General features: G+C 40.9%; 2 protein-coding genes across 3 annotated transcripts; one reads left to right on the forward strand and one right to left on the reverse strand.

Moving 5' to 3' along the window:
- Positions 1-16,309: 16,309 nt before the first annotated feature.
- On the forward strand, positions 16,310-17,954 carry LOC104606533 (uclacyanin 1-like). The gene is made up of 2 exons (XM_010271791.3): positions 16,310-16,692; positions 17,384-17,954. The coding sequence occupies exons 1-2, from the start codon at positions 16,506-16,508 to the stop codon at positions 17,755-17,757; spliced, it is 561 nt and encodes a 186-aa protein (XP_010270093.1). The 5' UTR covers positions 16,310-16,505; the 3' UTR covers positions 17,758-17,954.
- A 7,357-nt stretch (positions 17,955-25,311) lies between these two features.
- LOC104606534 (transcription initiation factor IIF subunit alpha-like) lies at positions 25,312-56,025 on the reverse strand. Of its 2 annotated transcripts, none has more exons than XM_010271794.3 (10): positions 55,878-56,025; positions 55,557-55,773; positions 55,093-55,251; positions 47,457-47,602; positions 46,673-47,052; positions 46,322-46,437; positions 28,708-28,842; positions 27,379-27,597; positions 26,973-27,179; positions 25,312-25,719 (listed from the first exon to the last, which is right to left on the reverse strand). In XM_010271794.3, the coding sequence occupies exons 2-10, from the start codon at positions 55,725-55,727 to the stop codon at positions 25,630-25,632; spliced, it is 1,623 nt and encodes a 540-aa protein (XP_010270096.1). In that variant the 5' UTR covers positions 55,728-55,773; positions 55,878-56,025; the 3' UTR covers positions 25,312-25,629. The 2 variants fall into 2 exon arrangements, with proteins under 2 accessions (XP_010270096.1, XP_010270094.1); XM_010271792.3 differs by having other exon boundaries at positions 55,557-55,778.
- Between the last annotated feature and the right edge of the window lie 4,923 nt (positions 56,026-60,948).

Below are 60,948 nucleotides of genomic sequence, written 5' to 3' on the forward strand. Positions count from 1 at the left end.
TTGGATCTAGAAAATCTGAAATTGCTAGAGATTTCAATTGTCCTGAGATAGCCGACAACCATTGAGACACGAAATTAACCGTCTTGAGGTAGAGATCGTCGGATTCGTCGTCGGCGTCATCATCAGGTATCCCTCGAAATGGTTTTTCAACGCCAATGGACTACCTAGAGACAGAATAGGAAAAAAATAAAAAGTCAAATGGAATGATGGAATCAATTGACATGTACAAAGGGGAAAAATCATGTAATGTTGTAGCAGCCTAGCAGGAGAAAAGATAGGCATATGTCTAATTTCATTTTATGAGAAATAGAGATGAAAAAGAAAGAAATGTTAACTAAATGTTTCTTTCAAGGAGAAGATCAGCTAGTTGCATCATATACTATCCTAGAGTACCAACAGTAAATGAAATTCAGGAGAACTTTGTCAAAAAGCAGGCAACCCATCACAAAGGAAATGTGTATAATAGTCCGAGTTTTACAAATTAAAATGAATCAATTATATGATCCAAGATCACAAATACCAAGTAGGAAAAAGTGAAAAAAAATCATTAAAAAATCCTTCTTGTTCTTTTTTCTTTTGCTTACTCTGTTAAAAGCTCAATATAAAAACTCATTCTTCATTGAAAATAGAAAAAAGATAGAGTTAAATCAAATTTCACAAGGAAAAGTATAAAGAACAAAGTAGAATGATTTTTTAAGCCATCATCACCTACAACATTAATGAAAAACAAGAATAACAGATTAATGAATCTGAAAACTGAGCTCCTATATTTTCACGAAAGAAATAAAATTTTCTATAAGAACTTTACTATGAAAAAATTCTAGATGATCTAAATTGATGAAAACTTATCATCATTAGGCACATTGCAGCACTGCAAACAAATGGCTGGTCTTGATATCAACTGGGAGAGGACCAGCATAATAATAAAATAAAATTTCCTACTTACATGTATTTTAAACCACATACAGGTAAATATCCTTAAATGAAAGTAAATAAACAGAACATACTCCTGATTTGTTAATGTTAAAAATCAAATAACCTTTTGACAATGAGGATTATTAACTCTAAATGAGAAGGAAGTAATTAATTCTTCAAAGTTAATAATGAGAAAGCAATACTCTATTTGCAACAGAACAAACATAAGATAACAGATCGCCAACAGTAAGGAGAGAATGCTTGAAGAGTATAAACAACATCAACAACATTTTAGCCTTTTCTTTATGGTAGAACAATGACCTGAACCAACTGTGGACCAGCTAACTTCAAAAATGTATCATTTGTCTGTGCTGCACATGCACGAGTCAATTAAGTATGACAATGTAGATCCATGAAGCTCAAGTAAATGACATATGAAATTCCAAGAAAAATATCAACATAACTGAAAGCAATATCTATTATAAATACAAGAACCCAACAAAAGAAATGCTAGAGCCATCTTTCCAAAAAAGCCAAGACCCATACATTTGACCCACAATGTCATGAAATAGCATACTATAATTGCTATTCCCAGGAACTTCAGTCTAAAGACTATGAGAAGATGTATTTTTGACAAAGTAACAACATTGGCATCATAAAGGGGCTGATAGTTTGATGATAGAACTGCTATACAACCATAGATGTTAGATCCTATACCTTATGTTATTTTTAAGGATTTTACCATGTATTTGCATTGGAGTGTTGGGATATATTTATCTGGATACTAGTGCGAACTGCCCCCATTGAGTTGGGATATATTTATCTAGATACTATTGTGAACTGGCCCCATTTTCATGTATTAATAGGGAATTTGCCATATTCTTTTTATTTGATTCACTAGATCAAATTGTATTGCTACCAATTTTCATCAATCCAGTAGCTGGTTCTCATTCGTTTTAAAACTTTTAGCAAGATGAAGTGAAAGTGTGACTCAAGGTTTCCGTTTACCCAATTATCGCATCGTAGGTCAATATGAAAATCTTAAATAGGAGACCTTGGCCATTATAGGCACATCGAATAGAAACCAAAGCAACAATGAGGAGAAATGCCACCAAAACTGGATCTAATTTACGAAGCAAGCCCAAAAGAAAAATGCTTATGTAGAGATAGAAAGTCACCTCAACAATGTTACCGACTAGGTAGGGGAGCTGTTTGTTGAGTTTGATCTTCTCCCAGTTCTCTTTGATCTTCTCCTTGACAGATTCTAACTTCAGATTCGTTCTCTGCAACTCTTCCTTTGGTAATCAAATAACATAAAGATAAAATCAGCAAGGAAAAAAAACCCTTAAATCCCTAGAAACCAAAACCAGGAGGTAATTAGAAAACTTCCCCACTTTGAGGACTCGAATTTCGTTGTCGAAAAGACGAGATGCCCTAACGATGTTGTCCAACGACATGGAAGCTAGTTGGTCATCTTCGAAACCGCTGTCTTCGACCATTGCGGTAGTCATTGAGAAAATAGACGATAGAAGGGAGGCCTTGGGGTTGCAGAGAGAAAGAGAGGAGTCCAAACTTCCAAAGAGTCGAAGTGCTGATAATAGGAGTGGGGGTTCAATATAGAGGCGGCACTTCCGGTGGCGACGCTCAGCAGCAGCCTCCTCCGCTGAGATGTAGGCGAATGAGTGAACTGAGAAGAGGTTATGGTTGGGATGCTGGAGGAGGATGTGGTGATGATCGACGGTGGTGGAAGTGCTGATAACAGGAAGAAGATGGTTAGTGGTGGAGAGAGAGAGGAGATTATCGACTTTTGCTTTGACAAAGCTCGAGTAATTTTCTTAGCATTTTCTTTTCTCACCGGGGTCGCACTGTTTTGGTGTGACCATGCTCACCTAATTTTGGGATCCCGTGTCCCTCTTGTTTCTCATCCCAAAACATTGTTTACCAGTAAACAAACACAAGAAAGGAAGAATAATTCGGGAAAATTCCCTTTTCTCATTCCTTTCTTAGCAATCAAACAGACCCTTAAGGGATGTGAAGAAAATTAGGTTGGACCCAAGCCAAAGTTGACTTAGGATTGGTTTAAGTTGGGTAGGGTTGAAGGAATATAGTTAAGGTTAGGATTAAGGGTTTAGAACTTAGGGTTCGGCTAGGCTTGGCCTCAACCCGACCCAACTTGCAGGCCTACTAATGAGTCCCATGTTAGAAAGACATAAGAGATCTAAAGAACTTAAAGAATATATAAGAATTGGTAGAAAACTTAAAGGGTGTTCCACAACATGGTTAGTTATGCTTTTGAAAACAAAAGCAACTGCCAAATCAACAAAAGCAATATATTTTGCTTGGTTTTGTTTTCAAAACATAACCAACCATGTTGTCAAACACCATCTTACTTAATGCTTAAGCTACTAGATAAGGTGGTGTCAAACTCATCTGTCAAGTCCGTGTGTGAAATGAATTTTCTAATTTAAGCAATTCTCTTGATGGACAAAATGCTATTAAAGGTGAGTTCGGATCTGCTCCTTACAGAGCGCACCTCACACCTACCTCATAGCATGTCTCAGCCGTAGATTGGAAACATCTCCCAAGAATAAAAATTTACAATTACAGAGATATTCCAGATACATGGCTAAAACATACTGTGAAGTCGGTGTGAAATGCACTCTGTGAGGAGCAGATGCGATCTAGTTAGAGGTTTTCCTATGGTTGAATGGTCAGCCCATGGGAATGGAATTTGCTCCTCACACAGAGGCACCTCATAGGCACATCTGTCGTGCATTGGGAACATTTCCCATGAATATTAATGTTATGGGCCCGGGCGTAGGATCTCGTCATGGGGCGGTTTGTGGGGAAAACTCCTTGCCTTCCCTTGCCCTTCCCTTTGCGAGTTGACCCTATGGTGGCAGACCGAGGGGTGATTTGTTCAAGAGATCACCGAACTCTCCTTGCTGTCTTTTTTGACTGAAAATTCAACACCTTTATTGAATAAATCAGCTCCTTAAATAGGAGATTATAGGAGGGTTTCCTTCTTGTATTCGGCTAAGGTAGTCCCTCTCTTATCGCAACTTAAACTTCTATCGAAACTCAAACTCCTACTTCTAAGGGGAACACAAAAATAGGGGATAAGGGAAAGGTACAGCTGACGTTGGCGAGCAGGGCTGCTGTGGTCGGATAAGTGTGGGCCCACCCGGATGAGCTGTTGTGTGGGCCCTGCTCTACTGCTGGCGCGTGCAACTCACCTTGTTGCTGCCGTGAGGTGCGTGCTACTGTCGAGTGCTGCTGCGTGTGGTGTGTGCTGCTGCCGGGCGGTGCGTGCCGCTAGGCGTGCGGCTGGCTGACTGTACCGCGGCGCGCTGCGAAGCGGTGCGTGCAGCTTGTACCGCGACGCGTTGCCGGGTGGTGCATGCCGCTAGGCGCGCTGCTGCCTATGGTTGCGGCGCTGCGCATTGCCGGGTGTCATGTCCATAACATTACACCCCTCCTGGACAATGAGCTTGTCCTCAAGCTCAAGGTCGAGGTAGGCGTTGTGCAGGTCGGTCCAGGGAATCCAAGTGGCCTCCGCTAATGGTAGTCCGTCCCAGTCTACTAGAACCTCGAAGGTGCCCTGATTGATGCGTGACCGGACAAGTGCTCTAGGTTGGAGGATAGGTTTGCCGTCTTTGAGAGGGGGTAGAGGAGGCACTTGCGTTGGGGGAGTCCCTGTAAAAAGGCTTTAGTAGGGACACATGGAAGACATCATGGATTTTACTGTGCTCTGGCAGTTCAAGTTGATAGGCAACCTTCCCGGTCTGTTGAAGAATCTTGAAGGGCCCGTAAAACCTTGGGGTCAGCTTTTGGGGGCCTCGTCGCCTGAGGGAGAGCTGCCGGTAGGGCTGGAGCTTTAGCCAAACGAACTGTCCGGGCTGGAAGGTGACCTCGCGGCGGTGCTGATCGTAGGCTATCTTCATGCGTGCCTGTGCCTACTGCAACCGTAAGGAGACTTCAGCCAGTAGGGCATCGCGGTCTTGGAGGCTGCGGTCTACTTCTTCCAACCGTGTTGAACCCGGTTCGTAGGAGAGAAGACGAGGAGGGTCTTGCCCATACACCACGCGGAAGGGAGTCATGCCTAGGGACGAGTGGTAGGATGTGTTGTAGCAGTATTCGGCCCAAGGAAGGCAGTCCACCTAGCGTCATGGTTGGTCCCCAATGAAGCAACGGCGGTACATTTCTATGGTGCGATTGACAACCTCTGTTTGTTCATCCGTCTGTGGATGATAGGCGGAGGAAAAGGCTAGGGTCGTGCCCTATAATCTGAATAGCTCCTTCCAAAAGGTGCTGGTGAAGACTGCATCCCTGTCACTGACGATGGTTTCGGGCAGCCCATGTAGGCAGAAGATGTGTGTGAAAAAGGCGTGGGCCATAGAAACTGCACCATAGGGGTGGGACAATGGAATGAAATGGGCATATTTAGAGAAGTGGTCCACCACTACGAATAAGATGGATTTCCCTCTGACTTTAGGCAAGCCTTCAACGAAGTCCATAGAGATATCGGCCCTGATCTGCGTTGGGAGTGAAAGGGGATGCAAGAGTCCTGCTGGGTGTAAGTTCTCCCACTTTTGTTGCTGACGTACGGAGCAGTTCTGGATGAAATCCTTGACCGAGCCTCACATACCATGCCAATGAAAGTCTGCACGGACGTGGTGTAACGTCTTCTGCACCCCTTCATGGGTGGCGTTGTGGATGCTGGCGAGGATAGCTGGAATCAAGGGACAATCTGTTGGGAGATATACCCTTCCTTTGTACAGCACAAGTCCCTCGTGGATGGTCCAGTTTGGTTTGGTTGTGCTAGACTGCAACTCTTGCACCAGGTTTCTCCACGTTGGTGATTGGGGCAACACGTTCCTTAGGTCCTCCAGTAGGGTCACGCGGGGCTGGGAGACCGCGGAGAGGTGTGTCGTGTCCTCTTCACGCCTGGACAGCGCATCAGCGGTCCGGTTAGAGGCTCCCGCCTTGTGGTCTACGCGGAAGTCAAATCCTAGAAGTTTGCTTGCCCAGTGCTGTTGGGGTGGAGTAGTAAGCCACTGCTCTAGAAGGTATTTGAGGCTGTAGTGATCTGTCTTGACAATGAAGGGCCTACCCCACAAATACGGCGTCCAGTGTTGGACGGCCTTGGCCAGTCCGATCAATTCGCGCTCGTAGGCCGGTAGCCTGAGGTGCTGATTTGCTAGTTTGCGGCTGAAGAAGGCTATGGGGTGCCCTTTCTGTTGCAGTACCGCGCCGATGCCTATGCCAGATGCATCACACTCCACCATAAATTCTTTTTCAAAGTTTGGTAGTTGCAGCACGGGGGTAGTGGAGAGTGCGTCCCTCAGGTTTGTGAAGGCGGTGTTAGCTGCTTCATCCCATTGAAATGCATTATTCTTCAACATCTTGGTCAATGGGGCCGCCAGGAGTCCATAGTCCCTTACAAACTTGCGGTAGTATCCCGTGAGCCCCAAGAACCCGTGGAGAGCCCTAATGGTCTGCGGCTTGGGCCACTCCCAAATGGCTTGAATCTTGGAATTATCTCCCGAGACTCCTTCCCTGCTGACTATATGGCCTAGGTAACGGACCTGCGGCTCTCCGAAAGAGCACTTGGTTCGTTTTAGGAAGAGCTTGTGCTGTCGTAGCAGTTCCAGAACTGTCCTTAGGTGACAAACGTGCTCCACCCATGAAGTACTGTAGATTAAGATGCCGTCGAAAAATACTAGGACGAACCTACGGAAGTGGGGCCGAAATACCTCGTTCATCAGGGCCTGGAATGTAGATGGGGCATTGGTGAGACCGAAAGGCATGACCAGAAATTCAAAGTGGCCGTGATGCGTTCGGAAGACTGTCTTCTCCACATCTTTAGGGGCCATTCGGACCTAGAAGTAACCTGACCTGAGATCCTGCTTAGAAAAGTACTGAGACCCGTGGAGCTCATCTAGCAATTCGTCTACCACCGGGATTGGGAACTTGTCCTTGATGGTTCTACTGTTGAGCTCCTTGTAGTCCACACAAAATCTCCAGGTGTCGTCTTGCTTTGGCACCAACAAGACTAGTGAAGGGAATGCAGAGTGGCTGGGGCGTATGATTCCCTGTTCCAGCATCTCTGCACACTGCCTCTCTATCTCATCCTTTTGTAGGTGCGGGTAGCGGTACGACCTCACGACAACGGGTCCTGCCCCTGGTATTAAGGGAATTTGATGGTCACATGACCGGCCAGGTGGAAGGCCCTTAGGCTCTGAGAACACGTCTGAAAAGTCGGCAAGAAGCCTCTCCATCTCTGCGGTGTGCAAGGCATCGCCATGGAGAGTATGCACCTATGGTTTTCTTGCTCTCATCTTGGTCCCTTTCCAGGTGACCCGTTTCCCATGTAAGTCAAACGTCATGGTCAAGGCACTGAAATCCCATAGGATGGGGCCGAGGGTGATGAGCCACTTAATCCCCAGCACTATGTCGAACTCGTCTAGGGTCAGTACAAATAGATCTGCGAGGAATGGTTCAGAATCCACCTGGATTTGGACGCTTCGGCAGATCCCTGGACTGTGAATTCTCTCCCCGTTTGCTACAGCCACCTGGAGCCGCGGTCTATCTTCCCTTGGTAGCTTCAGTCAGAGTGCAGCCTGCTTGTTGATGAAGTTGTGGGTGCTCCCTAAGCCAACCAGAATCCGTACCTGTTTTCTAGCCACCTCGGCCTACAGTTGTATGGTTTGGGAGTTTTGGACTCCAGTGATGGCATGAAGGGAGATCTCAGGTTCTAGTGCCTCCTGTTCCTCTTCTTCTTCCTCCAGCTCGTCTACCAGGAGGCAGAATAACCGCTTGCAACGGTGGCCGACTGAGTACAACTCGTCACAGTTGAAGCATTGGCCCTTGGCTCGGTGCTCTGCCATCTCGGCCATGGATAAAAGTCTGATGGGCGGTGTTGTCGTTCTGCTACCCATGCTAGTTGCAGCTCGGGTAGGGTTGCTGGTGAAAGGGCGTTGTTCCCTATTGGCGGCCATCGAAGGCCCTCCTGTGGTAGATCTTGGGTTTGCCCAAGTCGTTGCGGGACGCCCCATGCTGGACGGCCCTCGGCTGATCTGCAGCTTGCACTCGAAAGCTCGGGCCAGATTCATTGCTGTGACCAAGTTGGGTGGGCTCTGCATCTCCACATCAACCCTCAGAGGTTCAGATAGGCCGGCTGTGAACATATCCACCTGCTGGTCTGGCCGAACCGAAGAGGCTCTGGCGAGAAGGGTCTGGAACTGCCGCTGATACTCCGCAACGGTCCCAGTCTGCTTGAGGTTAATGAGCTCCGCCAAGGGGTTGCTCGTTAATGGGGGCCCGAACCGGAGGAGGCAATATGACTTGAACTGGCCCCAACTAAGGCCTGGTTCTTCCTGCTCCACTCGGTAGAACCAGAGTTGTGCTTCATCGGTCAAGTGGAATGCTGCCAGGCTGACCTTGTCCTTCTCTTCCATGCGCTGATTGCGGAAGAATTGCTCACAGCGGTACAGCCATCCAAGTGGGTCACCGCTGCCGCTGTATGAGGGGAACTCCAGGCGACTATATTTGGGTATGATTGCTGCTGTCGGTGTGTCGTTCTGTCGCTCACCGGAGCCCTCTGTTCGATCTGGGTGGCGGCTGTGATTAGTGGCTGCCCCTTCAGGGCTCCCTTCCCTGGTGGAGAAGTATAACTCCAGTAGACGCCGAAGTTCCCTGACGTCCTCTTTAACTTCTCTTACCTCCGCGTGATTTTCCACGAAACGATGTTCAATCTCGTGAACCTTGGACGATAGCTGCTCCATGTCGCCCATGACGCTTGGCTCTGATACCAAAATGTTAAGGGCCCGGGCGTAGGATCTAATCATGGGGTGGTTTGTGGGGAAAACTCCTTGCCTTCCCTTGCCCTTCCCTTTGCGAGTTGACCCTATGGTGGCGGACCGAGGGGTGATTTGTTCAAGAGATCACCGAACTCTCCTTGCTCTCTTTCTTGACTGAAAATTCGATACCTTTATTAAATAAATCGGCTCCTTAAATAGGAGATTACAGGAGGGTTTCCTTCTTGTATTCGCTAAGGTAGTTCCTCTCTTATCGCAACTTAAACTTCTATCGAAACTCAAACTCCTACTTCTAAGGGGAACACAAAAATAGGGGATAAGGGAAAGGTACAGCTGGCGTTGGCGAGCAGGGCTGTTGTGGCCGGATAAGTGTGGGCCCACTCGGATGAGTTGTCGTGTGGGCCCCACTCTACCTCTGGCGCGTGCAACTCACCTTGCTGCTGCCGTGAGGTGCGTGTTGCTGTCGAGTGCTGCTGCCGTGTGGTGCGTGCTGTTGTCGGGCGGTGCATGCCGCTGGGCGTGCGGCTGGCAGATTGTACTGCGGCGTGCTGCCAGGTGGTGCGTGCAACCTGTACCGCGATGCGCTGCCGGGCGATGCGTGCCACTAGGCACGCTGCTGCCAGTGGTTGCGACGCAACGCATTGCCGGGTGTCGTGTTCATAACAATTTACTTATAAATACAAAAGATGTTTCCAATATATGATAGGATGTGTGTGAGATCAGTATGAGGCGTCCTGTGTGAGGAGCAGATCCGGTCTCCAGTCCATGACCCTGACTAAAACTTAAGTTGATTGCCTTCCACTTGCAAGCCCTAGCTATATCGTACTGGTCCCCATTGCCTGAGAGAAAGTAACTTGTGTTTTTAATGGAATTGAAGAAAGCTCATGACTCCAGAATTGTTGATGTTGATCGTCCTTGTCTGAAATTCAAATAAATGATATTAAATGTATCCATGTGTACAGAGTTGACGTGCTGACTCTTGATTGGCTCGGTATTTTGTGTAATGAATGTTACACGACTCAAATGTTAGAATTCTTCACCTACCTCTTGTTCCTAGAATGTAATGGGAAGCTCCCAGATTAATCTCAATGTGAAATTGAAATAGAAGATCACTTTCTCTACCCGCGCCCTACCCAGACTATACTGAAATGGCCCAGGCCCATCTGATTCTGTTACTTTGGATGGCGCAGACTTGGGCATAAATTGAAATTTGGGAAGCCCGAGACTAAAAATGAAAATAGTTCTTTTTAGGTAAAATCTATAGTGCATTCTATGTAAATTTCTGCAAATTAAACATGAACATAAACAATCTGTCATGCCTGGTTAAGCTTTGGAAAAAAAGAGAAGGCGACATGTCATAATAACATTTTTAACATTAAAGTCTTTTAATGATAAGAACATTGTGTGATATGTAAAAATAGATAATTTAAAGTCTGGTTTACGACAGAATATTTAAAAAAAGTATATTTAATTTCCTGCATAAACACTAATATGGCATTTGATAAATCTGAAATTTCATATATGAAAAGTTAAAAAGATATTTTTTTGTCTGAAATCTGAAAAGAAGCATGTGTTTTTTTACTTTTTAGAGGTTCTGAATCCATAAGTTTGTTTGTGTTGGATCAACCCTTTACCATCTGAAATTTACTGATTTACTATTTTACCCTTAAAACATACTATTTGAAAATATTGAGTTCAATTTGCATTATCTCATAAAAAATAATTTTCAACCTCAAAATAATATTGAAACAAAACAAATAAAAATAAAAATTTATTAATTATTAATTAATAAATTAAACAATTAACATAAAAAATAATTAATGACTATAAAAATATTAAACTAACAAATAATTACTAATTTACACAAATAAAAATTAAAATAATTTTTTAAAAATTAATGAAATAATTAAAAATTACTAGTTAATAAAAATAATTAATAATTAATAAATAACACAAGTAAATTTAATAAAAATTAAATTTATAATTAATAAAAATATTATTATTACTCACCGAACCACCGCTAGTGACGGTGGCGGTGGTGGGAAGACAAGGGAGAGAGAGAGAGAGAGAGAGAGAGAGAACTGGGAAGACAGGGGAGAGAGAAAGCCGCCGCAGCAACTTGCAATGGTGGTGGAGAGAGAGAGAGAGAGAGAACCGCCGCCGCAAGTTGCAATGGTGGTAGCGAAAGACAAGGCAGAGAGAGATGTATGAAGACGAGGAAGAGAGGTCGAATGGGGAGGGGTAGTTTTGACTTTTGGCCACGTTTGAAATGCATCTAAACGCGTTAAGTGACATGCCTGAGTATGGTTGTTCACAGGTCGGGTTGGGTCGGTTTACTGCAGTTTTTCCAACTGACCCGACCTGGTCGGTTTACCTGACATAGAAACCGAAACCAACCCAGTGTTAAGCAAAACCAATCTGGTCGGTTTGAGTCGGGTTGGGTCGTTTTCAGTTCTAAGTTCATCCCTATGATAAAATCTTGCTAATTTTAAAAACAGTCATAAATTGAACATTATTTCAGCCATCTCCTATGATAAAGTTTAAATGAAAAGTTAATCACAAAGTTGTTCATTAATCACTATTCACTAATCCAAAGTTTCTTGCAACCACTTAAAAACTAGGTGGCCTAATGAGCTTTGGAACTTCATGTTTGAACTAGGAAATAAGTCGGTTTGGTTCGGGTCGGTTTCGGTTTTCTTGTGTGAAAACCGAAACTGACCCGAATCATCGATTTAGGAATTTGCACAACCCGAAACCGACCCGTGCTGATGAAAACCCAGCCGACTCGGGTTGGGTCGGTCCGGATTGGTCGGGTTGGTCGGGTTGGGCCTTCTTATGAACAGCCCTAGGCCTGATTTTAAAAATTTCAGATCTGAAAGCAACACCAAACAAAGGTGGCGTCTGAAAATCAACACTTTACCTAAATTTTAAACTATAATATTTTTAGAGTCCACGTTCTGTGGTCCCGTGGGTGCACTGGACGAGTGCACCCTCGAATGAGAGTCGACCACGTCAGTTGGGCGAAAAGAAGCTAACATTAACACTTCACATGGCTGTTAATTGAAGTGACCGGTTGAACCGGACACAAAATGAGCTAAAAGAATATCTCAGTTCTAACCCTCCCTCCCATTTTCTGTTTCCCCTCCATCGAACCCTACCCCACGCACCGGCGAGCTCAATCCACACCAGCGCCGTCCACTCGGAAGCCACCGGTGGCGAGAGTGTCCGGCGGTATGTTCTCTGGCATCCTCTTCTTCTTCTTCCTACAAACATAATGGTCTTTCTAGTTTTTGTTTTTCAACAGATCGAAGGTGAGTGAACCAAAACTCAGCTCACACCGGTGGTTAGTCTTTAGTCGAACGAAGGTGAATGAACCTGAACCGCAGCTCACACCGGCGGTCTCCAGCTATTATTGGGCTGGATTAGTATTTTAATATCCTTAAAGATTGTGGCTACACTCTCGGCGGTGGTTTTAAAATCTTGGTGTTTGCTTCAAAGAATCCATGACAGAGGTCTTGGTTTTCCTTCTCACCACGGTTGGATGTCTTTATCAATGGCCCGAGGCAAATTTACAAGTTGGGTTCTCGGAGGGGTGGATGGCAGCATACACAGAGAGGCTTCGTGACAAGGAAGAACTGTTTGGTTGGTAGACATCCTTGTCCAATTCTTGATTCTTGCTAGAACAATGAAGATCAACCTTACAAGCAATATCGTGACTGTATCAAAGCTTCGTCTCCAGAGAGATCCTTGAGATACTTCACTTCTTGTCTCTGCCAGAAGAGCTTCTGTTGCAGATCAACAATCCTCTTCTCTGTGGTAGACGGGTCCACCGGACACTCTCCCACTGCTGGTGGTTTATGCGTTCACGATCCGGTGTGCAGTGAGTCGCCGATGGATGCTTGGGTTCGATGGAGGAGAGCCAAAAATGGAAAGGAGAGTAAAAAATGGCCAGTTCAACCAGTGAAACGGTTAGTAACAGAGAAAATTTCCATTAATTTGCAGTTAACACAGATGAGATGGCGTGTTCGCCTCTCATTCGAAGGTGCACTCGTCCAGTGCACCCATGAGTGCACAGAACACTAGCTCATATTTTTAAGAGTTCGACCTTGATGCCAGAAAAACATAAAACCGGAAAAAAATTTATAACTAATCACCTGGAATAAAAAAAGTGCTAACCAATCAAATGGATATCCCATCTGCGTTAACACTCTATTGGGCTTTGATTTAAAGTGTATCAGTGAACACAAAGGTATATGAGATTCACGCTGTGATTAAAATTTATAAATATATTATTAAATTTCATTTAAAAATTTGATAAGATGAAATAAATCAACCAAATTAAGTTAGAGTGAAATGTTTAGCTCAACATTTCAATCTGACCCACAGAAACAGAAATATCACAAAAAATTGCCTACTTTAAAATTAGATCCCCAATGGTTTAGGGATTCACTTTTGCTGTAGGTGTTACTTTTATTTAACTGCAGGTTTTACTTTTTCATTTGTAATGCAAATGAAAAAAACAAAAAACAAAATAAAACCTACAATAGAAAATAAACCAGAATTTGCTCTCAACACATCTACACATTCATATTTTTATCCAATACAAATGAAACTGTACTGCAAACAAACGAGTCATGGAAATATGGAAATCCCAAAATGGGTGGCACTCTATTCGCTGGGTGGGACAAGAGAGGTTTCCAAATAGCAACAACCACCTCTTGATTAGAGGGTATTGAAAAAGTTGAAATTGTACTAAAAAATCTTGAGTTGAGAATTATTTTTCCTGGAGGGAGAGGTTGAGTATAGAAAGACATGACCAAGAAACTTCTATATATTGAGCTTAGGCAGCTGCAGGAAAGAATTGAACGTGATCACTTCAACCCTATTGATGATGGGACAAGTGCACAGCCCCAATAGCAAAATATAATTCCCCTGCGACATGGCCTTTATTATTATTATTATTGGGTTTCATTGTGATTTGTAAAGTAAAAATATGCTGTGTTAATTCCCTGTTAAAAGTACTGTAGGCCCATTTTTATGGGCCTCTAGCCAGGGAAACTCCTATTGATTCCCTGGCTATTCTAATAAACTCTCCTTTGAAGTTTTTGACTATATACCCAAACATCAGATTTGATCTCACATAATGTGTTCCAATCTCATGTACATCGAAAATATCTCCTCTATTTGTATATTGTTATTCATGCGATATTTCTAATGCACACCTTTAACATTCTGTGAAGTTGGTGTGAAGCGTGCAAAACCCATTTAATTTAAACAATTTCCTTCTTTAATGATACGCCCAAGGCTCTTCTGAGCTTCCAAATAATCTTGAAGACTCACTCTGCAAGGCTTTAGGCCGTGTTTGGTTGCAGTGCAATTTTACAAATGGATAGGAGTGTAAATATAAAAAAATACAAATTATTGTTTAATTTTGTTTTGGATTTTACTTTATTCTACGTTATCTCTTAATTTGTTTTATTTTTGTTTGTACTGTAATCAAGTAAAATAAGCTAAAATTTGAAATAAAAATATATCAGAATTTACACTCAAATCATTTGCACTGCTATGGTTTTGTATCAGTGCAAATTTATTTGCATTGCAACCAAAGACAGCCTTACTAACACTCTCTGCACACACCTAGCTTACTATTAAAAAAATTTTCACTCCTATTGTCCATAGGTACCACATTATAAAGCCGATCTCCCAGAATTAATCATATATCTTATCTCTATTGTTAGTTATCACATCCACCCACTAGCCCATCCCCCAACCCATGAACTGGGATTGCAGGTCATAAGTCATAACAGGGGTAGCCCACCCCTCAACCCATGAATTGGGATCTATTCCTCACAGAGCACGCTTCACATCGATCTTGCAGTCACATCCCACCCCGTGTCATGAATATATTTCCATGAATAATAAATATAAATATGAGAGATATTCCCAATATAAAGCCAAGACATGTTGTGAGGTCAGTGTGAGGCGTAGTGAGAATAGATCCGAACTCCCAACCTATAACCCATATAGAGCTTCTTTAATTGATCACTAGAGAATGACCCCCGTACTAAGTATAGGATAACTAAATGTGTGTATAGTTTAGTTTGAAATTTACTATTTAGTTATCAAAAATTAAATTAAAAAAAACTAATATGGGTTTTACGTCTTTGCAATTGACAATCTATTCTAACCTATTTTATTTGAAACCCATTATTAATTTATGTTTTTTTTTTTAATTTGATATAAGATATTACATAAGATCTTATTGGTAAACAATAACCCACTTTATTTGGTATTTACTATTTATCCAATAAATCTATTTTGAGTTATTTATTTTTAAAGGTTAAATTAGGTTGCTCCCTATAAGTTAAATCAAGTTTGTAATTAATAAAATACTTTCTTTTTTAAAAAAAAATTATTTAAAAACAAATGTGGGTTTATGGTAATCTTTTAATGGGTCCCACCATTTGTATTTAATAGATTATGGATAAACATGTGTTAAGCTAATGAATAGTTGTCTATTGAGAATGTTTAGGAGTGAAACAACCCACTTTTTGAATCTTGTTTATTGAATTAATACACATGTCTAAATGATGATAGTGGGCTATGAGCTTTAACATCAATTTATTAGAAAATGCAGCGTGTCTAGCTTTCCAGAAAAATGAAAAGGCCACATGTCTGAATGGTGGGGGGCTGTAGACCGGTAGTGGGTCGTGGGTTTTAACAAGAATTTCTCAAAAATTGCCACATGTCTAACTTTTTAGAAACTGAGAGAGCCATTTATCTAAATGGTAGTAGTGGGTTGTAGGCTTTAACAATAATTTTTCAAAAAAAAAAAGCCATATATTTAAATTTCTAGAAAAATAAAAATGCTACATATCTAAACGATGGAACTGTAGCCTAAACAACTTCCTTTAATATATATATCTTTAACTAACAACATAACATTAGAACTGACCTCCACACCATTTTATCATCTCTATCTTTGAAATTACCACCGAAAGTGTACAACATCAAAATGATTCTTCCCCCACTCCCCTTCCCTAGTTCCCCGTCCCTTTTATATTAATTAAAAGGTTGTTTAACCAATAATAATGCCCTACGTCACCAGAAAAGATAGAATCTACATTAACTTAACGAGACAGGAACTGCTCCTCACAAAATGGCGTCTCACATGCACATCCACAGTGCATCGAGAACATTTCCCATGAATAATAATTAATAAGTGCGGAAAATGTTCCCCATACAGGATTGGATGTGCGTGTGAGGCGCCTGGTGTGAGGAGCAGATCTGATCTCTAACTTAACGCAAGCAAAATCTTTAATTGCAGTGGACCACCCAAAAAAATAACCTCATCTAATTCAAGGTGGGGCCATGAAAACCCATCAAAAGTTTTCAACTTTTGATTTAAGCGCAGCGTTACGATACGGTCGTAGCAAATTAATTTGCAAAATGTATGTTTGCCCCACAAGGCCACAACGTTGATGACTGATGTGGGGCGTTTTTATTGGCTAACAGCAATCGATCCGAGATCATATATTTTATAAATAAACGAGGGAAAACTACATGCTCCTGCAGAGAAACCTACCAGTCCTCTCCTCTCGGCTACCAAAAAGCTAGGAAAGTGGAGTTGTGTTAAAAAAAAACTTGAAAAGGGAGCATTCAAAGAATGAAGACACTGTAGAAGAGGCCCGCCTCGCCTTACTTAAACAACACTTCAACTACTCCCCTTTCTCTTGAAGATTACAGAGAAGGCCCAACCTCTCTTCTCCGATGGCTGTGCCTGTGCGGGGTTCCCTTATGTTGATGCTTCTTCTGGTCTTAATTTCTGTGAGCGCTGGAGGGAGATGGGTAGTAGCCCAAGTTCACCATGTGGTTGGAGACGATCGTGGGTGGGATTCATCTTCCGATATCGGAGCTTGGTCGTCCGGTAGGATTTTCAGGGTCGGCGATAATCTCTGTGAGTTCTCAATCCCTCTCAGTCGGAGTAAGGTTCTACTTTCTTCCATTTCATATTAAACACGTGGGCAGCCTTTATTTTTGGTTCACTTTACCAATCCTTCCGCATTTTCATTTCGATCGATTTCTTTTATCTTCTTTATAATCTGCATATAGTGTTTCAGTTCTAAGCTTTAACAAATAAGAAGATTCTTCGAAATCTTATTCCTTTGGGAAACAAAAGTAATTCAGATTTCATTGATTGTAGAACAACCAATTAATAACGCACAAAATCTGCTCCATTGGATAATTTTTTGTCTTTCTGGCCTTCTGGGTGTATGTGTATCATTCCTTTTTCTGCGCCACCCGGAAAAACCATCAGTTCGGTCAGGAACTGTGATGAAGGGAACGGAAACTGGCAAACTGGCCAGAGCTCCAGAGTCCAGACAACGTTATTGTCGTTTCCCGTTATCACGTTGTTGATGCCATATGCGTTTTGCCACGTGTACGGTGATGTAAATGGACCGGCCTAAAGAAGAGACCGGAACCGAGGCATCTCCTTCGAGAAAACTCTTTGACTACCCAGGCTCAACAGCCTGGGCTGTCAACAGGACTGAGAATTTTTCTTAATGAACCCTTCCTTTTTAAGCAATTAAGCTTAAGCAGCGTTTATTAAGAAGTGATATTGGTATTGGTGTGTGAGTCTGTGGCAGGGTTTGCGTATTCAATCGCGCAGGAAAGCATTGTGGAGTTGAGAAGCAAAGAGGAGTTGGAATCGTGCGACGTGAGTAATCCCATCAGAATGTACACCAATGGGTTAGACAGCGTCAGCCTCGACGTAGAAGGCACCCGCTACTTCACCAGCGGAAGGCCCGAGAACTGCAAGCAGGGTCTCAAGTTAAATGTGGAGGTTCTGCCCCAGCAAAACACAGAGAACCAGCAGCAGCCCATGATCATCTCCACAGTTGTCGAGGCCACTGGACCCACCCCATCTGCTGCTGCTTCCATATATCTACCACGAGGAGCTCCCTCTGCTTTGTGGGTTGGGTTCGTCTTGCCTTTCTTCTTCTTGGGTTTATACAACTAACTAATTCTGAATTCTAATCGGGGTAGTGTTGCATTGAAAACCTATACTAGCTAGTTTCTTCTGAACTTCTTCAGCTTAAATATATTTTTATGTGTGTAATGCATCTCTAATCATTAAATGCCTCGTCAATGCTTGGGATGCTGGCTGTATTTAATTTTCCTTGGATTTTAGGTTTTATCAGACTCTTCTTCATCTTATATCACCATCATCATCTATGCATTCATCTTCATATAAGTCTCATCACAATTCACAAGAGAGAGCTTGCATTATTGAACATTTCGAAAAATACAAGAAAAGCCAGCAACCGAGCAGTTGCATGGACAATCCAAACCCCCAAGACCTTCACAGGTTTTCTGCCCCATCCTAAAGAAAACGTGTGATGGAACCGAAGCCTGGGACAGAGTTTTCGAACACAATCCTGAACTTGTCTTCTTCCCAAGACCCACAACCTACGAGAATGGTACCAACTTCCAAGCACCAACAATGCCCATAGAGAAGAGAGAGAGAGAGAGAGAGGGGGGGGGGGGATGGTACCAACAACAAGGCAACAACCAACAATTAAGTGGAGTGGTTGCTAGAGCTAACCCTGTGCTATCATCCATCCAGATCTAGAGATCCAAAAATCTCTTTTGTGTGCCACGAAAGCTACAAGCTAGTGGTCTGGCCTAACTTTTCGTGAGAAAGCTCCAAAGCTACAAGCTAGCGGTCTTTCTGCTATGTAATATCTAGGGTAAATTATATATAGGTACTTTACTTGAGTTAAGGGGCTGAATCTGATCTTTCAAATGCAATAATTAGTGAATTGAGATTTGCTCTCACTGAGCGTTCTTCACACCAACCTCACATCCACATCCCACCGTGTATTGGGAACATTTCCCATGAATAATAAATACAAGAGAGATGTTCCCGATTCACAGTCAGGGCATGATGTAAGGTCAGTGTGAGGAATGCTCTTTGAGGAGCAGATCTAGATTCATATTTGACAACATGAACTTTTAGAAATATATACTTGAGTCTAACTCTGGAGTCTGGATCTGTTTCTCAGAGAGCGCTCCTCACAGCATGTACTGGTCATACATCGGGAACATCTCTTATACTTGTATGTTGTTATTCATGGAGATATTCTCAATACATGATGGGATGTGGCTGTGAGGTCAACGTGAGGAGGGGTTGTGAGGGGCAGATCATAATTCCCAATTATGTTAGAACTAACATTATAATGATGATATAATTATAAAAATGCCTATATTCCAAATTTATTTTTCTTCACAGTTTATTCTTTGTTAAAAAGAAGTATAGAGATAATTCCATATGAAAAAGAGTAAAATAAAAGTTCAAGAGCAAACGACAATTTAAATATGGGCATTTTTGTAATTTTGTTCCTCATTATATTGTTAGTTTTAATATAGTTGAATTTTTTTTAGGATAAAGTAACTAAATTATAATTCCAAAATATTAACATAGTTTAAAACATTTGTAATCCCTTGGGGGTAATCCGATAAGTAAAAGTAGTCATAGGCGAGGCTTTTGGCCCTTTGTGCTATCAAATGGGTTGGTTGGAACATTGTACTTTCTATTTACAGTAATGATAGAGAAAGAGTTAAAAGTTTTAGTAAATCCTTGGTCTTTCGCAAAAGCCAAAGGTAAGACCAAGGGAGAGAATATTGCTCCTGGATCCCTTTCACCACAGGCAACGAGTTTAAACATACAACTATGTGATCTCTTGTCAGTTGGACTGCCAGCTTAAGTCCTTGCATCACCACATTAAGTTCTGCCTTTTCCGTCGAGCCCAGCCTCTTACAAAGGCCCCCTACAATACAACAAGAGAGATGGTTAGATAGGTAGATAGCTCTAAAAGTGATATGGATTGGGGGGGGGAAGGAGATATGAGAGGTGTCGTCTCCCCAAGATTGAGAAGCCTGATACATGTCGTTAATTTTAGCAATAACTATCTCGATTGGTATCTACTTATCTCTAAAACACCTCTCATTCCTTGCCCATCAGATATAATACAAAGCAATAGCATACCAGCTAAGGACTAACTAAAGCATGGAACTAACACATTCATGAGAGCAAGGATACAATTTTCCACGACCCTTGAAACAAGTTTTGCAAGTTTATATTCCATGGAGGGAGTGAACAGGATGACATTCTAGAAAGAGGTGGTTGATCGATTCAGGGGGCTTCGTTGCAAAATTGACAGGACTGGTCTTGATCATTAGCCAAGATGTGTTCTTTAGCTGGGATGAAACCATTTACCACTCTCCAAAGGAACAATTGGAATCTGGGGGTCGGAGAGTTTCCAAAGACACTTAAAACATTTTTTCTTGTCGACTGGGATGGGTTGTGCAACAGATGTTGGATTTGGGTGTAGGCATACTTTGTTGAGAATTTCCTAGAAGGGTGGGGAGTCTAAATCTAGGAGATGGAGGTTTCTACAGGGAATATGGGTGTATTGTTGATATCCCGACCATCCTCCAAGAAGTGATGTTGGATCAACCTCTAGTTCCAACTGTTGTTGTGAATTAGATTTGCTATTGGGCTATGTCTAAGGGTCGGGGGCCCAGGTTGGGTTGGTTGAGAGCAGATGCCTTCTAGTGTTTGAGCTTATTTTTTATGTTGTCTAGGACATAGGATAGGTCATTATTTCTATTCCTGGACCAACAAATTGGCAGACCCAAATACTTCAAGGTTAGATTGAGATTAATATAGAGCTCCTATCTAATCAATCTCTGCAAACGGGGGTGGATATTCTTACAAAAGAAGAAACCCGATTTTTCAAAATTTATGAGCTGGCTTAACATGGCTTGGAATTGCATTAGAATGGTCTTTAGGTTATCCATCTCATCCCTATGTGCCATAAGAAAGAGTAATACATCGTCAACAAAGAGAAGATGGGATATTGACGAGGCCTCCAGGGCAATTTGGACACCTTGGGTTCTATTTTTAGATTTAGCTTTGATCAGCATTCTTGAGAGCCCCTCCAGTGCCAGGATGAACAGATGCGGGGACAAGGGGATCCCCCTGCCTCAGACCTCGAGTAGGGTAGAAATGATCCTCGAAGGTACCATTTATAAAGACCAAGAAGGAAATTGATGAGATGCATTCTTAATCAGAAAGTAGACCTTCAGGGAGAACCCTAACGCACCTAGCACCTTGATGAGAAACGACCGCTCTAGCCTGTCATAGGCTTTGGACATGTCCAATTTAATGGCCACGTATCCCATACCCTTTTTATGGTGTTTCAAAAAGTGGAATATCTCATGAGAAATTAAGATATTGTCAGTCATTTGGAAGCTTGCCTTACAGGGACAAAGAGAGCTTATGTTGGGAAAATACATTTGTCTAGAAGAGGACAGAGACGGTTGGCTAGGATCTTAGCCAGGACATTGTAGAGAACATTACACAGACTGATAGGTTTGAAATCCTGGACTTTGACATAAGCTACTTTCTTAGGATTTAGACATATGAAGGTATGGTTCAGTCTCCTGAGAATTTTCTTTATCTAGAAAAACTCTTGGCTAAAAAGATAACATTCTCTCCCATTAAATCGCAACATTCCTTGTAAACCAATGCAGGCATTCCATCTGGGCCTGGGGCTTTAAGATTGCCTATACTCCAAAGGGCTTTTTTAACTTCTTCTATTGAGGAATCTACTAAAAGTTGTTCATTGTCCTTTGCGGAAATGATGGAGTTGAAAAGGGAAGGAATGGTACTTAAGTCTCCAGTGTCACAGACTTTAAACAACTTTGAAAAGTAAGATGTGAACACCTTAGCAATGTCCTTATGCTCTGTCACCCAGTTCCCTTGCTCATCTTTTATTCCCTCTATGTGGTTCCTTTTTTTATTTTTTTTTGTCTGAACCTCGTACTCCTATGAAAAGTAAGATGTGAACACTTTAGCAATGTCCTTATGCTCTGTCACCCATTTCCCTTGCTCATCTTGTATTCCCTCTATGTGGTTCCTTTTTTTTTTTTTTTTCTGAACCTCGTACTCCTATGCTGGGATTTTTGTCTCCACATGCTTTCTACCTGATGAGAAAGCTCCTCAAAGTTTTTATATAGCTCTTGAATTTTATGATGATCTCCTAGGCTGTTCTGGTTTACCTGAGTGATTTCATCCTATATCTAGTGAAGACATTTTGGGGGTCATTGAACAGAGATTTACTCTTTTTTTTTGTCCATCCTCAAGGCTAGCTTGTAGGCCATGTGACCATTAATTTGAAAGCTCCAACCCTCCTCAATCTCTTTCCTACAGGATTGATCTGCTAGCGACATTTCATAAAAGCGAAAAGGCATGGGATGGCTTTGGATTTGAGGGTTTTTTTTTCTAGAATCAAGGGGTGATGGTTTGAGCCCCACCTTGGAGCCAAGGACAAAGAAGCATTTGGTGACTAAGAAATCTAGTCAAAAGAGGCAATAACCCCATATAGGGTTCTTATCAAATAGGGTCCATTCCTTCAGCATTTGATCTAGGAAAGCCCTCCTCCTTTGATGCTCATTTCAAAGAGGTTTAGATCTAAGATCATGTTGCGGTATTGTCGGGATGTCAGCTTAGAGATGGATCAGGATGAGTTTGGGTTAGTCAATCCCGCTACTGTTGCCTCATTGAAATCTCCCATAAGAATATATGGGAGGTCAATTGTTTGGAGCTAAGCTTTTAGGTTTGCCCAAAATCTATTCTTAACTGGCAACCATAAATAAACCAATCAACCAATCATATGGGAGTTCCTCATCAACCAAAGAAGTTGAAAGGTGTAAGCCTTGATCCGGGTTTGAGCTCTCAACAGTCTCTTGTTGAATATGGTTTGGAGCTATGACCCGGTTCATTAGCGCCTACGTTGACGAGGATTCAGGCCACTCATAAACTATGAGGTCAGGTCTCTCATCCTCCACTTCCAACCCTTCTAACAGGTTGATTCTTGATCGTTTACCCCTTGCTAACATCATTGAGTTACGAAGTCCCACCATGAAAAGTTGGTTAAGAGAAGCTCGGGCTTGGACAACAAGTTAGAGGTGGTTGGGGACACTCATAGGCATTTTAGGCTGAGGTTTCCACTCTTGCTAACTGGGGGGGGATAAGGCTAGTGCTAGGATATCCTCCGAATCTTCTTGATGAACATTGCCTTCTTGGGGTTCCACTTGAGCTTGAGTTTTCCCATGATGAGGCTTTGATCTAGTCTCAAGGTGTGGTGGTAGGCTTGGATGATTCCTGAAAAACTGATCAAAGGAGCAACCACTTGTCTGAGGTAGCTATTGTGAGCATCAACAGAAAAGATGTTCCACTCTTCCATAGAGATAGCACATCCAAGGTAAGTTTTCATATCTTAATGTGACCCAACTTTGAGTGTTGTAGAAACAACTAGTCTTCAGGGGGTATTCTATTGAGATTTGGACTTTTGCTCTAATGTAATTTTGGGCAGCCGTCACTAAGTGGGATAGGACCAATACGTTGAAATATAGGGGAACCAACTTGTTCAGCTAAAATTTCGAAAGGGAGATCGTGCAATTGAACCCATACTTCAATCTCATTGTAGGTTCCACTCACACTACAACCTTCGATAATCCAAGGTTTGAGGATGATCCATTGTCCATCCAACAGCCAGGGTATGTTGTCTCTAATATGTATGAAGTTGTTTTTGACACGGAATCAAAGTCTGAAGTAGCTTTTTTTTTTTTTATTTTTTCACAACCGGTTCAGGGGGGCCGGTTTAGGGCTCCTCTACCCCCTGAACTGGTCAGACCCGTATTGGAGGGGTCCTAGAACGATTCGATGCTTTGAACCTTGGGTGATCCAAATTCAACCAAATTAGATCTCAATCCGATCCATTTGCACCCCGTAATCACTACTAGACCTGTTCATGGGCCGAGTGGCCCGACGGGCCGGCCCGACCCCCAGACGGGCTTGAACAGGTATATAGGCCTGCGGGCTTAACCTCGGGCCAAAAAGCCCGGCCCACAATAAATTCGAGCCAGGCTCGGGATTTGTCAAAATAGCCCGGCCCGAGCCCGGCCCGATCCGACCTATAACTAAACCTAAAAACCCTAGTTGAATACCCTTCTTTTTCCAACCGAATTCTTCTTCTCCACATCCTCTTTCCCTTTTTTATATTCTTTTTTTAATATAAATAAATTTTGAATTTATAATGTAAATAAATTCTGATTTATATTGATTATTGAATAGGGAAAATTTTTAATTTTTTTTATTAGGTCGGGCTTCGGGCTTCGGGCTTTTTATTAGGGCTGGGCTCGGGCCCAAGTTGTAGGTCCGTTGGTCAGGCCGGGCTCGGGCTCGGGCTCGGGCTCGAGCCTAACATATTTCTGTTAATGAAGAGTAAAAGCCCGGCCCGAGCCCGGCCCGGCCCGACCCATGAACATGTCTAATCACTACTCCCAAAGTACAAAGTAATTAACTATCACTTCACATGGGATGCTAGGTGTATCATATACAAGAAGATTTTTTTAAAAAACTAAAACTTTAAAATGATAAATGGTGTGAAAAAAATAATACGAAAAGTATGGACATGCCCAATGCAGATTTTTTATTTCCACTGCAGAGCTATAAACATTCAAAATGTCAACAACCCACACTGCATCAACGCCCACCCGTGAATTGGCATCAATTCCGATCTGGCACCTACGCCAACAGTAGTTTAACCTACAAATTCTGACCCTAGGCTCTACCGTCATTCTCCCAAAAAATAAAATGTTGAATTGAGTGCAATGTACTTATCCCAAAAATATAATACCCGCTCAAGTATTTGACGTATCAATATTTTAATTCTTGATATATACCATCCAAGGTTCAAAATATCAACACGTATTGACCCGTATCGTTCCAGAACCCCTCCGATATGCCCCTACAATGGATGCATTGGAAGTCTGACTGATTCAGGGGTAGAAGAGACCTAAACCGACCCCGTGAATCAGTTGAAAAAAAATAAAAAAAAAACAATAAAAATGTATCAATTCCGAGCGTATCGATATTTTAAACCTTGGTACCATCTCCTTTCTTGTTCGTGCCTCTGAGATCCTTAGTGGATCGCGGTAAACAAGGGATCGCGGTAAACAGATCCAACTAACAGTCAAAGTAGTTAAGAAAAAATAAAAACAAAACAAAAGCCTATGAATTCACTGGTTCAGACTGAAACGACCATTGTTTTTGTCAACCGTCAAGCAAATAGCAAACCAACAAATACCCTTTGTCAAGACAACCTCTGGTATGTTTTGCACAAAATGGACACTTACATTCTCAGTGTCATTTTTTGGGTAAACAACAGTCGGTCCAAGATTATACCATTGCACGTTGCACCAACTACCAATCGAGACCGGATCCGCTCCTCACACACATCCTTACCATGCATTGAAAACATCTTCTGTACTTACTAATTATTATTCACGGAAGATATTCCCAACGCACGGTGGATGTGCCTGTGAGGCGCCCATTTGTGAGGAGCAGATCCCGCTTCCTACCAAGCAGGCTCCTGGATTAGGTATCTAGAAAGTAGAACCTAATAATATAAAAATCACTTCTTTCAATATCATTTCACAAGTGTTTGTTTATGGAGATTTCATTAGAAATCATGGTAACGGCCAATCCCAACCACCGGGGTTTCATCACTTGATTTACATAACCGCATTGTTGCCTTTTTGCATCATATTCTAACAGGCGCCCTCTAAAGATACAATACCTCAATTGTTTCTCTTAACAATTGTGGATATGAGAAAAAAGTCATAATGCCATACTACACGTACACAATGGAAAAGCAAAGTTAGACAACAGTGTCCTGATTTGTTACAACAAACCAACTGCTGTACCTCAAGCAAAACCAGATTTTGGGCCGCAAGAGAAGCTTAATGTAGGGCCCAAACATCATTTGTCTCTCAACACAACATAATTTGATCCATTGGTCTTCTGTATCTTAGAAATTCTTCTTAAAATTTCTGCGAAAGCTGCCTTGTCCTGCAACAATGAATCCTTTGCTAGTTAAATATTCAGAACACCAGGGAGGAACAAATATATTAACAAGGCACTCTTCTTATTTATCAAAAAAAAAAAAAACAATGCACTTCTTCCGTTGCTAGTTAGAGTAAATAACTTGATATAGAAGTACAAGTTGCAAGAAAACTTGATTTGCTCTTTTGGGTGGAACAATGTTTTAAACGCAAGGCGTTCCACTACCTAGAACGAACACAAGGAAGCACAAGCCTCCTTAAGAGGAGAGGGGTTAGGAGGATGAAGAGGAAGGGGGATCTCATTTATTATTTATTTTTAATAAAAATCTTTTATATTAAGAAAAATAAAGATGCATAACATTAGTTGAAAGGGGTGGTCTTGTCGAAGCGAAGGCAAGCGAGGCTGCATCGAAAAGGGGGCGGGGGTCTGGGGGGCGAAGCCCAGCCGAAGGGGCAGGGGGCAAACCACTTTCTTTCCCCTTATCTTTTCTTCCCTTCCTTTCCTTTCCTTTTCTTTCCTTTTCTCTTTTTTTCTTCTCTTTCTTTTTCTTTCCCTTTCTTTTCCTTTCCTATCCTTTTTTTTTTCTTTTTTCTTTTTTTTTCTATCTTTTTATATCAGATGTGCATGAGGCGCATGAGGCGTACGCCTCTTGCACCTGAAGCGTACGCCTCAGAGGTGTCAGCACCTCTGGCATACACCTCAGGGCGTTTTGGGAGCGCCGCGCCTCCAGGCGTACGCCTCCCACACCTTTTAAAACACTGGAGTGGAATAAAATATGCTAGGAAACTGTCCCAGGTTTTTCTTTAGTTTTTCTTTTTCTTTTTTTTTTTTTAGAGAGAGAGGAATGAATATAAGGTTTTTGGTGATTCTATTATCATAGGAAGCAAGAAAGAGATGGGACTTTAATAGCAGTGAAAGTGGATTAATTGGTACAAGGAGAGGCGCTGGGGAAGGGGTTAGTGGGTTTGAGAAAGGGAAGGAGACAAAGGAGTTAAGAAGACAATTGGAGATCTCAAGTTTGTGGTGTATGCATGTTTGGGGCCTCTGTTAGGTCTTATGATGATGTTAATGTTGTTTTGCTTATTATGTTGTGGGGCAGTTTTCTGTATTTCCCTCTCACTGGTGATTCTTTATCTCCCTGTATTATCTTTTATTTTTAATCAAATATTATCTTTATTATAAAAAAGTGTATTATTTGGCAAAGATGATTTCAAGCAGATGCCTAAAAAACATCAAGTTAAAAACATGTAAGAAGGTACCTCCTTTGATTTCAGTCTCGCTTTAAATTTAGCAACAAGATCCTGTGTGGTGACAGGTGCCATTTGCAACAGTACAGCCCTGATTTCATCCTCTGTGACAGGACCAGTAGGGGGTGTTGATCCAGTTGTCAAAGATGCTGACCCTTTTGGAGGCACATTACCCCTGGAAGTGGATGTGGGTTCATCCTTTACAGAAGATTTTGATTCCTGAGTGGACATGGAAATGGCAAAATCAGTGTTGGGGTAAAAAGGCATATCATGTACAGCACAGTAGAAAAGGAAAAACACTAGAAGCATAATTTGTTCGGCAAGTAGTTTCATTCCTCAAGATCTTAATACCAACTACGGGAGAAATGAGTAGATGAGCTGATAAAAATGTGTAATTAAGAAAGGGGTGATGACATACATTTTCAAACTTCCCTTTTTTTGCAGGAGCACCATTAGGAACTTTCCCATCATCCCCGGCTGATTTTCTCTTTGACTTAGACGACTTGGATGTTGAGGGTGTTCCTCGAGCAGAACCTGAAGGTACTGGTTTTGAAGGACTGCTATCAGCAGGTTCTTCTTTTGGTGAATCCTTCTGTTTTGGAGCCAGTACAGGGGACATACCCATTTCATCTTCCATCTAACCTTGTCAACAAAGAGCACTGTAAATTATGATGCCAAATACCATATTTGCCTAAATAATTTAATATTAGCTATGTCTACACCAAGGTTTAAAATATCGTAACGTATCGGGCCGTATCGTCCGATACGTACTGTTTCCATAAGAAACCGATACACGGAACATGTAAAATTCATGTGTTCCGTATCTTTTCGTATGTATTGACCAATACGGGCCCATATCGGGCCGTTTCGGATTTGTATCGGCCAATACAATCCGGAAATAAGCCGATACAAACCGAACCGTTTCAGTTTCCCTTGTTCAATTAATCTATATTTAATACCAAATCTCTCTCATTAATGTCTTCTGTTACTTATCTATTTAAGTCTAACTTCTTCATTAATTAGTTAATTACTCCTATATTTAAGGCAACTTTAAATTTAAATTTGAAATTTAGCGCCTAATTACATATCTCTCATTAATTCTATTAATTAATGACTCTCTCTCTCTCTCTCTCTCATTAATTTCGTTTTGTTAGTGTAAAAACTACAAATATTAATTTCGCCACTAAACCAATCCAATTTGTTTGGTGCAATTACATGCATTTTTAGTTTTAAGTCAACTGTTTTTCTTTTCTTAGTGGTGCTTATTAATAAATGCTGAAATTAATTATTAAAATTTATATATTAATATATATTAAAATAATTATACCGATTATTTGAAAATTGATGTATATACATTCATATTTTAGTTTTTTTGTTTTTTTCACATTTTAGTTATTCCATCATTTTTCAACGGCTACTAATTATGTATCAATATGTCACATTTTATATAAAAGTTAAATTATGTTTTTTTACATTTAAATGATTTATTTACAATCATATAAAACTTGTAAGCATTGTTAATAATACATTTTTTATGATTTTTATGAATTTCTTAACATATTTATGCGTATCTTGATTTTTCGTCTGTATCCATGCATATTCAAAACGTATCCCGATATGTCTCTTAAAATTGTCTTTCCGATACACCTTGCGTTTCCGATACTTTAAACCTTGGTCTACACCACTTTAAAGATGTTGTTAGTTCATCACAGCTTATGCTTTTAGAATATGCATCATATGAACTTACATCATCATCATCCTCCTCCTCCTCGGCATCCGAATCATTCAGTCCACCTGCTCTACCAAGCAGCTTCTTTAGCTCCTTCCCAGATTTGCTAAGCCCTCCCTCTTCTTCATTAGCTTCATCTTCATCCTCTTCATCCTGCATAAGTGTAAAGCACAAAATCCTTTCTATGAATATCCATTACTTGCGAACATACATATTAAAGAAGTAATACATTCAACATTGAGATCTTAGTATCTCTACACAGTACAGAAAAGTCAAAAACAACGAAGTGTTAGTAATACAAGGCATATCTGAAGTTATATGAATAATAAATGAAGAAGCATGCAAGATGATGACTTGAGAGGGAGTGAAATGTCAAATGGAGAACAACAGCTCATTCTATTTGATACCCATCTTGGTTTTCAAAAGGGAGTTGAACAATGAAGTCCTCAAGGTATTTTTTCCCTCCAGCCTAAACTTGATTCCTTGTCATAGTTAGCTGAGAATTCATTCTTTTTACTATCATTCTGAGCATAGTTTTCAAGGCGCCAAGGCGAGGCTGGGCATCAGGGGGGCGCCTTGTCGCCTAGGCGATGGATTTTTTTTTTTTTTTTATGTAGAAAACATAGATCCTATGGTAGTTCCCTACGTACCATAGCCATATTTCCTTAATAATTATTCATAATTTTCATAAGGTACCATAGCCATATTTCCTTGCTAATTATTCATAATTTTCATAAGAAAAGTATAGAGTTCATGTTAAAGTATAGAAAATCAACATATTCATGAGAAGAAAAAGAAGGAAAAGAAAGTTTTTAGGGTTCAATACAGCATTTAGCAATGTTTGTATTGATTAAGTCCTAACAGATGAGAAAATAATAAAAAGAAATTAGTATATAAACACACAAAATGAATATTTTAGTTTAATAGTACCTATTTTATAATTATAATGTCAAAAAATAAACAATAAAAAAGTATTTTACAATACATAGTTCAAAACTGCTTGGCAATTAGGCGAGGCAAGCCTCAAAGGGTGCCTTGTCGCCTAGACGTCAGCTTGACAACTATGATTCTGAGTTAGAGGAATCCAGAATTTGAAGATACTTAAAAGAGGATAAGGAGCTCTGAGAAGGATGGGTAAGAATGAGAATGTCGAAGTCCTCGATTAGGAGATCAAGCCCCCTATATATTGAAGAGGTTTGCCATGGAGACATGCATGGTTCAAATCATTCCAGAATGTTCCTTGCCTTTACAGAGGGAACAAACCTGGGTTTTCCTTAGGACATGTGTCCTCGGGGGACCATTGTATGGTCCTACACATGCTTTTGAGTGCCCTGAGTGTAGACACATATCCTGGGGGGACCATTGTACTATCACGTGCAACCTCCTTGACCTCCATCGCGATTCTGCCACATGTCTCGGTCCAAACAATTGTGTCAATCATGCCCAAGGCACCCCAAGTAGAAACTTGTATCAGGTGAGTACTATTTAGCCAGAGTGAGATCGTCTCGTGCAAGATCACAATATCCTAGAGGTCATGCCTAGTCTGATCCCCGTGAGTTCCCATAGGGATCCTGCTGGGTCCGGAAAAGATGCAATAGTTCAGACTCATAATGACATACTGAGGTCTCAATATAGTTGTATACTTATCAACTCTCTTACATTAGACCCCCCTGCTTAACAATGGGGGAAGCCATTTGTTAAGCAGAAACTGGGTCAGGCATTTTCACAATCAACCTTGTTTTCCTCACGTCTACTTCTAGTCTTTCCTCTATTGCCTCGTTTTCCTCTTGAAGGTGTTTCAAGGCCAGGCAGCTCGTCAGTGTATTCTGCAGTAGCTCTCTGTTAGTCTGTAAAGTTTGCAATTGGGTTACTAATTTCCTCGCTCGTTTTACTGTTTTCTTCTTTTTTTTTTTTTTGATGAATGCTTCTTCTATTACTAATATTATTCAAAATTAAAATTTATCAAAAAATATTATCCAAATCATTGAGTGAAACACAAATATAGATACAAATTCAACTCAGCCCTCCACCAAAGAGCATATACAACTAGAGATAAAAAAAGAAAGAAAGATTAAAAAAAAAAAAGCCAAATTACAAATTACAAGCTCGTCCTGTGCAACCCTAAACTAAAACATCTCTTCCCACCCCAGCACTAGTCTCACCAATGATCTAAAAGTCCAAGGAACTTGATTTTGTGATTCACCCAACAGAAGATGGTTTGACAGTCCCCTTCAACTTCCAAATTTATCAAGCTCTGCATCCTCATCAACTTTGGCCCTTGAATTAATGCCAACAATTCAGCTCTCAATGAAATTACCTTCACAAACCAGCCCTGAAAAACTACAAAGTATGTTGCCACTTTCATCCCTCACAACTCCCTCTAACCGGAAGCCCCCAGGTTGCCCAAACAGCACCCATCAAAATTTAGCTTGATCTTTCCAGCATCAGGAGGGGACCATTCAACAATCCTAGGTTGTCTGCTACATTGAAAACTCACAACAAGCTTAGCTGCCATTCCTTCAGTAAATCATTAAAGGAAACCCCTTTGAAATCATCACAAATCACTGCCCAATGAGCAGCCCTCATTTTATAAGTTCAAAAACTTCCTCCGCCTACTTATGCATTCTCCAAAAATTATTGCATTTCATTTACTCCACAATCCCCACAGCACTGCCCCCCCCCCACCCTCCCCACCCCCACATAATGCCATGAACAGATCTTCCCTTCATTCGATGCTGCTCACTCCCTCCCAAACAACAAGAAAAAAAAAAAATAGCTGCCACAGTCTAGAAGCAAAGGAACAATGCAGTAATAGGTGGCTAATGTTTTCCACACTCTTTAAGCAAAGGGCACACACAAGGTGACAGAGCCCAGTTTATTCCAATTTTTTGGGGCCTTTCACAAGTGTTGATGATTTGGTTAACAGCCACCCAACAAAAAAACTTAAGAGTTTTAAAAAAAGGATGCACATGTAAAGTTACCCCTAGTACTAGGTGACCAAACTCTTATCGACTCTTGAGGGTGACAAGGTAACATCCCGAAGTGACTTTAAAAGGGGGATTTAGTCAGTGATTTAAAAGGCACGCCTAGGCGCACAGGCGAGGCGCATTTTAGGGTATGCGCCTCACCTAGGTCCTAGGTGCAGCCCTTTCAAAAGGCGCACCAGCGTGCACCTCTTGAAAATTTGACGTTTTTTTGCTTTTTCTACTTGAAATAATGCAATTGAGTGAAAAAAGAGATTAGAGGTTTTACATGCTTGAAAATGTTTTATATGTTTGATTTTGTTTTTAAATTCTCATTTGATATGCTTTACATCTTATGTTTATGTATTTTAATTTTAGACAATAGGTTTTTTAAAATTTAAGTTTATATTTTTTATTAATATTATGTTTAATTTTTTTTATTTTTTGAATTTTCTGACATTTTTTCTTGATTTTTTAGCATTTTTTTTTATTTTTGCACCTTGCTTCAAAAAGGCACACGCCTCACCTTGTGCTTCAGGTGCAAATTGACCTCTGCGCCTTTTTTGCACCTTGCGCTTTTAAACACTAGATTTAGTTTCAGTCTCTTAAAGATCTTCTAAGTCCCAGGTTCCATTCCACCCCATTCTCAACCAAGGTTATCATTTCAGCAATTCAATAATTTTTTGAAATTGACAAATTGTAAATTCTAGGGAATGCTTGACAAAAGAGAAAGTTTCCCCATCAAGCAGTGTTTTAAAAGGTGCGTTCCAGGCTATGCGCCTCACCTAGGGTTAAGGAGCATGCACTTCAGGAAGGCACTCGCCTCTGTGCCTAGTCGTAAGCCTCGGGTCAGGCACCAGGTGGCCCACGCAAGCACCTTCTGGTTTTTTTTATTACTTTTGTATTTTTAGTTTATAGATAACTGTTTTTTATAATGAAGATAATTTTATTAAACCAGAGAATTAAGGCTTTACAGGAAACCCATGGAGAGGCACGAGCTGTTACCTCTTCTACCTAAGTATTACATCAAGTTAAGACAGGAATAAAACAGAAATAAAATTACAGTGCAGATAAAAATAAGTGTTCCCTTGAAGCCCCTTGCTTAGCCAACCCATCCGCTAAGGTATTTGCTGAACTTTCTACCAAAAGGGTGGTAACAGTCATGCTCCTTGTGAGGCAATTAACTTTCCTCAATAAGTCTTTGTATCGCAATATAGCTGAGCCTGGATCTGTCAGCCATCCCACAACAATTTTGGAGTCTCCTTCAATTACCAAATTCTGAACTCCTAATTGTTTTGCAATCTGAATACCTTGTACAGCCACTAAAATCTCAGCTCTATTAGAGTCTCCTATTCCCACAGGGCCTGAAAACAAGGCTAAGAAGGAACAAGATAAAAGTAAGTGGGAGCAATCCTCACCACTAGCCCTACAAAGTACACACCAATTAGGGGACAAGCACATGAAAGGCCTTTTCTTCTGCAAGCAGTCCAAGGTATTGATCTTACTATAAAGCACCTCCAGCAGAAAATAATAATTTTAGGTGGAAATAATCTTTTGGATGAGCGGACCATAATCTCATATCCAATCTAAGAGGGTCCAAAAAAACACTACCAAGAAGAGACAACAGGTCTGAAACACTCTCCGCACTGGTGCATCTTATGTAAGAAGAATGGTGAGAGCTGTTATCACTTATTAGTTTCTTGTCCTTTTGTATCAGAAATCTGGTGTTGGTTTTTCTCTCTTTTTGGTTGCAGGTGGCCCACCCCCAAAGTGTGCAAAGCTTGTTTAACTCTACTTCAGTGAGAGGTTTAAAAAAGAGAGGTAAAATTTTGTGGAGATGTGTAAGAGAAGCTGTATGTTGGACAGTGTGGGAGGAAAGGAATCAACAAACTTTCCATGAAAAAGAAAAGAACAAAGAAGCCATCATTGATTTAATCTATGTTAGGGTGGTTCATTAGGTCAAGTCTATGAAGCTATTTGAAGGATTTCTCAGCAAGAGATATCATTAGAAATTGGAAAGAAGTACCTTGGTCCGCTCGGTTGATTAATTCCCCTGTTCCAACTTCCAACTTGGTCTCCTCCAACTTTGGGGTTCACTAAATTGAATTTTGATGGCAGCAGCGAAGGAAACCCAGGCCCTTCAGGTATAGGTGGAGTGTTCAGGGACGAAGAAGGTCGAATTTTGGCCATGTTTTCAGGGCCTACAGGTTGGGGGGATTCTCTGAGAGCTGAAATTTCAGCAGTATTAGAAGGAATAAAAAGAGCCAAACAGCTGAATATTAGGAAGTTGCTGGTGGAGGGTGACTCTAGAGTGGCTATTAACTGGCTGCAAAAGGAAGATGTTAGTTTGTGGAAGTTCTCGAATGAAAAAAAAAAAAAAAAGAAAATTTACCAGCTCACTCAAGACATGCAAATTCAGTTTCAGTGGTCCAAGAGGAGTGCCAATTCATCCCTCAAGCCTTTACGAAAACCAAAGTCCCAACTTAAGGAAAAGGGTGAGGCAGGTGTTGGGAGAAAGTGAGAGATAGTTTTTTCCTTGAAGAGAGGGACAGGTACCGGTCCTTAAGGGTACAGAATTACTAGAGTTGACATCATACCTAACATAATTCAGAAATTGAGGGAGGATGCTCTGGATTGCTTTCCACGGAGTTGCCAACATAGCTCGACGTGATACACTAACATCCCATCCATCTTCCAATCTGCCATGTATACTAGCTATCATATCACTTCATGCCACGACCTCTCCCTTTCTAAGGGCCATTGTCCACCTCCACAACCATTTTCCTAAGAGAGCTTGATTCTTGAGAACTAGCCTTCCTAATCCCAGTCCACCCTCCTCTTTACTCCTACAAACTATTTCCTAGTTAATTAAGTAATCTTTCTTTTCCTCCCCTGGCTCCCAAAGAAAATTTCTCATTAGTCTCTCCAACTTCTTAGTCTCCCTAGTAGGAATCCTAAAGATAGAGAAAAAATAGAATGGTAGGTTTGCTAGAGTGGCTCTCAATAAAGTCACTATACCCCCTAGAGAGATGTAGTTCTTTTTCCAAGAGGCTAATCTTTTCTCAAACTTTTCCAAAACTGAGGTCCGAAAACTACTATTCTTTGGGTTAGCACAAGTGTTTTAAAAGGTGTGGGAGGCGTATGCCTGGAGGCGTGCCTCCAGGCAAGGCGCTCCCAAAACACCCTGAGGCGTATGCCAGAGGCGCTGACACCTTTGAGGCGTACGCCTCAAGCGCTTTTTTCATGAGGCTTGCTAGAGGTGTACGCCTCATGCACATCTTATATAAAACGACAAAAAAAAAGAAAAAAGCAAAAAAAGGAAAGGAAAACAAAGGGAAGGGAAAGAAAAAGAAAGAGAAGAAAAAAGGAGAAAAGAAAAGAAAAGAAAAGGGAAGGGAAGAAAAGATAAGGGGAAAGAAAGTGGTTTGCCCCTTACCCCTTCGACTGGGGGAAAGAAAGTGGTTTGCCCCTTACCCCCACACCCCCTTTTCAGCTAGAGGCGTACCCCCCCCCCTTTCAACTAATGTTATGCATCTTTATTCTTCTTAATATAAAAGATTTTTATTAAAAATAAAGAAAAAAATGAGATCCCCCCTTTCTCTTCATCCTCCTAACCCTCCTCCTCTTAGGCTATGTTTGGTTTGAAGGAAAAAGTAGGGAAAGGAAAGGAAAGGCAAGGAAACCTTTACAAACCTTGTATAGGTTTTGATATCTTTCCCTTCCTTTCCCTACCTTTTCCTTCAAACCAAACATAGCCTTAAGGAGGCTTATGCCTCTTGTGTTTTGAACTACGCCTCACGTCTCTAGGTAGTGGAACGCCTCGCATCACACCTCTGTGTTTTAAAACATTGGCTGGGACCAACATTGGGTAATGGCCTTTTTGCTTCTACCCCTTGCATGATCAAATATAGACCCTTTTTCTTTTCTTTTTTTTTTGGGTAAATTCAAATTTAGAGCATACTTTTCCATGCACAAAAAGAAATGATGGAGAAGGATTTGGCAGATGAGGCTGTGGTTGGAAGTCTCACAACTTAAATGGTCAAGAATACATACAATGTTGAGAGGAAGCTAATTCATTGTGCATGTTTCCATGATTCATGAAGAATATAATCACATCAAATTCCAAGAAAAAAAAAGATAAATGTTAGGAAGAACCTTGCAATAGCTAGTAAGAATGACTTCATCACCATCTTCTAAAAGACCCCCCCCCCTTCAACTAATGTTATGCATCTTTATTCTTCTTAATATAAAAGATTTTTATTAAAAATAAAGAAAAAGTGAGATCCCCCTTCCTCTTCCTCCTCCTCTTAAGGAGGCTTATGCCTCCTTGAGTTTATGAGGCTTACGCCTCTTGCATTCTGAACTACGCCTCACGCCTCTAGGTAGTGGAATGCCTCGTGTCACACCTCCGTGTTTTAAAACATTGGTTAGCACCTAGAGGGAGACCTAGGTACTACAAGGGCCAAGAAGAAATGGGACAACCTAAACAATCCGCCACAAACTCAAGAACCCTCCCATTCATATTAACACCTACCACACAACTCTTGTCTAAGTTTATCTTCAAATTGGAGACATTCTAAAAGTAATGTACCAAGGCTCTAAGATTCCTCACTTCTCGCCTATCACCCCCTTCATAGAAGATTATGATGTCATCGACAAACTGTAGGTGGGTCATCCAGACATTGTTCCTTCCTACCCTCCAACCTCTCACTTCCTCTTCCCTATAGGTGAAAAGAAATATCTCCAAATCCACAACACCCAAGGACCTCCAATAAGAAGCTCCAATCCACAAGATCATAGGCCTTTTCTAAATCCAGCTTACAAGAAAAACCTTGATTTCCCGACTTTCTCATGTCCTCCACATACTCATTTGCTATTAAAATCTGATTTGGTATTTGCCTTCCTTCCACGAAAGCACCTTGTGCTTGACTAATGAAGGAGGGCAGCACTACTCAAACTCTCACAGATAGCACTGCAGCTAGGATTTTATAGATGCTTGTCACCAAGCTAATCGGCCTAAAATCCTTTGGGTCCTTTGCATCTATCTTCTTTGGGATTAGGGCTAAGAAGGTAGCATTAACTCCAGGGTTTACCTTATTCTTGTCTGCAAATTCCTAAAACACCCCTACAAGGTCTTCTCTAACCACATCCCAACAGTCTTGATAGAAAGCCATGGTGAAGCCATCTGGATCAGGTGCTTTGGATCTATCCATTGAAAACATTGTTTGTATGATCTCTTCACTAAAATCCCTTTCTAACCAATTTACTTGTTCTTCAGACAACCAAGTTCAATCCATTCCTTCCAATATTGGCCTATTATTCAACGATTTCCTATAGATTGATTTGAAATTATCCACAAACAATCCAGCTATCTCATCTTGGTTTGTGACTTCCTCTCCATTCACCTCTAAGTTAGCCACAAAATTTTTTCTTCTCCTCCCATTAGCTAATGCATGGAAGAATTTTGTATTTCCATCCCCTTAACCCATTTGTGTCTTGACTTTTGCCTCCAAGAAATTTCCTCTCTCTACCTAGACACCAAAGGATCCAAAATCCTTTGGGCTTCTTTGGAATCTGGTTCCTCAATCCTGGACACCAAGTTAGTTTTTTTCTCCTCTATCCTTCTAAAGTGCTCCCTATTCCACTCCTTGATTTTGGATCTCAATCTTTTTAGCTTTTTGTGGAATCTCACTCCCTTCCACTTCACCCGTCTCAAATCTTCTCTCCACCATTCCCCAACCAAGTGCACAAAGTCTAGGTGAGTTAACCACATATTCTCAAATCTAAAAGGTCGTGGACCGGAGCCTAGATTTTCAAGACTTATCAGGACTTAACTGGATAGGGCAGTGATCAGAAGCGACTCTAGGTAAAGCTCTAGCCACCAAATTCCTCCAATGGTTCTCCCACTCTTCATTAAAGAGGAATCTATCTAGTTTTGAGCAAAGGGGATTTTCTTGGAAATTAGACCACCTGAAATTGGCTTATAAGAGGGGTAAATCCTTTAGGCCACACATACTAATCAGTTCATTGAACTTTCTCATGCTGGTCGTAACTGATCTTTGGGGGTTATTAGATTCATTATAAAACCTAATTACATTGAAATCCCCCCCAGACACCAAGGACCATCCCATAGACCTTGTATACCATATAACTCTTCCCACATCTCACATCTCATTCCTTTCTCTATGAGTGTTTGGCCCATAGACATTGGTTAGAACCCAGGTGAAACCATCCCCTACATTCCTGAACTTTAAAGACACAGAAGTAACTAGACCTCTAGAGGCTCCCCAAGGAGCCGAAGTCCAACAAACTCCTCTTGATCTCCACACACTTCTGACCCATCTTCTGTCCAATTCTGCCAGCTTGGTTTCCTATAACAACACTATGTCCGATTTCTCTCTTCTTAGTAAATCTTTAATTGCCCTTCTCTTTCTTTCACTCTCTAGACCTCTCACATTCCAGCTGATGATTTTCATTGAAAAACTTCTTTCCCCTTCCCAACAGACTCCACCTTATAGCAGAACCTTTCTTCTTTCCCTTCTACCACTGAATACAATGTCACCCTCAATGTCTGAGATTAATCTTCCTGGTTGATACACTGGCTTCGGCCTCTTCCCCCCCCCCCCCCCCAAATTATAGCTTATGTCACAATCCTTCTTCTGAAGAGGTTACCACTCACTCCCTGTGATCTAATCCCTCCTTCTCTTTATACTCCTCTAGCAATGCACAAATCTGCTCCCATGTCTTCTCTAGTTCCACTCGGGATGTTGGAGCATCTGTTTCAAGCACAGGAGGCACATTAGTAACCAAAAACGAATGGACAACAATACCTGTGTTGTTGGGGACCAAGGGGGCATCTTCCGAGGGAAGGGAACCAGCATAAGGAGGCAGGCCTAAACCTGTTCCCTGTGATTGGATTCGTATTGGAGAATTTACAGTATGATTCAATACCCTGTCAACTTTAACAACCAAGCTCGTCTTCCGGTGTTGCCCATTTTCTGGTGTTACATTACAGATCAAAGTGTTAGGCTCTTTCCCTTCCAAAACCATATCCTGTTTTTGTGAATTATTCTCACTTGAGCCACAACCGTGGTCTTCACAGGCTGATCCATTATTCTCACAACATCATCCTCAATTGTTTGTGAATTAGCTTCCTTTCCCTCCTGAAAAAGTACTTCCGTGCCCACACTATCTTCCTCAAAAACATTACTCGAGTTGCTCAGGTCGATGCTCCCTAAGCTTACCGTATCATCTAAGTCAGTATCACTAAAGTCTTCCTCAGAGTGATCATCCTGCCTAAACTCCTCTAAATCACTTCACCTGATACTCCTTGGGTTGCGCTTTTCCGGCAACAATCTATTTAATCTTGCCGACGCAATCCATTGCAGTGAGCTTCCAGGAAGAGAAAAGTTCGATTTCTCTGACTTTCAGGCTGTTGTGCTCGAAGAAGAAGAAAATAGATGGTCCTTACCATCTATCGTCACCACTCCCCTGGTCATGTGACCCTTTAAGTTAGACTTGGGTCCCTTTGATGGGCTGATAAGCTTCGGCCCATAAATTGGTCTAATATCTTGCTCCACCTGTCCCACCTTAAATGGGCCCATAGCAGTTGGCCCACTAGGAGTTTTCTCCCCTAGTCTGTTGGATAGCCCATTTTCTGAATTCTGGGGCCCACCTATCTGAGAGGGCCCACTCATATTTGCCTGACCTAGATTGGGTAGAGATCGGGCCCTACTTATTTTTAATGGACCCAACGGTACAACTCCCCTAAATTCCTTTGACTTCGGTCCAAAGGAGTTGACTGCCCCCTTTTAACGCCATTTGTTACAGCTAAAGCATATGATCTGTCAGACACCCAGCTATTACCTTGTTGATCACGTCTAGGCTTCCCATCTTCAGCAAGGCTTTCGAATTTCTAAAAGCTTGCTCACCCTTTTTTGTGTAATTGTCTCTTCCTTGCATGTCTACCAACCCCTTGCTGCCACATAAGGTTTCTTCTTCAACCTTGCTGTCTTCCTCCCTTTGAGCTTCCCTCCACAGTTCAGCTTCTATGGAGGAAGCCAACCAGACCACCAAGAAAGCACCTTCAACTCTCAAGTTCACTTTCCTGGGGATCTCCTCGGGCTTGACTCCATTTAATAGGATTGCTGCAGACCTGAGATCTCCCCAAAAAGCACCAGCCAGTCTTTCTCCACACAATACTGCAATGGCTTCTGCTACATCATTCCAAAGATGGAATGGTAAACCAACCACACGCACTATCAGCCCTTCCAGAATTGAGGAATCCTTTGAATTTGATGAAGGAGACCACCTGAAAATGTTCACTGAGCCAAGTTAATCCTGCAGACACACAGCCTCAACTTCTGGCTTGTTATCCAGAGGATCAAGCAAAGATTTGCACCCATCAAAAGGCGTTCAACAATCAGCTTGTTGGTCCACTCTCCTTTTTCCGCCAATACCAGTAGTGCCACTGTATTTCCAGCTTGCACCAAGGTAGAAACCATCTGGTTGGGGGGTTCAAGGTTCACTACCGTCTTCGAGAGATCCTCCCTTTCCTTCTTTTCTATAACTTTTTCCATTTCTGTTTTCATCCTTGACAGAAAATGTCTGTAAACCACTCTACCACATTCAATCCTACCAACAACACCATAGCCATCTTAGCTTCCCAGATTTTCAAGCTGATCTGCCCTCTGATTCTTAGTTTTTCCAACAGAAAGTTCTTTGCCTCCACCTTTAGAGATTTTCTCCACCGATTGGCCTCCATGAAGTTCTTCTCCTCCATTTTTTTAACCCTTCCCCAACTAGAAATGAGCTCCATCAGAAGACAAATATTCACGGTTTCAAAAGTCAGACAGCATTTAGTTTATAGATAACTGTTATCATATATAAAAGGTCTTTTTCTTTTATTTTTTTACATCTATTGCATACCATATAGTAAAAATAATAGAAAAATAGTTGGAAATCATCAAAAACTTCCTAAAGTAAAGAGGAACAGTTGTTTGTCCAAGACTAAGGCTCCAGTTTTCTTCCAACGGCAGATTCAATCAAAAATAGGTATTCTTCCAGAACTGTTTTGGACTGTAAAACAGGGCCTCTGCCCTAGTCGTCACCTTCTTCTTCTTCGTTTCTTTCTTTCTTAGTTTCAATCGAAATAAAGCAGGGCCTTCTTCCCTGTTCGTTTCTTCTTTTTTTTTCCTCACCGGTTTGCACCGAAAACAGGGCGGAGCCCCTCTTTATTACTTTCTTTCTTGTTTTTTTTTTTTCTTCCACAGGTTTCTACATTAAAACAGGGGCAGATTTTCCTTTCATCATCATCAGTTTTACCCTAAAAACAGGGGTTCCACCCGTCTTCTTCCTTCCACTGATTTTATCCTTTTACACGTTATTTATTTCTTTCTTCTACTGATTTGTTTTAGTTTTCCTCTCATTTTTATACTAAAACATTGATTTTTTTCTTAGACTCATAATAGGTTTTGTTGTGATCTTGACATCTTGTGGATTCACATCACATTCAGTTGAGGTAAACACACTTATTTTCCATAGTTCTGATGTATCTGTGTTTAGTTTTTATTTTTTTATATTTTTCAATAGTCATTCTTGTAACTTAATAATTAATTTAATTTTTTTCATTGATTTAAGGTTAAGGTGCTTCCACAGTTTTGTGCATGAATATTTAATAAAAAATGGCTGATGTGGGTGCTAGTTAGGAAGAAAGCCAAGGAACTCAAGGAAATAGAAGAGATCCAGCTTGGAAATATTGTCACTTGCAAGTAGGGGTGGCCACGAGCCGAGCTTCTTATGAGCTATTCGAGCTCGGCTCGTGAAAAGCTCAGCTCGGTTCGGTTTAAACTGAGCTTCGAGCCGAGCTTGAGCCTGATATATAGGCTCGTTTGCTAATTGACTCAAGCTCAAGCCTAGCGAAGCTCGGCTCATGAGGCTCGCGAGCCTGGTATAATAAATAAATATTTTTAGTATATACATACATACATATACATATAAATATATATAATAAATAATTTTTATTTTACATAATAATATTTTTATTTTTTATATATAATAGTAAATAATTTTTATAATTATTATTTTTTGTATGTAAAATAAAAAATATTTTTATATGTATATTTTTTATTTAAAAAAAAAATCGGCTTGCAGTCGAGCTCGAGCCGAGCCGAGCTCGAGCTCAAGTCTCTAGCTCGAATTGAGCTCGAGCCTATATCAATTTCAGCGAGACGAGCTCGAATAGCCAAGTATTCAGCTCAAATCCAACCCTACTTGCAAGATCCCAAGAACACCAGTGACATGTAATTTTTGTCGAGGCAAGTTCAAAGCCAGGATCGAGGCAGGTGGACAACTACCACCCCTCTTGTCCCCAGAGTTTCATGTTTCCCCAAAACCCACCCCAAACCCGATGAATAGTTAAAGGGAAAAGCCCCACAAAGACAGGTTAAATTTCCATCTCTATTGGTGTAATAGTCTATAGGTGATAGGGTTAGTAATGGTGCAGATATCATGCAAACTGAATTCTTGGCTATACAACAAAGTGTTGGATTAGCGCTTTTTCTATGTTGGATGACATTAGGAGCAAGGCTTCCTTTTATATGTCTTCATAAGTTAATTGGAGCAATGATAAGTTCATAGGGGTGGGCATGGGTCGGTTCGGTTCGGTTCCAATGGCAGAAACTGGAACCTTACCCTATAGGGGTCGGTTCCAAGTTTTTGGAACTAGAACCTACCCTGTAAAAGTCAGTTCCAAGGTCGGTTCTAGCCTTAGCAGTTTCGGGGTCAGTTCCAGGGTCTACCCATGGAACCTGTTCTTTCTTTACTCTTCCCCTTCAAAAAAAATGAAATATATCCTTTAAAAAAATGAAAACAAATGATCAAATCACTAAACTAACTCAATGGTAAAGTGAGACCATGGCAATTGTAACCATGAGTGCTTGGGTTCAAATCTTCACATCCTTAAGAATATTTTGGAATTTATTTCAAGGCAAGTTTGGTTCCAAGGCCGGTTCATTAGGTCGGTTTGGATAGGGTAAACCCCTAGACCTTGGAACCGACCTAGGTGAAGGTCGGTTCTAAGAATTTGGAACCAGACCCTACCTTGTAACAAATTAGGTGGGGTCGGTTCAAGGCCAGTTCGAGGTCAATTCCAAGAATTTGGAACCAGACCCTACCTTGTAACAAATTGTGTCTACAGAACTGCTTCCCAGTGCCTAGACATAATCTTCTACTTTGACCAACTCTTTAAATAGTCTACAAAGTTTATATAGCAATCCATCAAGCCATGGACGGTGATTTAAAAGGTGCGCCTAGGCGCACAGGCGAGGCGCATTTTACTGTATGTGCTTTACTTAGATCCTAAGCACACCATTTTCAAAAGGTGTGCGCCTAGTGCACCTTGCACTCCAGTCCAGACGTGCGCATTTTGAAAATCTGTGCATTTTTTCTGTTTTTTTTTTTTTCTGTGCGTGTGTTTAGCAATTGGGCCAAGGGCTCCACCCCCAGACCCCCAATCAAGCCCCTTGAGGCAAGCCCATATTTGCCAATGTTGATCATTCATTCATCCTGGTAAAAGATATTTTTAAAAGACACTTAATGTTTAGGCTTGCCTTGAGGGGCTTGGTACAAAGGCAGCTCGTAGAATCAAGAATGCATAATGTTTAATATCACATTAGCTATTTGAAGTAATGCAATTGGGGAAAAAATAAAGATATTAAAAGCTTCCATGCTTGACTCCTACGATTATTATGAGTTTAGAGTCTACAAATAATGTATGGATGTTTTACACAAAGGCAATGAATTTTATTGAGTTTTCTTCAGCTTATGCTAGCTATGGTGAGTGGTTCCCATGCCCTAGAGTGATTCTAGGCACCCTGTGAGTGATTCTAGGTATTTTCTATCTTCTTTCTCTCCCTATTTTCTCTCTTATCTCTAAGGACTAGAACTAAGCTGGTTCTACATCAAAGGCCCTACAAAATTGCATCACGAACGACACACGACCTTCCATGCTATTTTGATAGACAATTCTCAAATCCACCATTTTGACCATCCGCTCCATCATGAGCCACTTTGTCAAGTATACACTAGTCTGATTAAGGTCTTGGATAACTCAGCTGGTCCTACATCAAAGACCCTACAAAATTGCATCATGAACGACACACGACCTTCCATGCTATTTTGACAGACAATTCTCAAATCCACCATTTTGACCATCCGCTCCATCATGAGCCACTTTATCAAGTATACACTAGTCTGATTAAGGTCTTGGATAACTCCCTCATCCTCAAGTCTCCATTGGTGGAAAAAAGGGCAGAGCCAAGATCTAGTTTAGAGATGAAGGGTGTCGAATTGGTGATGGTGATTGTGAAGATGCAACTCACGGTTTTGGCCTAGCAATTTTGTGATTTTTTTTTTGATCAATAACAATGAACTTTTGTTAATAAGGAACTAGATAATTAGAGTTACAAAGGAGGGAGCTAAATAGTCTTAACTCCCAACTATCCAAGGTACATCCTGACCATGAAGCAATTACAATTACAATTACAAAACAACCCAGAACATAGTATTCCTGTTTACCCCTTGTTTAGCTAAACCATCTAACAATGCATTTGCAATTCTCTTTACCCATGTACAATGTATTTCCATGTCCTTGGTGAGCCACTTGAATTTCCTCTTTTCATTGTTGTATCTCCAGAGCATAGAACTGTCCTCTGGTAGCCAATTCACCACAATTTCAGAATCACCTTCTATAATCAGCTTTTTAATATTCAGTTCTTTGGCCCTTTGTATCCCTTCAATAGCTCCTAGAACCTCAGCCCTCAAAGTCTCTCCTACCCCAATCGGACCAGAGTACATAGCAAGGCCATGGATTGCCTATGCTGCTACCATCGAAATTCAGTTTGGTGAACCCATGAGGTGGAGGTCTCCAGCAAAAGTTTATGTTCTTCCTGCTTGAGCCTATTTCTGCAATCTCCTTCCAGCTCCTTATGGCTAAGTGGAACCATTGTCCATTCTAGATTTGGCGATTGATGCACCGAGGCACAAGAAGCTTGGGTTGTGGCAACCAAGTTCTGTTGTCAAGTCACTAGGAAATGACTTTGTTCAACCTGATCTAGCCTTTCTTGCTACTTCTCTTCTGTTCTGCTGAGTCTTTCTTTAAGTTCATAGGGTTTCCCAACTAGGCTGGCCCAATTGTCATCAAGTTCGTCCTTGCTAGTTAAAGGGACCTCAACCTCAAGTGCTAGAGGAGTTGGTTTTGTTTCCTCAACTGCCAATGGTTATGGCTGCTCGTCCTATCGTGGAATTGCTCTTCTTGGTGGCATACCTCTCCTAAGATGGAACTACAACCAGAGATTCTTGATGTAAGAGGATAAGGAGAACTAGGAAGAATGGGTAAGAATGTCGAAGTCCTCGATTAGGAGCTCGAGTCCCCTATTTATAGGAGAGGTTTGCCATGTAATCATTCATGGCTCAAATCATTCCAAAATGTTCCTCACCTTTGTGAGCAGAGGGAACAAATCTAGGGGTTTCCTCGAGTAAGGAAGTGTGTCCTAGGGGAACCATTGTACCATCCCGTCCATGCTTTTAAGTGCCCCCAGGGTGGAGACACATGTCCAAGAGGAGCCAACTACCAAACAATGCCACATGCAACCTCCTTGACCTCCCTTGTGATTCCGCCACGTATCCCAATCCAGGCATTTGTGTTAATTGCATAAGGCGCCCCAAGCAAAAACTTATATCGAGTCCCATAGGGGTCTCACTAGGTCTGGAAAAGATGCAATAGTTCAGACTCACAAAAACACATTAAGGTCTCTTACAGGCACCAAGCCTGCCCTTTCCCTATCAAGAAGGTTTAGTGGATGTGGTAAAAAGAAATGATTCCTCAAATTTTTTTCCCTAAGAATCAACAATTTTGAGGCATTTAAGGAAATCTTTGGTTTCTCGGGAAAAAAAAAATACATTTGGTGAAAGAATGCTGATATGGCATCTTTATTTATTGCATATCAGGTGTTACATATTTTAGGTTTGGACATTATTGGCATAGATACATCACTACCGTGTCAGAAATCACTTCTAGAATCCTTCCCTCAATTCCAAGAAGCTATTTATTGGAGATTCAAGAATCATCCCTGAACATGAAAATTGAGAGTGCTCAATTCCCCTACTGTTCTTTTGAGCAATTAGCTTGACAAATGTGATTTCTCAGAGTAATTTGGTGAATAGGCTGATTGGCAATATGAGAAAGTGGAATAAGTGAATCAACACCGCTTACAAAACACCCCTTTAGTGTAGGGATACAATTGAATCGAGCTTTAGTCAAATGGTTCAAGCTCAAGTTCAATGCTAATCAAGTTTGAATCTCAAGGTAAGCTTGATTAGCTATTCAAACTCGAATTCAACCATACCATTCTCTTCTGAACATTAACAGTGGTCAAGAAAGCACCCACATTGCAAAACCTAGCAAAACCAGGAAGATATGAACTTCATGTCAACTATGAACATCTCATCACCTCAAGTAGCAAGAATAGCTGGCTATACAGGTTGAATTAACTTCCATGCTAGATTGCACAGAAGAGAGGTGATGGTTTTCCTCTATGAATTCTGATGTAGCTTGTAAACTAGTACTTTTCAATCAAAACAAGGGTGGGAGAACAGTTAGCAAAACAAACCTGTTTGATTTCTGGAGGAGCAGGAACCTCAGGGGCTAGGTCTTCTCTCTCCTCAGGGTCATTACCCACAGCTTCATCATCATCAGTGAAAATTTCTTCATGCTCCCAATCATCACCTAGAAAGGGCCAGCAGAAAAACCAAAACTAAACAACCTTTTGTTTGAAGATAACTCTTATGGTACAACTATCAAGGTAATTAATTAGAGAATATATTAGCACTGATAACTCTTCATTGCAACAACTTGTTAAGTAGAACTTTTCTTCCTTAACTAAATTTCATGAAAAACAAAGATAAACAGATCATGCCCAAGCTTTAAGGTAATAAAATATGCAAACAAGACAGGTTCTCACCCTTCTCAATATCATCATCATCCAAATCAAGATCACCTCCTCTTGGACCTTCTTCATCATCATCACCAGCTAATTTTCTGAGTCCAAGTCGATTTTTCCTTGCCTCCTCTTCTTCCTCATCTTCTTCTCCCCTATCTGAGGCATTGCCTTCATCCTCATCACCAGTTGCTTTTTTACGTCCTCTCCCACCACCCCCACCACCCCCACCACTTTCCTTGTCATCAAACTTCTCTACTTCACCAAAAGCAGCAGGTCCATTATTTGCTGCTTTCATCATCCATCTTTGATATCCATCTGCAGTTTTCCTCCTGTTCTTCATCTTCTCTTCAGCTTCTTCTAAGGTAAGTTGCTTATACTGAGCAACTTTGTTAAAGTTGTACCTAAGGATGAAAGCAACCAAGCATCCATTACTAACATAGTTAAAAAATTGTTTTTCCTATCAATACCATAGCTGCAAAGTAAAAACTAATACAATGGAATTTATATTGGATCATCAATTATATACTGTCTATTGATAGTTGATAGAAATAAGCAATATTCTCAAAAAGAAAAATTGTGTGCTCTTATTGGATTTGAAGTTACAAGTGCGTGAAAGAACATAAATAGCAATGTTCCACATTCTACAAAGAAATCATTAAACTGAAGAAGACCCGGTACATTATTACTTTTACACATAAGCAATCATTAAAATCTACTTGTCAGATGAAGACAGTGAGAAGAAAAGAATATAGAGCTCTCTCTAATCTCAAACATAATTTAAGGTTGCATATGTTGGTATACATACCAAGAACCAGCAGGGATAGCAACAAACTCCTTTCCTTGCATCATGAGCAGATAATAAGTTGCCGATTGTGAACCCTCAAGCTGACCATGATACTGAGATTGGCCTGTCTCATCCTCCAAAAGCCAAGGCTTATTCTTGTACTTCTCCTATTTGACACATTTCCAAACATTGTTAGCAATCAATAATACAGAAAATAGAAAATAAAATGGAATATCAGAAGGTGAGAAGTAATAAGCAGTAAACAATAATAGGTAAGACTAGCTCTCAAAAGGGTCAAAGGCATTAGTATAGTATGATGAGGAGTAATTTGGTCCTCCTAATCATTTAGCGAAACGTGGCTTCCGGATGACACCCCGGCACTAAATCAGCAGACCAGCTCGGTAAGTTAGCTTGGAGCACCTCGCTCAAGCCGACCTTCACCTCGGCGTGACCGAGCTGGCAGAACCATAAGATTACAGCGACCTGTCCCAGGATTCGACCGAGCTGAGAGGACCTAAGGCAACCTGCGAGGAAGAGCTCCCTAACCGCCCCCAACAGTTCGCCACCAAAAGCACCGATAACACGACCATTAGAACGACTCACTGTGTCGCTTGCCTCGACTTCACTTAGACGAACCGTAACTCCCGCAAGGATCTCTCAACTGGCACCTTAATGCGCCAGGAAAATAGGAAAACAACTCCACAAAGAGCTCAAGACAAGACTGTTACCCTGAACCCCCTGAGTCCAGCGACCTATATAAGGCGCCCAGATCCACCCAGAAAGGTACGCGCACTAATATTCTCGAGCTCCCTCACACTCTCAAAGAAATATTCATACACTTACTGACTTAAGCATCGGAGTGCCCTCCCTAGGTAAAAGATACCCGGGCACTCTCATCCCTCTCTGTCGTTTGCAGTACGTTTCAGCTCGAACACATCAGCATCAACTCGGCTTAGCGAACCTCCACGTTAGAGTCTGAGTCGTCTGCCACAAGGGAGCTTCCAGATTGCACGACATCATAGTACATGGCCATCAAATCCATAATTTCTGTTCAATATATATATATATATATATGTGTGTGTGTGTGTGTGTGTGTGTGTGAAACCTGAATATTTCAAGCCTGCATTACCAAGATACTTAGGCTCACCTACATGAGAAAGCAACTAGTCAGCTAGGTGTAAGGTGATCAAACTAGGTTTCTAAGCTCCTGCTCGATGACACCTAGTTGAAAATTTAAAATAATAAATAAAAATAAAATTATAGGTAGAAATCCCCTCATTATGTAATATAATAGCACTGTCCAATTAAAAAAATGGCCACCACCCAATATTAATCCCAGCTATTTTGGGTCTTGGAAGGGGTAGACTGGGTATGGTCCTAACCTTTGGCGTTTTATTTAACACAAAGTGGTCACCCTCTGACTCAAATCCACATTCTCATGCATGACAGCCTGAGATTTTACCATTACACTAAGTAATTGCCCTTGTACAGTTAGAATAAGTGAAACTAGGTATAGGTGATTTCAGAGCCCCATAGACCTGATCAACTCAAAAGCTGAGCACAAGGCTTCTTATTTCTCTTGGGTACTTCTCTCCAGGAAACCTGTCAAGGCTACATCATCAATCCACAGAAAATGAAACAAAAACCTTGGGGGAAGCATATAAATGTATGCTTGCTATACATTAAAATAATAAATGAATAGTACTTCCACTTATCAGCACCTGAAATGATCATAAATTAACTCTTCAAAATCATAAAAATAAACTTCCAAGACTCTCCACACCAAGAATCCTTCCAGAAATAGACATGTGCACCCTTACCTGGTTGTGAATCCCATATGGCATGCAAGCCAACTGGAATTCCCAGTCCAAAATCAGTTTGGTCATACTTGCCCTTAATCACTTGCTCACATGTCCTGTCCTGTTCCCTCCACATAGATAGTTCTTTTTTTTTTTTTTACCTCTGTGTAGATAATGAACAAATATGGTGAGAGGGGGCATTCTTACCTGAGTCCACTCCCTAACCTTAAAGGCACACCTGAACTTTTTGTTCACCATCACCGAAGCACATGTGTTAGTTACACGCATCTGAACCAAGTCACAAAATCATTCATCAAAACCCACTTTATGCAGAACTTTCAAAAGGGTACACCAATCAACACGATCATACGCTTTCAACATGTCCATCTTAAGGAGGAAGAGGCCCACCTTACTTTCTTTGACTTCATTATCAGCTGAATTTAATGCACGATCACCAAGCTATCAAAGACTTGCTTGCTGGAAATGCATGCATTCTGGTAGTTCCCCCTAACTTTACTAAGTAGAGGCTCCATCTAGCTTGAAAGAATGTTTGCAATTATCTTATATGATACATTACAAAGACTTATTGGGTGGAAATCCCCCCATCCCACCTCTAGATTCTCATTCTTAGGGATGAGGATGAGATTAGTGGCTTTAACTGCATTTGAAAGTCTTCTCTGTTTACAAGCTTCTTGCACAAAGGCCACCACATCGTTGTTGATCACCTCCCAGTTGTTCTGGTAGAAGATGGCCAGTTGTCCATCTGGACCCGAAGCTTTAAGGGCTTCAAGGCTGAAGACTGCTCTCTTAACCTCATTGTGGTTAGGTACCTCATACAGTAATCTATTTTCTAATTCTGAGGTGCAAACCTCTCCAAACACACCCTCCAATCTTTCCAAGTTAGGCTTGGAAGAAGAGAAACAGTCTTTTCAAGTACCTCTCCTACATATTTTAAATAGTATTCTCAAAAGAGAAGGAAGATTGTATTCTCTTTTGAGATTTACATTAGTATTCTCAAAAGAGAACGAATATTGTACCTGAAACTTCCAAACCTAGTATTTAATGATTCCTTATTTCACAGCACCGACATTCCCACCAATTGCTACACAAGTTTTCAATTTTGGCTTATTTAGAGCACAGTTTACCCTCACTCACCAAACCGGGTCTTTTAGTTGTAAAGTTAGCACTCACATCAAGGGAAACTCAACCAGTTCACCCACTGGCCTGGTTCAGCTACTTACTCTCTTGTTTTTTTTTTTTTTTTGAGAAAATTTAACCAAGATTTATTGGGAATAAAAGGTGGTGGTGGTGGGGGGGGGGGGGAGGGAACAAGAGGAGATATACAAAACAGGGAGGGAACCCCTACAAGTTACAAAGGAGGAAGCTTGTCGCTATACAGATGCTCCAAATACACACCAAATTTAGCTAGGCCATCTGCAGTATGATTGTATTCCCTAGGAATCCAAACTAAGTTAACATTCAATCCATCCAAAGAATCCCAAGCTTCAGTCAGATAGTGATAAAGTCTCCAAGGGCCCCCTTTTTTGTCTCTTAACCATTTTATTGTATTTGCTGAATCACCTGCAATGATCAAATTCTGAATACCCAAATTCTTAATTATCCTGATTCCGGTGAGAGCAGCCATCACTTCAGCCTTTGTGGAGTCGTCCCAACCAATTGGGCCACTAAAAGTCCAGCAGATATTGCCCCTTTCGTCCCTTACTGTACCACCAATACCCGCAGAACCCGGATTGCCTAAGGCACAACTGTCAAAATTAAGGGTTATCACACCTTCACTGATAGAAACAGGATGCCTCAAGGGAGTTTGCTGAAGATGAGGCAGAAACAGAAAGGGGTGAATATTTCTGATAATATCATTGACTAAAAGTCCTTTAAATAGATCTGAATTCACCGACCAAAGGACGCAAAGATAGGTAATATCTGAGATTAACTCCTCCAAGGTTCTGCTTTTATTGTCAAAGATACGGGTGTTTCTTTCATCCCAAACGCCCCACATTACTGCATGAGGCACTGATTGCCAAAAGACTTTACCCCTTTTGCTAAGCCCTATTCCTTGCCATTGATTCAAGTTGTCCATAATGTGTTTTGGAAAAGCCCAGCTGTACCCTACCATATTCAAGAAATGGGACCATATCCTTTGAGTGAAGCTGCAATGAAGAAGGATGTGATCTGCAGATTCACCCCCGCTGAGACATAAAATACAAACATGAGGAGAAATGGAGCATCTTCCCAAAAGCTTTTTCTGAAGGAGATCACAAGTATTAACTTTCTGGAGACAAGCTTTCCATACAAAAAAGCAAATTCTTGAGGGGATGTGACTAGACCAAATTTTCTTGTAAGGAAAAGAGGGATGCTGATCTTCAGCAATCAAAGCCCTGAACATAGACTTAGAAGAGAATTCGCCATTTGGGTGAAGGGTTCATATTCGGGTGTCAGATTGAGAGGGGGATATATAGGCATCTTTGAGGGTTTGGATTAAAGCTATTAAATCAGAAATCTCTGAGTCCCTTAGGGGTCTTCTGAGGTGAAGGTTTAAAGAATTCTCGGCAGACTGGTTTGGGAGGCAATCAGAAATAGAGGCTTCTTGGACAAGGGTGAGGTTAAACAGCCTAGGGAAAGAGGCATCTAGGGTTCTTTCATTTGTATTTTAATTTTAGATCTTTCCAGAATTTAATTTTAGAACCATTTCCCACTTTATACCTTATAAAAGGAAAGAAGGAAGTATGAATGGAACATATACCTTTCCAAGGACTGATGGCCTTTATCCTATTCAAATGGAGATTGCAATCCCACCCGTTTGTATTTCGTCCATATTTACTTGAGATGACCGCAGTCCAAAGAGCATTAGGTTCTTTCGGACATCTCCAGAGCCATTTGCCTAGAAGAGAGGAATTTTTCTCTTTAAGCTATCCAATACCCAAACCGCCTTCCTCTTTTGGTCTGCATACTTGTTTCCAGCTAACTAAATGGTTTCTCTTATCTCCACCACCTTCCCAAAGAAAATTCCTTTGAAGCTTTTCAATCTGATTTCTAACTTTGGTCGGAATCCGGAAGACAAAGAGAAAGTAGACTGGCAGATTTGATAAGGAGGCCTTTAAGAGAGTAAGCTACCCCCTTGGAGAGATAACACTTTTTCCAAGTCGATAGTTTCTTCTCGCATTTCTCCAACACAAGACTCCAAAAGTTGAGGGATTTTGGACTCCCTCCAAGAGGCATCCCAAGGTAGGTAATGGGGAGATTCTCCACTTTGCACCCCAATAAAGATTTGAAATTTTCTAGAAGATCCACATCCACTGAGTTGATAGCCACAATATTGCTTTTGCAGAAATTAACTCTCATACCAGTGAGAATCTCGAAACATTCAATTACCATTTTAGTGTTTGTGATGTTGGTTATAGAGGCATCTATGAATAGGATTATGTCATCGGCGAACTGTAAGTGAGAGATGTGAAGTTTATCCCTACCCACTTCAAAACCTTTCACCAAGTTGAAAAGAATTGACTTGTCAAAGAAATAATTAAATATATCCATCACCAAAGTGAAAAGTAAAGGGGAAAGAGGGCAACCTTGTCTTAGACCCCTGCTTGCCTTGAAATAACCTTTCGCTTCACCATTTATCAATACTGAAAACCATGGAGAGCCAATGCAACCTTTAATCCACCTGATCCAATTTCTCCCAAAACCTCTTAGCCTTAAACAATCAAGAATGATGTCCCAATCCACTTTGTCGTACGCCTTCTCAAGATAAGTTTCACAAGGACCCCCGAGATCCCAGAGGATTTTTTGTCTTCTACACACTCATTTGCAATAAGAATGTTGTCCACAATTTGTCTTCCTTTAACAAAAGCAAATTGATTTGGGGAATTTAGATCTTCAAGGACTTCTTTAAGTCTGTTGGCCAGAACCTTCACCAAAATTTTGTATATGCTCCCAACCAAACTTATGGGTCTAAAGTCTTTAACTTCCAAAACTCCCACTTTCTTAGGGATGAGGCAGAGAAAAGTAGAGTTAATGCCCTTGTTAACAATGGCATATGAATGGAAGTCCCTGAAAAACTCCATGAGATCTAACTTTACAATTTCCCAACATTTTTGGAAGAAAAGGATAGGGAAGCCATCCTGCCTTGGAGCCCTATCGCCGTCCATGCTAAAAATAGTCTTCTTGAAACTTACTCTCTTGGTTATTCGGGGCCACACGATCAGGCTCAATCCTCAATTTGGGATCACTTCCACCAATCATGGTCAATTGGCCATGGAACCTTGACCATCTGAGCTTCCCTACCATATGAATAACTACCAGTCAAAGGTTGCTAGGGAACCACATCCAACATGCTCTGGGACAGCAATGGCTTTTTACCGAGATTCAGTCTACTTGTTGCATCCAATTTGTTAGAATCTGCAAGATCCTCAAAACTGTCTTTTCCAATAGACTTCTACATCAACACCCTACTAACCACAACCACCCCTACCTTCTTCCTGGCTCTGGCATCCCTCCCATCACACCCAATGAAACAGTTGACTTTTTGTCAAAAAGGTGGACTCCTCTGCTTCAAATTCAGCCCCTTGATACTCTTGGCACCCATCCCATAGGCATTCCTCCTTCAAATTCAGCCCCATTTTGTCTGCCAGAACATGTTAACTTTTCTCTTGATCCTGATGACTTGCAAGTCTCCAAGCACTCCAGAATACTAGATCTGATCTTGCATCCTTCCCGATCATGACCTAATCTGCTGCAAATGAAGCAAAAACAGGGCAGTTTATCATGTATGATGAGAACTTCCATCATCACCACATTAATAAACCTAAAAGGCACAGATTGGATAAGCAGATCCAGCACACTGATCTCCACTTTCACCCTAGTGAACTTGGACCACTTTTTTATCAATAACACAAACTTGGACCACTTCTTAGTTTCTTCCAAGGTTAGCGGAAATGGTTTACCAATTCTTGCAGTGATATTCACAACAACCAGCACCTTTAGGTACTCTAAAGGCAGACCATAAATGTGGAACCAGAACATGCCCAATCAAGCTTGTACGAGTCAGGAATCTTGTTCAGAACACACTGCTGAAGGATGATGAGATCCTGTTCATAGAACTAGGGGCCATTCTTCCAAATAGCATCAAAAGAAACTTTATCTGGAAATTGAATTATGTGGGATCTGGCCATAAACTTGGAGACTAAAATTCCAGAGAACTCATTCCAAGAATCACATCGCCAGACTATCAGATAGCACCCTCACCACCGTCAACCAAAATCCATCCAGAATCTTGACAGATCTCTGACATGCTCAAAGAGGCAGCCTCTACTCTTCCTCCAGAAAGGATTTTGGAAAATCTCTCCACCATCACATCTTCCGGCTCATTCTCCCCCTCCATTTGCAACCTGCAAACGTTCTACTTACCTCCTAATATCAGAAAGTCATTCAACACCCAGCCTCAGTAATGGCAGGTCAATCACCTGCTCAGAGCGGTAGGAGTGACACCACCACAATGAGAGAAAAATTCTAAATCTGCAATTTGGTAATCACCATAATGATGCATTGACTACTTTAATTGATTTGGTCATTGTTTATTTATTTTTATGTCATAGTTCTAAAATCTATATCAAAAGCATAAAGTATTATTGTGGTTCCTAGTCTATACATTTCAAGTTTCTATGGTTATAGCGTTCTTGTTGTCACGTTAGAACTTCAGCGTTACATCAATGTTGCATCTGATTTGATAGAAAATAAGAGTTAGTAACTTTCCCTCAATTTTCTGCTTCTCTTTTATTTTTATCAAATCAAACACAGCCCGAAGGGGAAAAAAAGAAACAATGAAAGAGATAAATAATTACCCGCAAGGCATCGGTAACTTGGCGTCCTTGCAGTCCTTCTTTCTGGAGAGACCATTTATTACTGGCATTTTTCTTCTTTGAAAAATTAGGTATGCCTGTTACGAATCTACCAATAAAGTAAGTCTTGTCGCTGGCAGGGCTCGCGCGAACATTGTACTCCTACATGTCATACAGATCATACTTGGCGTTTTAGAGAATTTCAGAGGCAAATAACAAACACTTTAAGTCATAGAGGTATAATCAAGCAGAAGACTAGTGAACCCGAACAAAGAAGTTCAATTTAGGCTATTTTTGGTTTGAAGGAAAAGGTAGGGAAAGGAAGGGAAAGATAGGGAAACCTATACAAGGTTTGTAAAGGTTTCCCCACCTTTCCCTACTTAACACAAAAATTGCCAAAGGAAACAGGTCAAGAGAGCCCAAGAAGAGGAGGAATTTAGGAATAGAAAGACCAACAAAGTACAAACCCGGATCAAACGTGTAACAGGGACTCCGCACTCGTAGCATTTCCCATGGTTCTCCGCCATCGTCTTCCCGCAGGACAAGCAGAGAGTCATGTGTTTGCAATTGCTTCCGTAAAGATCTGACGTCGACCCACAGCCGCCGCATGACGGCTTTAGAAGCAGGTCAGAAGACATCCCCGTGTGCTACGGTCCGAAAATCAAGCAAAATAAAAGGAGAAACCTGAACTGAAAAATGGCACCGAAACTCAAAACCAGAAGATTAGGGCTCCGAAATTAGCTACAGAAATCAAAACAAAGTGAGCACTGAGCAGCAAACTTGCCTACCTTCAATTTGGAAAATCTTTCAAGTCACAATTCCATGTTTCGAAGAGATTGAAAAACCGTATAATTCACAATCAAAAGTCAAAACCAGTTAATGAGCCCGCCGTGTTCGCTTCGTGTTCGATTTTGGAGCCGAGGAAACGCTACTTATGGGCGAACCGGCGCACAATCATAATTTATAGGCCACCATTTTTGGAGGGAGTAACGGAAGACTCCGCTACCAGCAAAAGGCGTTTTAAAACGCTAACAGTACATGATCCAGCCATGCATTGAGAACATCTCCATGAATACATCATTACAAGAACAGGAGATGTTCCAGATACAGACACCGGATCTGCTCCCAATACAAAAAAAAACTTCCAACACGTTCCAATATGACGTATATCCGCACATAATCATAATTTGTCCGTGGGTCGCATAAATATGGTGAGAAATGAGAATGAGATCCGAGCCGAGCATTACTTTGGCATATATTGGTTTGGTTCAATATTCAGGTTCGAGCTCTAAAATGAATATATTTTTTATTGTATAATATAATATATTAATATTAATATTAAGGGTAAATTTTTTAAACTACTGTACTGTTTGAAAATTAACTAATGCTACCCCTACTGTTTTTAAGAATTGACTAATACTTTCATTATCGTTAGCATCCGTTAATAAAAAGACTATTTTACCCTTTATTCTTCTTCAAATTTTCAAAATAAAACAACTTAAACATGCAATAGGAATCCCATACTACGTTTCAATGGAGCCCAATCAAAATTGAAATTATAGAATAATTTACTGAAAGACTGGAGAGTGGAGAGGGAGGTATGAGAACGAAGGTTGAGAGAGACCGGAGAGTCGGAGGTTGAGAGAGAGAGACAGAGGCAGAGAGGGAGGTCTGAGAACAGACAAAGGAGAGAGAGAGAGACTAGAGGTGGAGGGGGAAGTCTAAGAATGGAGAGAGAGAGAGAGAGGCAGAGGAGGAGGTCTGAGAATAGACAAAGAAGAGAGAGAGCAGAGGCGGAGGGGGAAGTCTAAGAATGGAGAGAGAGAGAGAGACCGGAGAGAGACATAGGCAGAGGGAGACAGTGAAACAGGGGATAGTGGAAGTTACAGGCTTAGAACACAGACTGACACAAACGGTTGAAGGACAGGTGAGATTGATTCCCCAGTGTTGGCCTTGAAACAGACGTTAGCAAGCACCACTATTTCAAGGAGGTTTGTTTCACCAGCGTTGGCCTTGAAACATACGATAGCAAGCGACACTGTTTCAAAGTGCAATTTCGTCTATGCCGCTGGTGAAAAGGAAGCAACAGGAATCCCATACTGTGCTTAAAATAGTGCCATACTGCATTTCGATGGAGCCCAATACTGCGTCTGAAACAGTGCCATACTCCGGAGGTCGAGGTGGAGATTTAGAGCGCTCTTCTCTCTCTCTCTACAATGGTGGAGATTTAAAGACGGAGAATTCAGTCCCCACGGTCGTCGGCCTTGCAATTGAACGACTGAGGTTCATTGATCAGATGGCGAGTAGAGGGATAGAATGTAAAGGCGTTGATGACCGGTTCGACTATCTGTCATCTACAAAATGCAACCCGGTCCCTATTGTGGACTGGTCGGAGCTAAAGTCGAGTAGAAAGCTTTCCTGCCCTTATCCACCTTTAACCTTTAGAAGCAATCCTTTCATCAGATCCCCCATTAGCTGCATCAAAACTCATGAAACACCACCTCGCTGGAAATTGTAGGAGCTCAAAGATCCTTGTGGTTGCTGGTTTCGGTAGTGGCACCCGCTCCTTAGCCAATAGCTGCTTTGTCGCCTGGAGAGAGATGGAGCAGTGGAATCAGATGGTTAGAAGGGTCCAAAGAGCTACAACTGCTGGTTTTAGTAGTGGCACCCGCTCCTTAGTAGATAGTTGCTTCATCTCTTGGCTCAGTTTGAGAAAATGATCAAGACTGGGCAGTGGGTTTGCTAGGATTGAGCGGTGGGTTTTGAGAACTTGTGATACAGTGGTGATGGTGGAACACCTCCAAGAAAATGGTGAGTAATCACCGGTGACGAGGGGAAGGAGAGGAAGAAGAAGAAGAGAGAAAGAGAAAAAGAAGAAGAGGGTTCAAAGTCTTTGTTTTTCTAGGAAGGGAGAGAGCATCTCCAACATAGAGACGCTGTTTCGAAGATGTCAGTGCCGATGCCAAAGGGAAGAATGAGATACACATTTAAATGGTTTTTGACAGAACATTAACGGTAAGGGAAGTATTAGTCAATTGTGAGAAATAGTAAGGATAACGTTAGTCAATTTTCAAATAGTAAGGGTACATTTAGTTAATTAGCTAAACCATAAGGGTAGCTTAAGAAATTCACCCTAATATTAATCAAGTTAGGATCATGAGCTTTCAAGCCAAACTTTTTATTAATTGACTTTGAATTCGAATAATTAATCGAACTTATCTACTCAACTAGAATCAAACTCAAGTCTGAATTATTCAACTAAAACTCAATTCGAGGGCTCCCCTATGTCCAGCCATGGATTGTGTATGTTGGAACAGGTGTAGTTGGGAGTAGATCCCAACCCCTGTCTTATTTTAGTAGAACTCGCATTGTTCTAAACTTCTACTCAATAAATGCCCCCACCCCCAAGAGATCAACCAATATAGGCCAATAGTGTTTCCAATGTCATTTGTGATTTCTTTGCTAAATACTTCATTAACAAACTTAAGCTGGTCATCCCTAACCTGATTGATATTGTTCAAAGTGTGTTCATTCACTAAAGTTTTATTTTAAACAATCTGATCGTCTCTCACGAAGCTTTTCACTTTTTGGAGACAAATAAGATGAAATGATTTCTTCATGGTGATCAACTTGGACATCAAGAAAACCTATGATCGACTCAATTGGCAATTTTTCATTTTGACCATTGAATCATGATGATATGCCAATGCATCTCACTATTATAGTTTTTTGTGTTAGTGAATGGCACCCATCGAGACAATATTCATCCTATTAGGGGAATTAAACAAGGAGACCCCTTATCCCCCTTCCCCTTCATCATAACAATGCACCTCCCCAATCAGTTAGGCAATTAACATGTATGAAGATAAAGCGAAATGGCCCAACTCTATCTCATTTGTTCTTTGTAGATGACATTGTATTATTCTTGAAAGTCAATATCCAAAATTGTTTCTAGTTGAAGAAGATCCTCTATAAATACTATCTTGCATAAGGACAGTATATCAATTTGCAGAAAATTGGAAATTATATTTAGTGTAAATTATTAGATAGTGTATACCCTTAGCTCCAAATAGACTGATGTGTACTAAGATTTATGAATTAATAAAATCACATCATTATTGTTTCATGTTTATGATTGGTGTGTTTTTGTGAATTACCCCATAAACTTGACATTTATCAGATTTATGTTATTTTAGAATATTTTCAACCATTGGATAAATTTGGGGAGTTTATCTTAAGAAGGTTGACACTGATGTACTAATGATATGGTGGAGTAACTTGTCTTACTTGCCAGATTTAGACCATAAGTATAGTCAGTGGGTGTTTGTAAAACATAATGAACATTGACCAATTTCCATTTGTGCCCTGGACCTTGGAGAGATATTGGCAAAACAAGAAAGTTAAACTTAACACTAGACTTGATAGTGATACTACACTAGGTTTTGGACTAAGCTACTTTTGTTATGACAACTAATGAGATCTTCTTAGGTTCAACTATCTAGGTATATTTGAACAACTCAAAATACCACATAAGTGGGTGATCATTGATAGGATCAACCATATTGTTAGACAAAGAGCATATCAAGGTTAATACTCTCTCTTATGAAAACTTAAAACTATCAACAATGGATTTTGACTTGTTTTTAAAATCATTTTGCAAAATGTATTTATATTTATAATATGCTATTTTATGTAAAAGGTTTTCAAAAGATTTTAATGTCATGATCCATCTAAGCAGAGGGTGTGACATTACATTTAGCAGTCAAGGAAGAGGTTAAGAGCAAAAAACCATCAAAGAGCTAAAACATAATGCACTTTATCTTATTGTTAATTCATTATCATTGGAGTTCATAAGATGCGTGAAACTAAGGATCACTTAGACATACGTGTTGGGCCCATACTGAGCCCAATTTGATTGGCTCAAGGGTTCACTAGGTTTGCTCAGTGAATTTGGCATGTGTGCTTTCTAGCATGGATTGAACCCATATTATCTAATATAAGATCTTTGTGGGTCCCACATCATATATATTGTTTAAGCCAATAAAGCTTGTAATAGTTAGGTTAATGAACCACTTAAATAATTATCCCATTAAATGGTTAGACTACTCACATGACAACTTAAGGGGGCATTCTACAACATGAATGGTTTTTCTTGTTGTTGGTTCCAAAAAGAAATCAAAACCATTTTGTTTGAAAAAGATTGTTTTTTAAATAAAAGCACAAGAAACGTGTTCTTGGTTGTGTATGTATGTATTTTTTTTTTGTTTGTTTTCAAAACTGAAACCAAAAACATATTCTTGAATCATCTAAGTATTTAACATCATGTTCTATAAGTCATTTAATTTTTATACCAAGAACATGCATTATTTTTTAAAACAAAACCAACTTGTTTTTCCCTTTGAAAACAAAAACATAGTTTTTGCTAATGTGGCAATTCTAAAAACAAGCGAAAACAAAAATATTCATCATTCATCTTGTAAAATGCCTCCTAAGTTGTCACATGACAACTTAAATTGTTATGTGCATTGGATCAAACTTGGGCATGGATCTCCATGATGACTAAGCTATATATAAAAGAAAAAGGATGTATAGCCGATGCCGATTGCTGTACATTTGCCAACTACATTTTTTTTTATATAACTTGTTGTAGCCAAGGATGGGCTGAGGGCAACAAGGCACTTTCACTTCCTTAGCTAAGGGATGGTATGTCCAAGGGCTAATGAAGCTGAGGGACTGTAAGTCCAGCATGTGAAGGAGGAAGCACGTTAGAGGCCCCTGGTGTTATCCCAAGGGTGGAGACTCTGACAATCAAGTTAGTAAGTGCATAATAAGGGGGTCAAACGAGGCTTGAGGAGAGAA

Source organism: Nelumbo nucifera, chromosome 1 (genome assembly GCF_055504915.1).
Source record: "Nelumbo nucifera cultivar China Antique chromosome 1, China Antique-T2T, whole genome shotgun sequence".
In the NCBI taxonomy this organism is placed as follows: domain Eukaryota; kingdom Viridiplantae; phylum Streptophyta; class Magnoliopsida; order Proteales; family Nelumbonaceae; genus Nelumbo; species Nelumbo nucifera.

Bases quoted from the DNA above. Each gene is read 5' to 3' on its own strand.
- LOC104606533 (XM_010271791.3), top strand. From the start codon at position 16,506: ATGGCTGTGCCTGTGCGGGGTTCCCTTATGTTGATGCTTCTTCTGGTC. The intron at 16,693-17,383 runs GTGAGTTCTCAA...AGTCTGTGGCAG, and splicing joins CAGGGTCGGCGATAATCTCT to GGTTTGCGTATTCAATCGCG.
- LOC104606534 (XM_010271794.3), bottom strand. From the start codon at position 55,727: ATGTCTTCTGACCTGCTTCTAAAGCCGTCATGCGGCGGCTGTGGGTCG. The intron at 47,603-55,092 runs GTAATTATTTAT...TGTGTCAAATAG, and splicing joins AAGTTACCGATGCCTTGCGG to GAGAAGTACAAGAATAAGCC. The intron at 27,598-28,707 runs GTAAGTTCATAT...TGACAAGGTTAG, and splicing joins AGGAGGAGGATGATGATGAT to ATGGAAGATGAAATGGGTAT.